This window comes from Pocillopora verrucosa, chromosome 8 (assembly GCF_036669915.1).
Source record: "Pocillopora verrucosa isolate sample1 chromosome 8, ASM3666991v2, whole genome shotgun sequence".
NCBI classification, from domain to species: Eukaryota; Metazoa; Cnidaria; class Anthozoa; order Scleractinia; family Pocilloporidae; genus Pocillopora; species Pocillopora verrucosa.
Genome location: NC_089319.1, coordinates 15,339,618 through 15,411,706, shown reverse-complemented (window position 1 = coordinate 15,411,706; position 72,089 = coordinate 15,339,618).

The window sequence follows — 72,089 nt, the reverse complement described above, 5'->3', positions numbered from 1 at the left end:
TCATTCCTGTAGTGCTTGTCTCGGTTTCTTCTAGGAGGGTTGATGGTAAATATAATGACGTTCCTTGTTCTAGTAAGTCATGTGCTACCACCGAACAAGGAGTACTTGCAGCAACTGGAAGGTTACACATCACGCCCTAGACAAGGACGGGTACATAATTATCAAAGTTAACCAACACTTAGACAAAGATCAATAATCCGTCCTGATCTTTGTTGCCTTTATTATGGGCTAAAAATAAAACCTTTTTTGCTGCCTTCATTTATGATAAAAAGTGCCTAATTTATTACATAAAATACCTTTCATTATGACAAATAAGTACGAACTTTAAAGCGAGTAGTAAAGGAACCCGGAGTGGTATATTGGAAACCCGAAACGTTTTTTTGGGCGTTATTCACCGTATCCTTAACCTTGAGAAAATCACATGAACTCGTATCCCTGGCAGTATAAGGTGGAGGGATGCGTGTGTGTAGGTGGGGGCAAGTGGAAGTAAAAATGCAGTTTTTTTTAAATGAACCCTTTATTCTTAAAAGAACAATTTGGCCTCAGCTTACCATCGCAGACTACGTGGTCTTTAACTTGTTGCCACTGCTTCAAGTTCTCAGATTTTGGTGACAATAAAAATAGAAAATCCGCTAAATAAATTTCAACTGTGTGCAGACGCACATCATCTGCGGAACTCAGGAAAAACTGAAGTAGAAGGCACAAAATAAGCATATGGCATTGTTTTCTTGGATACCAGCACAGTCTGAAGTGTACGAAATCGGTTAATTTGTGCTCTTTATCCCTATTCGCTACATTTCAAGGAAAGGCAGTAAGGAAACGGGGCCCACTCATGCAGATTTTGTGATGATAAGGTCCCTATCCATTTTTTTTTTTTTTTTATCTTTTTTGCCCCGCGGGCCTTGTTTGGTGCCACTGTTAATAACACTATTTCCATTGAGTGCCAGTTCAGAACTTACAGAAGTCTCAATGGTCTCAGTTTCCTCGTAAGAAAGGTTATTGGTCTCCGGAAGCTTTGTGGGCAGCTCCCCTATTTTCTGCATGTCAAGATTAACCCGGCAGTTGCGACAAATACCTGTTGAGTGAATCGATGGAAAATGCAGGTTCTTGCTGATACGATATAATATCATTCTGAACAACTACGGTCTTAATTTACACAAGTAAGGGAACCTGTTTTAAAAAACTTAAATGATACATTTTCCTGCCCTTTCCTATACTTCAACTCTTCAATTCCCTACCCTTTGATATACCTGAAGCCAGATAAAGGTACCCTTTAGGGGCTGAGTCTCCCTGTAACTATCTATAAGCCATCAGGGAATCTGCTTTAAAAAGCTGTAATTTTAGGAGTCCGGTGAAGGCTTCTAAATTTATCTTTTTGCTGCTACAATCACTAATATAAAATGTTAGAATAATGAAAGGAAAAGAAACACGTAAATAAACAAAGGCTATTGAATTTGCGACCGTCACGGCTACTTAATTATTGAAAAAGTCAAAACAAAAAAAAAAGAAAAGTGCTTACAAAGTGCTTTAATTGAAGTGTCAGATTGGACCGCCATTTTAGAGCTGGTCTGTTTGGTTGAAAAAGATGAAAAATGATGTATACATACCTGAACCAACTGGAATAAAAATTCCCAGTTTCTTCCATATCAAATAACAAGCACTTTTGCCAAGTCCTCTTTCTGCCTTTGCGTTTTTTGGGCTTGTCCGCCGTGCTTCGAGATTGGCGGAGGAACTCAGCACAGATTCGATCCTCGACGCCACCCAGTACCAAGGGATGAGCGGTGCCGGGGACAAATCGTTAATTCCGAAAGGTCTAACTCCGAAGAAAAGGATGAAGATACTCTTCCCAAAATAAGTTAGATTTCGGTTTCTACGTCAGTTAGTGAAAAGGAAGACTTATGACCCGCGATGTCTCTTTTGCAGTTCAGAAATGGAATAACCTCAGTTGATCTGCTCCTATCTCTGGGGTCATAAGAGCAAGAACCGCCGACTAAGGAGCTAAAAGAGCACTTAACGTCCCTGATGACACAAAACTGGCAAAACAAATTCACCCCAACTTCGCTAATTAAATATTTCCTCTTTGCATTTAATTGACTAATTCAATTTACTACGGCTAGTAAACTGCTTCGAGCTTTAGCCAACTCTGTCATTTCTTCAACAAATAGTAGAAATGAATCCTCACAATTGAAGAAAATATCAATTTAAAAAAGCATCTATGATTTTTTTCTTTCTGTTCCGATTCTTCTGAAACCAAAGGAAGCGAAAAAACAAGTTTAAAAGTTAAACAGGTTAGCCGAGAGCTAACAAATTACATCCTAATATTTATCAGGGAAAACATCTTACACTGAAAAGGAAAACTTCCACCTTAAGAATGAGAAAAAATAACCTCTCTTTGGCCGATTACCTTTTTTTCAATAAAAAGGGACGAAAAGCTCACACCAGAATCGTTTTCAGTACGCTTTCGTGTATATTCCGGCCTGCTGTGTAAAAACTCCGCTTGACGTTACGGTCACACAACAAGAATTGTTTACTAAGCCGTTGTAAAACAATTTGAATGAATTACTGTCATTTCAAAATCTTCGCGTGAGGCACTGTAAAGAAAACCCATGCTGATTCTAGCATATTATCAAGGAAAACCTTAAATCCCTCTAATGACATAGTTAAAAGGAAAATCTGAATTATACCACATAGTGAAAAAAACATTTGAATTAAGGAGGTATTTGCGGGATTTTTCATGTTTGAAAATACAGAACTTTCCTGCGCGTTGTTTGTTATTTATGAACAACAATACCGATAAGTCATATAGTTTCTGGGAAAGTACGGCACTCACTCTATCAAAATTCGATGTCATGATCCTTTGAATCATTTTTCCTTGAAGACCAAAAGTCAGTTTAAAATATCAATTTTTATACTTGCTTGCGGGACCTTTCGGGATCGTCGCGGGTCAAATTTGTTTTTCTCAGTTTTCTCAGAATTAAAGCGCTCCGGAAGAAAAAGAAATACATTAAATTTCTTCTATTCTTAGTAGCTTTTTATAGTCGGTAAATAAGCGAAATTCATTTTTCAACTCTTGCCACTCAATGGTCGATATTTCCTTACCGTCGCTCTTAAAATAAGCAATATTTTTTTTTAAAATTTTTGACTCGCACAGCAGAAATGTTTGGGGGCAATTTGATACATCAGGAACTGCAGTACAATTGAGAGTATTGTTAGCTATATTGAAGCAGTTTATCCTTACCAAACAGTTGTACCATTCGAAATAAGGGGTGTTAGAGTTTTCACAATGGACTTAGAGGCTGGCACTATGCATAATAATTTGCATAGGATTGGAGAACCATGTCAGATAAGTGCCCCAATCACTATGCACGAACCTCACAGAGTCAAAGTGCAAGATTTGTAATTACTGAATAGAATTGAACCAGAAAACAGGAAGAAACTAATTGATAAAACAAGTGAAAGGAAAGCAAAGAGATTGGAAAAACAGGCTGTCTATAGAAAAGAAAAGAAAAAGAATGAAACTGCAGAACAAAAGGTTGAACGTCTAAAGAAACTGTCTGCTCGTAGAAAACAAAAATTGAGGGATGAAACTGCCATACAAAAGCTGGCCGTCTAAAGAAACAGGCTCAACAAAAGAGAAAAAGAATCCTTAACGAAACAAGTGAACAAAAAGTAGAACGTCTTATGAAACAGGCTGCTCAAAGGAGAGAAAAATGAATGAATGAAACTGCAGAACAAAAATCTCAACGCTTAACAAGACGGGAATGAATGAAACTGCAGAAGAAAGAGCTGATCGTTTATCAAAAAAGGTTGCCAAAAGGAGAGAAAAATTGAGGAATGAAACTGCAGAAGAAAGTAGTTTTTTACCTGCTGGGGAGATGAATCTGATTTATTTAAATATAGATCTTTCAAGCAAGGATATCAGAATTGCAAAAATCAAATAGAATCACAAATGAAGCAATATGCTGTTTGCCAAGAAGCTCATGAGCAAGCTGTTCAAAGTTTTGAAATGAATGACAGAGATGATGATGCCTGGGACCTCATAGCTCCAGCTACACAACACAATGAAGAACAGGATTCTGTACAGGGCTTTGTAGAGAAGGAACCAGATGTTTTAGAATCTTATGATCTCAGTGAAGACCTTCACATCCCTTCAGCACAAGGAAGGAAATGAGGCTATTTTAAATGAACTACTAGATGAAGAATATCGGCAACTTGTCTCCTCCCTTAACAAAGAACAAAAATAATTTTTTTTAACATATTTTGCACATACACAGCACATTTAATATTCCAGCAAATCATAATCTCAAGAACTATAAGTCTCTTGATTCAAGCCGGCTAAACACTTTACGAGCAGAATTGGCAGCTCTCAAGGTAATTTTCTTGGATGAAGTTTTAATGGTTGGAAGTTCCATGTTCAACTTGCAAATTAGCAAACGTCTCCAGGATATAATGGGTAATAAATTAGATTTTGGAGGTGTTTCTATTGCTGCGATTGGAGATTTGTTTCAACTTCAGCCAGTATTTGATCATGTCTTTGATTCTCTTGAAACACCTTATGGTCCTTTAGCATGCAACTTGTGGAACAAGCACTTCAGGATGTTTGAGCTGCAAGAAATTATGAGACAGAAGGAGAGCAAAACTTTTGCACAGATTCTCAATCACCTCAGAGAAGGCCTACACACTCACGAAGATATTAATAAACTAAAAGAGAGGATTTGTATCAGCCAAACTGAATCTGAAGCATATAATCATATTCCTCATTTATTTATACAAAATAAAAGAGTAGAAGAATTCAATTTATTAATGCACAATAAAGCACCTCGTCCAAAATTTGTTATACAGGCAACCGACAGTGTGATAGGTGCTCATACAAAAAAACTTAAGGAGCAAATATTAAAACAGATCCCAGTGGATGACCCAAATAGAACAAAGCAGTTACGTACTCACTTGTGTATTGCAATTGGTGAAAGGACAGAAATTGCTCTAAATCTTCATCTTGATGATGGCATAACTAACTGCGCTGGTAATGTTGTAAAAAAAGTAACTCTGTATAATCCTCCACATCCACATGGAGTTATCTAGGTTCAATTTGATCAGCAGTGTATTGGTAGAAAAACCCGTCAAGAAAACATGCAACATTATACTCAAGGCATTGATAAGGCATGGACACCAGTGAAACCCATAACTACACAGTTAAATGTTGGCAGAAATAAAACTGCTTCTATTGTGAGGAAACAATTTCCATTACGCCCAGCAGCAGCTAAAACTGTCCATAGATCTCAAGGTGACACTGAAAGAGAAATTTTTGTAGATTTAGAAAGCCCCAGAGCAATTCCTCATATCCATTATGTAGCCCTCAGTAGGGTTACGTCAATAGAAGGACTCCATATACGCAATTCAAGTGAAAACAACCACGCACAACTTTCATCTTCTTTGAAATTCATCTACAATATTCCTAATGACATGATCAAAATTTCTTTTCTTAATGCCCAATCCTTACATCGGCACTTCTTGGAGTTCAAAAATGATTTCAATTTACAAGCATCTGATTGGAACATTATCTGTGAAACTAGGTTTTCTCCGTGGGATGATGATTCTGTATATCAAATCAATAACTTGCTACTATTTAGAAATGATGATGTAGTCAAAGAGCAAGGGGCGAGACCCTACTATGGCATGGCAATCTATAGTAGTAATATATTTGCCCTTGGTTATCCTAAAAAGAATAACCTTCATGGAGTTGAAATAACAATTTTTAAACTACATGATTATAGAAATCTGATTATTGCTGGTATTTACAGATATCCAAAAGTAACTTTACAAAATTTGTATATGGCCTTGTCAGAACTCATTGATTTATTGGCTCATGAAAGGTACTCAGTAATAATGGGCGACTTTAACACTAATTTGTTTGATGTTTCACAAACTCATACCTGTAACGAGAGCACACTCGGAGATCACGTGCACCTCAGGTGACACATGATACAGCGGTCGATGTTATCTAATCGCCAAAGGTTTTAGATCACATATATCTCCATGAGAGCGCCTTTAAGAAGATCAAAGAAGCAGCTTCCCAAGCACCTGTCCTCCGATACTTTGATCCCGCCAAAGAGACTGTACTTCAATGCGACGCCTCGGACACTGGACTTGGAGCTACGCTTTTATAAAATGGTCAGCCAGTGGCATACGCATCGCGATCCCTGACGGATACAGAACGCAACTATGCGCAAATAGAGAAAGAACTGCTAGCCATAGTGTTTGGAGCCGAGAAGTTCAACCAATACACCTATGGTCGCAAAGTGATTGTTGAGAGCGACCATAAACCACTTGAAGTTATTTACCGCAAACCTCTCGTGGCCGCCCCCAAGCGTCTACAACGAATGCTACTTCGCCTGCAGAAGTATAACCTCGAAATTGGTTTCAAGCCAGGCCAGCACATGTATCTGGCAGACACACTCTCTAGAGCACCCCTTCCCAACACCACATCGCGCGATGAAGTGCTAACCATCGACAAAGAAGTTGAAGAAATACATATGGTCGAGTTTCTGCCACTCCGCAAAGCTAGCCTAGACGATATCCGTAAAGAAAGTCTGCGAGACAGCACGATGCAAGCACTTCAGAAAGTCATTCGAGAAGGGTGGCCTGAGACCAAGATTGATCTCCCAAATGACGTCACGCCATACTTCAACGTTCGTGACGAGCTATCAGCGCAAGATGGAATTATCTTCAAAGGAGACAGATGTGTAGTTCCAAAATCCCTCAGACCAGAAGTCCTATCCAGAATCCACCGATCACATATTGGCGTGGAAGGATGCTTGAGACGCGCGAGAGAAAGCGTTTTCTGGCCAGGAATGAACACAGCTGTGAAGAACTTTGTCAGACAGTGTGAAACTTGTCGAACCTTTGAGATCTCCCAGCAGAAGGAAACACTCCACCCACATGAGGTACCTGACCGGCCATGGTCCAAGGTTGGTGTTGATCTGTTTGAGACAAACAACCGACATTACCTCGTGACCGTAGATTACTACAGCAACTACTGGGAAGTCGATAGGTTGGAGTCCAGTACAACATCTAAAGCTGTTATTTACAAATTGAAGCAACACTTTGCAAGGCATGGCATCCCGAACACTGTGTTTTCCGACAATGGCCCACAGTTTGATTCGGACGAATTCAGGAGATTTGCTCGAGATTGGGAATTCAATCATTTAACCTCAAGTCCCGGACATTCGCAGTCCAATGGTATGGCGGAAAGCGCAGTCAAGACTGTGAAAAGGCTTATTAAGAAGGCTAACAAAGATGGAACAGATCCTTGGCTCGCGATCCTCGACCACCGAAACACACCCTCAGAAGGCATGAAAAGCAGTCCAGCACAACGACTAATGAGTCGTCGAACAAGGACCCTACTCCCAACAAGCGAGAAGCTCCTTAAACCCAAACTCGCCGAAAATGTCCAAGAAGAAAAATGGAAGACAAGAACCAAGCAGGCATTTTACTACAATAGAAACGCTCGAGATTTGCCACCACTGAAAACTGGAGACTCAGTGCGCATTCAGCCCACAAGCAACCCCAAGGCGCCCTGGAAGAAAGCCACTGTTCAGGAACAGGTGAACATGCGATCCTACAAAGTCCTCACAGAAGATGGCTCTGCCCTTAGACGAAATAGAAGGCATCTGAAAGCAACTACAAAAGAGTCTCACACGCCAACAACCCAGATGCCCAAGCAGACAGAACTTCCCTCGCCATCTAAACACATTGAACAAGAAACTAACGCCAGTGGTCACTCCAGCTCAGAAGTAGCGAAGCCACAGGAGCCAGCGATCGAGCAGCCTGCGACTGATCTAGCATCGCAAGCTTCCAAAGGCAACCAGACTCGCAGTGGTCGAATAACGAAGCCCCCGTCCTATCTGAAAGACTTTGTTCGTTAACCTGAGTCAGTGTCATGAGAGACAAAGACATTACCGGACTTGACTAGTTGATTCTTTTGGATAGTGGTTTTGATTTTTTTGTTTCTCATGTTTGTTTTGATTGTTCCGTTGTTTTCGTTTTGTTTCTTATGAAAGAAAGGATGTAACGAGAGCACACTCGGAGATCACGTGCACCTCAGGTGACACATGATACAGCGGTCGATGTTATCTAATCGCCAAAGGTTTTAGATCACATATATCTACATGAGAGCGCACTTAGTTTACAAATAAAGACTGTTCGTTACCTAGAAATCGTGAGTTTATGGTAGAACGAAACAATACCATTTTGAAAATGATGTTTCAACAATCAGGATATCAGCAGCATATAAATGAATATACAACTGACAACAGAACACTCTTAGACCACATATATAGTAATCTACCCCTCCAAAGTACTATTACAGGTGTTTCAGAAACTTATTGCAGTTATCACAAAGGGGTGTACATTGCAATTGATAAAGGTCAACTAAGCTAAGCAATGTCTTTGCAATGTCTTTGTTTAATGTGTCACTATGCCTGATGTAAATCAAGTAGTGACACATTACACTTGCACAGAAAACAGAATAATTTAGTGAAAGTAAGCAGTTGCTGCAATCAACAAAATGATCATTACAGTAACTGCATTTTTTGGCCTTAATACCAGTTTGCTGCACTAAAACCATAATAAGTTACTTTAAGGTTACATACAACAATCATAACTGCGCTTAGCGACAATCCATCATTCTTGGGTATATTTCAAAACTATCTAAAATCCTCTTTCAACTATATAACTTAACGTAAGTAAAACAATAATTGGTTATTTCCCTGTCATTTAATTGCTCAACCCCTAACCTTCCCCTCCCCTAATTTCTGGTTTCATCCAGTTCTTAAGAATGAAGCCTCTGATAATAAGTATCCTCTGTAAGCATTACAGTTAAAATTTTCTTTCTTCTTGCAGATACATTCTGCTGTTTCACCATGTCATCAGGGAAAAAAAAAAGCCAAAAATGCACCTCCAGTTGATGTCCAGTCTAGAACTGGCTTCAGAATTGGTACTGTTACTAGTACTAGGACTACCTCTGAGACTAGCACTTTCACAGTCCTTCGCACAAGCTCTGCCACTACCACTGTTAAAGCTACAGTCACCAGCTCTGCCATTAACACTTTTGCAGTTCCTCACACAAGCTCTGTCACTAGCCCTCTTAAAGCTACTGGCAGGACCTCTGGTATTAGCAATTTCACAGTTCCTTGCACAAGCTCTGCCACTCGTACTCTTGAAGCTACTGGTACTACTCCTGGCATTAGCACTTTTACCGTGCCTCACACAAGCTCTGCCACTGGTACTCTTAAAGCTACTGGCACTACCTTTGGCATTAGTACTGTTACAGTTGCTGCCACAACCTCCGGCATTCATACTATTACAGGTACTGACACTACCTCTGGCATTAGTATTGTTACAGTTGCTGCTACAACCTCTGGCATTGGTGCTGTTAGAGCCACTAACACTGGTAACATTACAGATTCTGGCACTAGTTTGGGAACTGCTCTTTTTGGATATGTTCATAATGTTTCCCCAGTTAAGCGTAACAAAAGGAACACATTAAACTATTCCACATTTACATTGCAAGTGAGAGAAAATTCAATGCACGATGCATTATGTTATTCAACAACAAAGCGAGCCATTCTTGCTGAAAAAGAAGCCTCTCGAACCCCAATTAAAATTGCTCGCTTCACAAGAACTGCAGATCACACAAAACTTGTGGTCAACGATATTACTCACGTGACAGCACCAAACAGCTTGGAATGTCCATTTCAGTTCTGTCAAAACCTGGACAACCAAACTACCACAACCTTGGAAAAGCTTGATGAAGCACCAGAAGACAATCTGACAATCTGACAATCTTTTCCTCAAACTTAGTGAAACAAAAGTTGTTGGGCGAGCCAAATACAATGTCGCCAACGCAGCAATAGCTGATAACACAGGGCAAATTACCTTAGATGTGTGGAATAACCTCATTCCACAGATTCAAGAAAATAAAGTGTACAAATTCACAAATCTCAGTGTGCGATTTTGGAATGGGGTACGAAAGTTGACAACCACAACTAACAGTGTCGTCTTGGAAACACCAAATCCACTACTGAAGGGTTTAGAAGTAAAAGACACCTCAAGCCCATACCAAGAGACAACTCTACTACTTTCAAGAATTGAAAGCATTGAGTCAATGGAAAAGTACAAGATATGTGGTCATTGTGCAAAACGTATTATTCAAGTTCAAGGTCTGTTAGTTAACTGTGATTACTGTCAACATAAACTCAGGGCATCAAGCTGTCCAACAAAGCTCTCTGCATCAATAGTTGTGAAGAATGAAAGCACCAAGCTTTACCTATCAGTACGAGATCATGTCTTGCAACAGTTGTTGGGCCCTTATGATCCTGATGACATAGACACAAATCACATAGAAGAAAAACCTCTTTTCTTAGAGAAAATAGCGATCACCTACACAGATGTAGGTGATCGCCTACACAGATGGCAACAAAGTAACATCAATTACACCAGTAATCCATCATGCAGTCACAACTAACAGTACTTAAGCTTAAATCATAGACAAGTGACTTCATATAGGAATGTTATTGAAGAACCACAAGTATAAAGAAACTGTATGGTTTCATACATTCTTCAGTGGATCAAAAAATATTCCAAATATCTGATGAACAATGCATTTTGTTAGATTTGTTTACATTTTGTGTTGATAGATTTTTAAGTTCATACATGTATAAGACTGTTACTGAAGTGATACTGGTATCAAAAAACTGTTCAAGTTAAAAATACTCTCAGACATCCTTCAGCAGATCAAGAAATATTTAAAATATTTGATTAACAATGCATTTCGTTACATTTGTTTAAATTTTTGTGTTGATAGATGTACAAGTTCATACATATATAAGACTGTTACTGAAGTAATACTGGTATCAAGAAACTGTTAGACAATGCTTTCAGACATCCTTCAGCAGATTAAGAAATATTCTAGATATCTGATTAACAATGCATTTATTAGATATACTGTAGGACTGTCACTGAACTAATACTGGTATCAAGGAACTGTTTGTTACACAATGCTTTCAGACATCCTTCAGTAGATCAAGAAATACTCCAAAGCATGTGATTAACTCATACCTTTTGTTAGATTTGTTTACACTGTTCTGTTGATACAAATATAACTTCATGCTTAAAAATGTTGTCGAAGAAACAGGTATCAAAAAACTGTTTGTTGCTCAATACATCCTTCAGTAGATGAAGAAATATTCTAAACCATCTGATTAACTGATACGTTTTGTTACATTTGTTTACATTGTTGTGTTGATAGACCTATAACTTCATAATTTATAACACTGTTCTTGAACAAACAGAGGTATCCAAAAACTGTTCGTTGCTCAATACTTTCAGACATCCTTCCGAAAATCAACAAATATTCTAAACCATATCTGATTAACTGATGACTTTTATTAGCTTTGTTTACATTGTTCTGTTCATAAATGTATAACTTCATACAAGAATGTTCTTGAAGACACACAGGTATCAAGACACTGTTTATTCCTCAGTGCCTTCAGACATCCTCCAGCAAACCAAGAACTATTCCAAGCCATCTGATTAACTGATGCCTTTTGTTAGATTTGTTTAAATTGTTGTGTTGATGCATGTATAACTCGTATAAGAATGTTGTTAAAGAAACACAGGCATTAAGAAACTCTTCGTTACCAATGCTTTCATACATCCTTGACCAAAATATAAATAAATTGAAAATACTCAAAACACAACAAGTGCTAATGAAACCACTTCTGAAAAACTCTAAGGTATCAAACTTAAAATAAACTTTCTTGACTTTTTTTTCAAAGCCTCACTTTCTTTCAATACATATTTGAAATAAAATGACGAAGGATCACTTCAAAACTCCTTCCTCAGACATTACATGTCCGACCATGTACGCACTGCGTACCTATTTTTGATTATTGCGATGTTGTTTGGTCCAGCTGCAATAAAGCAGATATGTCTTGAATCTTTGCAAAGGCGGGCCTCGAAAATTATAGTTAAATCTAAATGTGGTACAACATCCACCGACTATCTTAAATTTCAGAGTTTAGAAGATCGCCGTAACGCTCATATTTTAGGTTTAGTGAAGAGGTTTTTAAATAATAACGTACCACAGTTTTTAAAGAATTATTTTAAGTTGAATAAGGAAGTTGTTTCAAGAGAAACAAGAAGAAGCAATTTTGTATACTTACCTGCAGTAAGAACTGAGACCGCCAAGAAAAGTTTTTATTATAATGGCTCAGTTGTGTATAATAATTATTTAGTAAATAAGAATTAATTTTAATTGTTATACTGTACTATTATTAACTTATAGTTACTTAGTTTCTTATTATTTATTTTGAACTTTTTATTAGTTTTAATCCAGGGCTCCTATTGATAACAGATATACTTTTAAGTATTCTGAAGGGATTACCCTAGTTAAATAAAGGTTTCCTACTGCTTTTGTGTTCGTTGAAGTTGTTAGTTTTACTCAGTATGGCCGCTTGCGATCATATTTCATATTATATTTCTTCTGATCATATTTCATCATGTCGCACGTCATGCTGCCTCTTCGCCGTTTGGCATTAATTCAGCACTAGAGCATTCTAGCAAATGTGAGTTTTGGTATTTTGTAAGCTTCATCATTATTTTCATTGTAACTTTACTAAGTGTATTTAGTTTAATTTAAATTGTAATAGGTTTTCAGTTGTTGTTTTGTTTACAGTTTTAAATGATGCTACCAACTGGTATCAGAGATTGTTATATGTCCGGTGCACCCTGGTCTGTTGTGGAAGTATTTGACGACGGTGATGACAAATTACACGCATTTGACCTGTTGTTCAATGAAATTCTCGATCGTCACGCTCCGATTAGATCAATTAAAGTTCGTGGAGAACCAAATCCCTGCATGACGAAGGAGATACGTGAACTTATGAAATCTAGGAATGTCTGGCGCAAAACAGCTCGTAGAACTAATGATCCACATGCCTGGTCTACCTATAAAAACCTTGAACACCAAGTCAGGAAGTCAATCAGAGCAGCGGAGAGTGAATTCATCAAAGATCAGATCCAAAACAACCCACGGAACACAAATTGTATTTGGAAGGCAATCCGGCTCTGCATCCCTAAAAGATCAGTCTCCCCTAAAGTTTACAGCAAAGAGGACAAGATCGTGGCGGATACTTTCAATATTTTTTTTGCGTCAGTTGGAAAATCAACCAATTCCAAAATAGAATCTTTGACTGAAGAGAACAACTTTAACTTGAATAACAGCATCTTTACTCCTAGAAGTTTTGCCGACATCTGAGCAATTTACATTTCATTCTGTTGAATGTAAACAAGTCGAGGACATTTTAAATGCAATGCCTTCTAATAAGGCTCCTGGGATTGATAAAGTGCTAACTCGAGTCATTAAAGACTGCCTGCCGATTATAATCCCTTTTGTTACACAATCATCAATGCTTCTCTTTCATCTTCAACATTCCCAGGGATCTGGAAAACAGCCGAAATCAAACCAATTACCAAACAAGGCAATCACGAACTTCCTAACAATAATAGACCAATTTCGCTACTACCTTTGTTGTCAAAGTCTGTGAGAGAGTCGCTTATAATCAGTTTGTCACCTATTTGACAACAAAGAAGAGGCTGACGACAAAACAAAACGGAAGCAAAAAATGGCACTCTACCGAAACATCATTACTTCGCACGACTGATGAATTTCTTAAAGGAATAGATAATCAGAAATTAACTGCCTGTGTTCTTCTAGATATGAGCAAAGCGTTCGATAGTGTCGACCACCAAATACTGTTACGAAAACTACAAGACGTTGGCGCCTCAACTGGTGTGTTACAATGGTTTAACAGCTATTTCACAAATAGATATCAAGTTGTACGAATTCACTCCACTGTTTCCAATCCAATACCAATTGAATATGGAGTACCTCAGGGTAGCATCCTGGGCCCCTTATCATTTAGTATATACATTAATGATCTGCCAGAAGCTCCACGGAATTGCTCTACTAAATGCTATGTAGACAATACAAAATTGTTTGTTTCTTTTCATTCACAAGACACCCAACGGATTGTTGAGGAGATGAACGAAGACCTCCTTGGTGTGCGAAACTGGTGCTTCAGAAATCGGCTATTACTAAATCCAGACAAGATGAAATCAATTGTTTTCGGGAGCCGACAGATGACTTCGAAGCTCCATGAGTTTCGTTTGTCTTTGTTGGGAAAGGACATCTCCCCTGTACAATCAGCCAAAGATCTCGGCGTGATTTTGGATTCGAACTTGACATTTGATGATCATATTAAGACCACAGTATCGGAATGTATCGCAAGCCTCGCGCAAATTAGCCGTGTCAAACACTGTCTTGACAGAACGTCGTTGTTGACTGTGATAAACGCCTTAGTTTTCAGTAAGTTGTACTACTGCTCGAACGTCTGGGCAAATACCACAGAGAAAAAATGTCGAATCGCTAGTGGCGCGAGAAAGTAAGTTTGTCTTGGTTACCCGTTAAGGGCCAACTATACTACCGCCAAGCCACCATGGCTTTTAAATGCATTTCCGGACACGCCCCCAAATATCTGACGTCACAATTCAATACCAGCGAGCAAGTTACCAAGCGTACAACTAGGAGTGGCCAAAAGCTTAATATACCTCTTTTTAAAACAGCCTCGGGACAAAGAACATTTTATTACAGAACTATTGGACTTCGGAACAATTTAGACCCCTTTTTAAAATCAAGCCGTTCGGTTCAAGTTTTTAGACGTATCTTAAAGAATAAGCTTTTAGACAATTTTGTAAATATTCCCTAAACTTCATTTATTTTTAGTTTTTCTCGACTACAAAGTTTAGATAAAGTTGTAAATGTTTCTTAAATTTAATTAATTTTAATTGTGTAGTTATTAGTAACTTTAGTAATTTAAATAATTGTTCCTGAAAAGCCCCATTGGGGAGGTAACAATAAAGTATGTATGTATGTACAATAAAGTATGTATTGTTGAAATAGAATATATCATTAAGTCGCATTAAAAACTGTCTATATTTATTGCTGAAAGTCACCCATGGCAGCCACACCTACTTTATTTCTTTTGCAGGCTCCACTTGATGCTGCATTTGAGCGAGTGCCCAGAAAGAACGGTCTGCTGTATAGTGCCTGGCTTCACTACCATGGTAAAGCAGAAGGATGTACTGCAGCACTCAATAAATGCAGCCTCTGCCCACATTGTTCTGCAGGAAGAAGAGGTCCAGCTTCTGCAGTGCCTGATGCATTTCCAGGTGAGATGCTTTAATTACAAGAATATTAAAAAAAAAAAAAAAAGATGTGATATTTATATGAACTGAACATTCGGTTTCATTTCAGAGAACCAAACCACGATGGATTTTAGAAGAGAAAGGTGTTTTCTCCTTCTGCTGGAGGGGAGAAAAGTGGAGTGACATCTGGGAGCCACACCTGTGCAGCATTGAGTCTAGGTGCTCGAATGGAAACAGGTGGAGGGCGCATCTATGATCTGCGGGAATGTCCTTGGAGCTGGTGTCCGAAGCGATGCCAGTGGTAGAGGAACAAGGTCAGTGAATCATTTAAGAATTAAGGATAGATTCTTGCTCTTGACTCTGGAATGCAGTTTAGAAGCTAAATGATCACTGCTGACGACAAGCCTAATATTTTACATATTATATTGATTATATTTTACAACAACTATCCTTTTCGTAGGAGTGAGGAAATCTACCACCATGTCAAGACTGAAACTCCGACCCTCGTTTATGACTTTACGCTTTATGTCTATAGAATAGCGTTGACGCCTGATTCATGTGAAGGAAAGGTGTTCCCTTTCCCGGCGAAGGATATCAGGAAAAAGGAAGTCACAGCAAATGTCCTTCTTTCCTGATTATTGTCAAGTTTTTCTTGAAATATTACATTTTGAAAAAGGATAAGTAATGTTTCTATGCAATAACTAAGAGAGGTAACTGAGTCGAAAATGACGATGCAAAAAATGGTAATTGTTTACAAGAATAGGCGATGTGATAAGAGGTGAGCAAGCTTACATTTAGATTTAAGAAATACAGTCAAATGAACGTTTGTATTATTTTTTCATTGCGTTCCTCCGCTTTTCAATTGTATTTAATACCTCTCTTAGCTCTTACCTGGAACATTGCGTAACATGAAAAGATCCCTTCACACAATTATTGATATAGAAGCGTGTGCGTGATTTTAATGCAGTTTAGATCCTTCTCCTTTTACTTTACTTTATTCACTCTTGTACATTAAATTTTGAAAAATAAAAATTTACTGACAATATACAGAGGAATTGTGCAAATGAAGAGCCTGGAAGCTTAATAACTGTTAAGTTTTACAATCAGCTTCCAGTTTAGTTTAGTTGCTTAAATATGATAAATGCCAGAGGGAAACAGAACTATACTTAGAGAAAATATGTCAATAATAGTAACAATGCAGAAGGAAAGATAGCTACTAAGACAAATGTTGAGAGTGATGCTCTGACAGTTATTTTTTTTAACAAAATAAAAATTGTTAGGTTATGTCGTTAAGTTAACTAAGATTTTTCCCAGAGATTTGAGAAACACTCACGTCAATTTACCCCTAGATTAGCTAGGAGGTTAACAGCAAACTAAACATTTGTGTAATAACTGGTTTAAGTCGCCAAAATTGCAAAGGATGTTATATTCTTGAGTTAGTTTGAGTTGTTTGTCTACTTCACTATGTTTCACGTGATAATAAATGCTTAGATAAATGCATCACTAACCCTGTCTGACACGATTTTGAATTTGTCAAAAAAACAAAAAAAACGTTTCCTTACATGACATGAATTAAAAATAATTTTTTTCTTGACAGGACTGGGTACTACTTATTCCATAAGCGGAAAGGAGGTAAAAGGGGTTGGCTGCTAGGAGAGAGGGGTGTGCTGGGGAAAGGATTGGAGAGAGACAAAGCTAGACTTGAGCCTGCAATGCTGGATGGGTGGTGCAATTGTCAGCGAGTTAGTTATTGAGGTGTGTTTGAAGTGTGCGTGTTATAGTCTATGAGATGTTTTTTGCTCATATCGATGTTTCTTTTTGTTTTATCTATACTTTTTAAAAATTTTTGAGGGATTTTTTTGATACCTACGACTTTTACCCACGCCCACGACCCACAGCTTCCACCCACAAACCATAACCTGCGAAAGTCAGCCATATTGCCGGTACTTTCAAACAGAGTCCTCTGCCTCATGATCTTGTCATGTCACCATTACAAACAGTCCACAAGTGCATTTCCTCCGAATGGCACGTTGTGATGGATCTATGTTTCCAATATGCAGCATCTTTTAGTGGCAGCATTCTTAAAGATCACTATTTAGATTAAGTTCGGAATCAATTGGTTGCCAGAATTTATTATAAACAAAGGAACTGCTTGTTACATATAGAAGAAAGACAAAACGAGCATACCAGGAATTCCCAATCAATCCAAAAGAATATAAATATCTTGGCTTTCGGTGGGACAGTTTTTTGCATTTCTTCATTTCTTTCTAGGTGCCTCTTCAGTATGTGTTTATCTGCCCTGTCAATTAAAGAGTTATTTGGCAAACTGGGTCTATAATCATTTCCCGAAAAAGACTGTCCTTTACGTGGACGATTTGCCTGGGGCTTCTCATAGATAGGTAACAAATCCTCTCAGAGGTACCTAATGATCGTTTATCGGAACTTCATGCGGAGTTTTTGCAGTGGCTCCACCTTTCCACCTTCACAAGGCGTAAATTGCAGTTATCACTGGGAAAACGTTTCTTTGTCACTGCTTGCATCTGGCTAGGTGTGGGCAAGGAGAGGCAAATCAGGTCAATAAGAAACATCATGAACAGTCTTATGAAAGAACATGCTAATCATTTAGACAAAGAATCGCTGAAGACGTTGCTGTGTGAAGCTGAGTTCGAAATCAACAACAGACATTTGAGCATGGAAACAATAAATGACCCTCTTTCAAACCACCTTTATCACCAAGTATTCTGCTCACAGGAAAGACAAGGCTTACGCTGCCTCCACCTGGCGAGATTAAGAGAGAAGACCTTTACTGTAGCAAGAAAGGGAGATGTACGCAGCATTTAGCACAAGAGTTTTGGTTAAGGTGGAGTGAAGAATATCTCCAGCAGTTGCAAGCAAAAACTAAGTGGGCAAGGTAGTGTCTGATCTGTCACAAGTAATAGCTTCAAATTGGAAAGATGCGTTAGCAAGCTTGTGCTGCTCATGGAAATGCAATAGGGATCGGGATTCCCCAAACAGGAGCTGCAATTTTTCGGTATCCCAGGAAGAAGTGAAGCAGTGATGATGAGGTTTGCACAATTTCAGAAACTTTAAATTCCATCTTGACAAAATGTTTTAATGAGCATGTGGTATTTCAAAGCTAGGGAGACCGCACATGGCAGGGTAAGCTTTGTATGCCTAAGAACAATCCCTTGCCTCTCTTTCACTAGCAACAACTCTGCATCAATAATTTCAAGGTGTTGATATTTGACCAACACACTTTAAAAACAATCAACATGAGTAGTCTTAAGTTTCTAAAGGAAAAATAATGATAAATGCTGTCACTGAACAGTGCCCAGCCCTGTTTGGTTAATTTCAAAACGATAAAAGTGAGTACCATGCCAAAGAGGACTTTTTCACTTTGTAATTTAATATCTCAGTGCAGAAATTGGTGTATCAGGTAACACAGGGGAGTCTGGAGCGACTGTCATCACTGTGATATACCAATGAGTGTGCACGCAGTTGGGAGATCCTTATCTCTTGCTTATTTACTTCTCCCACTGGTACTTTAGATGAGACAGAAGAAAGAGAACTTCCTCTCATTCCTGTTTCTCAGCTGCACAGTTAATACAAAGTTCACAAAGAAATTTATCCAGGTGACTTATTCACATTTGGAATATCAAGAGCCATGTGAATTTTTGTTCAAGATTTGTAAACCGAAACTTCCTGTACTTGATTATGGGTGTATAGTTAGGGGGTATCCAGTCATTTCGTACCCATGGATCTTTCTTATCCACACGATTTGTACCCAGGCTCAGACGTTTCGTACCCACTTTCGATCAGTTCACACCCAACCCTCCGGGCGATTCGTACCCAACAAAATTATGACACAAAATGTTTAAAACAAACGTAAACATTCATTTCATTTATCCCAGTAATCGCAAAATAATTAAGATGCACGCTCGCATGCGCAAGGTATATGTGTGATCTTATTTGTTATATTGTTGAACTTTACTTAACAATAAAAGTGTCAGTGACCCGCATAAGGTAAGTGTGATTTGCTTTTCTATTGTTTATACTTGCGAGTTTCTTGACAATAACAGCTAATTATTATCGTGCGCAAGATAGGTGTGATTTTTTCTCTATCACTTCAAAAGTATTAAATTAGAATATTGTAACAAAGCGAGTAAACAGCATTAGCATTAACTAACGAAATGGTCAGAATTTCGATCGTTTTGGTCTGAGGGTCCACCTATAAACATTTTTGAAGGTTTTGCTTGCGAAACTTCTTAAAACGATTAAAATGCAAATAATATGAGCATTGACCAATGGAATGACTAGAATTTCGATCTATTTGGTGCAAGGGTCCAGCTATAAAAAGCTCCGAGAAAACTTTCTCAATATTCGTTCATTTTTATCGCTTAGAAAAACTTTCAAGGAAAATGGTATATCAGTGTATCACGTGTAAAAAAGTATGCAACCTTCGACAGCCTAAAACCAGAAGCTAAGATGGAACCTCTACAGAAATTTGTCAGTTACATCGAGGAAAACTGGATTTGCAGCACAGTTTGGCCGCTCAAGTGCTGGAGCGTATTTATGCAATCAATCAGAACAAACAATGATATTGAGGGCTGGCATCATAGCCTAAACAGAAGAGCTGCTGGTTGATGGGGTCTGCCCCTCTACATGTTTGTGGCCCTTCTACACAAAGAAGCGAGACTAGTGTTGCTACAAATTCATCTGGTCTCTGAGTGCTAGCTTGAGCGAATGCAGAGGTCCACCTATCGTGAAATGCAAAGGTGGCTCTTCAAACTTTGGGAGGCCGTCAACTAGAAGGAGATGTCACTCAGGCAGCTGCTCAAAGAATGTGCCAATATAAACAGGCCAGAGATGCACTGAACTGAACTGAACTTACCACTAGGATTTTTATTTATTACGGAGTAGAATAAGTACGGTTATTCATATAGGTGCTCTGTGGTAATGGGCAAACATACTAGGATAGGTCAGCTAGGGCAACTATCTCATTATTGTTTAAGAGTAAGATAACTTTTCAACATTACTATGATTTAGAAATTAGCTTTTTTACTGAGTAGAGAAAGTACGTTTAGTCTTAAGCGCTGCATGGTAGTAGGCAAAATATAATAGGATGGGTCAACAAGGTCACTATTTTTTTAGAGTATGAACTAAAAGATAACTTTTCAATGTTTCTGTGATTAGAAATTAGCCTTTTGCGATTACTAGGATAACAACTGTATCAGGAAGTACAATTTTCCTGAGGCATGGAAAGATGCAAGGATCAGTCCAATTCCTAAAGTTGATCAACTGAAGTCTGAGGAACACTTTCATCCCATTTCAGTTATCCCCACACCATCAAACCTCTTTGAGAAACTTGTTTTGTTTCAGATGACCATTTTGTAAAATATAACTTATAACTAAGTTATCAATGCTTGGTTTCTCTAAGGCATATCTGCACTGGTTGAACAGCTACTTGAGTGACCAGTCACATTTTGTACAGATCAATGATCGTATATCTGAATCAGTGAAAGTACGGTTTGGCATGCCACAAGGGTCGATCCTTGGCCCAATGTTATTTAACCTCTATGTTTCTGATCTGCAAGATCATCTCCCTTCCTCAATTGGTTCATTTCAATACGCTGATGATACCACAATATACTCCAGCTGTCCAGCTCCTGAGCTACAAAGATGTGCACAAGAACTAAACTTCACACGAAACACTGTGAGATCCTGATCTAATGACTCCCATCTTGCACTTAACTTGAAAAAGAGAAAGATGATGTTTCTGTCCACTAGCCTCTAAAATAACATTTGTAAATAGTTTGTAAATTGCATATAGGGCTGTATTTCTATTACCAATCTCTGTTACATTTTCATACAATATCCTTTTATAGTCCAATATTATTGCTTTTTATATTTTAAAGTATATTATATAAAGTTTTTATATTGTTGGTCACTGGGAGTCTGGCAAGTAATGGCGGACGCTCCCCATGCGGCTCCGCTTATTTCGTTTCTCCTGACGCTGTTTTTTGTCAACGTGTTGCTGAAAAGCTCAAGAGATGATATTATCTATAAGAGGCCTTCATTCGCAAAAGGTCTTATCGTCCTGGTCGCTACATTCCCAAGGATAAGTCACCGAAAGTTCGTCAAATATGGAAAATCGATGCTTCGCCATCGCTATTCTACCAGAAAATATCTATTCATTCTTTTCCTTCTAATATCTAACGACATTCAACTGAACCCTGTGCCTCTCAATTCCTCGACTCTCAAATCATGCAGTCTAAATGCCCGTAGAATTGTCAACAAGAGAACTGAGCTGCAAGCTATGGTCGCTACAAAGGAATTAGACATCATCGCTATAACCGAAACATGGCTGAACCCTGAAATAATGGATCAAGAAATCCTGTCATCTGATTTTAATATCTACCAAAGAGATCGCCTAGGAAAAGTTGGTGGTGTTTTGTTAGCTCTAAGGGATAATATTTGTTGTTATAGACGTTGTGACCTCGAAACGGACTGTGAAATCCTTTGGTGTGAAGTTCATTTCAATCCCTGCTCAACATACTTTATTGGAGTATACTATCGCTCTCCTAGCAGCGACACGGCCTACCTAACTAAACTGGTCCAATCGCTAGAAAAATTTTCACCATCATGTAATATCCTTTTTCTTGGGAATTTTAATCTACCCAATGTTAACTGGAACCTTGTAGCTCCATGGCAGCCGGACATTATCAGCGATTTCTTCTGCGACTCTGTTATTAATCGTTTTGGCCTCTCACAACTTGTGAATAAACCTACCAGAGGAGATGCTTTATTGGATTTTATCTAAACCAACACTCCTGCTCATTTGGCTAATGTTGAGATAGACTGTGGCCTTGGAAATTCAGAAGTCCAAATCAAGCTTCAAAGATCGTTTACGATTACAAAAATGCAAATTGTGAAGGTTTTCGCTCTGATCTTTCCAATGCCCCATGGGGCAATGTATTCTTAAAGAACAATGTTGATCAAATGTGGACTAAATGGAAAGAATTGTTCTTTGCTGCTGTTAATAAAAACATCAATACACATCATTTGAAAAGAAAAAGAAATGTTTCTTGGTTAACATCTGCAATTCTTCGCCTTTTTCACAAACGGAAACGCTTATGGAAAAAAGCTAAATCATCTCAACTTCAATCTGACTGGGAAAAATATAAGCAGTGTAGAAACAAGGTCAAATTTGAAATAATCTTCAAAACAGTAACAATCCTAAACGTTTCTGGACTTTCATAAAATCTAAGACGAAATCACGATCTATTCCACCTGAAGTATCCCTGGAGAACCAAAAGGCTTCAAACAGCTTCGATAACGCACAGCTATTCAACAACTTCTTCTCATCGGTTTTTATAGAGAGTCTTGGTATTCCTGAGAAGTTACGTGACGATCTTCAACCTTTTACTGGTCAAGTTATCTCAAGTCTACTTTGCTCTAAATCTGAGGTCGAGAAATTGCTCATTGGTTTAAACGTTGCAAAAGCTCATGGTCCGGATGGGATAAAACGTCCATCACTGCCCATGAGAGTCTTGATAAAGTCACTGATTGGTGTGGCTCGTGGTTTTTATGAACAAATGCTGACAAATGCGAGTCCATGAAGTTCACCAGGGCTAGAACTCCCTCTCCGTGCAACTATACTATTAATAGCAAGCTACTTACCCGAATACCTACACACAAACATCTTGGGGTAGTTCTTTCCAGTGATTTATTTTGGAAACCCCACGTAGTGTCTGTTGTTGCAACATCAAACAGATTATTGGGCTTACTCAAGCGGACATTTGGATCTCACTCTAAGGCTCTATTTACTGGTTATAGATCCATGATCCGTCCAATACTCGAGTACGCTTGTCAAGCGTGGTATCCTCACCAAGCATATCTGATTGAAAAACTTGAATGCGTGCAAAGGAACGTTACAAGATGGATCATTGGTAAAGACACTCCGTATGAAGACCGACTGAAATCCTTGAAACTAGCGACACTAGTTCACCGTAGAGAGTTTCTTAGTTTGGTTCACCTTTATAAGTTCATTAAAGGACACTCTTCTGTAAACACTAATAATTACATATCCTTCAGTAACAGGCAATCAAGAAAAAGTCATCAGTTTAAACTATATAAACCATTTTGCCGTACAGACATCTTTAAGTACTCTTTTTGGCACAGACATATCGACACATGGAACAGTTTACCGTCATCAGTAGTTGAACTTGACTCAATTAATGCTTTTAAGAAAGCTCTTAAATCAACATTTTTTAACTAGGCCTATAACTAAAAATTAAATTATTCTATGTATTATACATTATTTAATTATAATTTTAAACAAAATTTTTATCTTAGATATGTCTTCTTTGTTTAGCTTTTATATGTATATAGATATATGCCTGTATGTAAAATGTTTCAGTATGTATATGTATATTGCATAGTATTAAATTTTTATATCTGGGGTATAGTTTACAATGATGATTAAGTTCCTCCCTTCTATAACCCTTTTTTTAATAATAATATGTTATATGTTATTATTTAAATAAAGTTGTTATGTATAATTTTATTGTAGATTTCACACTTTTTTATTTGCAGTTTTCCATTTTTATATTGTAGTTCTTAACAGGTAAAGAGCCATTAGGTGGATAAACTGTTAATAAACCATTGTTATTATAATTTATGTGTGTGTGTGTGTGTGTGTGCGTGTGTGTGTGTGTGTGTGTGTGTGTGTGTGCACTATTGTAAGCTTCTTGGGATGGAGTTCTTGTTGTTGTGAATGGTGTCCTTAGGAATGGGCTGCAGGCATACCCACTGTCTCTAAGAAGAACAACATCATAGAGAGAGCGATGGTTGTTTTGCAATTAACTGCAAATGTTACTGGTCCAGAATACGTGGCTATCATGAGTACTTCCTGGCCAGCAGGAAAGAACATTGGTAAATATGCCTTCAAATTAAAAAATATTTTTGTTGAGGTTAGAGCTTGGTCCTCCTTAAATGTTTTGGTTTGTGTATGAATTTTATCTCAAATGTCTAAATGTCTACTCAAATTTGAAAGTGCCTGACAAGTCTTGTCCAGGAATGACTCCCACAGGAGAGAGAGTTACACCGCAGCAGTCGGGAAGACTTAGCTGGCCCCCAAGAGCTTTAGCTGGTTATGTACTGTCTTAACAACCTAAGAAACTGTGTAACAGTTGAACTATGGCCTGATGCCTACTGGGCCACTTTCACTTACAGAGTGCAAAACGTTTAGTTACTGGAGTAAAAGTCTAAGCACCTGTTTAGGTACACCAGGATTCCTGTTTATTTTCTCTTGGACCTTTTAGTAGTTTGATTGTTTGTTTGTTTGTTTCTTTTTTGAAAAAGAAAGAGATTGTGGTACTGGTAACTAGATTTGGGACCTTCTGATTGTGTGGAGGAGAGCAGAATACAGTATGGCAGTTTGTATTGACTTTGTATCCATTACTGGTAACTTGTACTGGTAACTAGATTCGGGACCCTCTGATTGTGTGGAGGAGAGCAGAATACAGTATGGCAGTTTGTATTGACTTTGTATCCATTACTTTGTGTAACATATACATATAATTATCAATCAATAATCATGTACAAGGGGAGTAAAAATCCTTTAAACAACACCAGACAGTCACTCAACTACACCAAAGCACTCTGTGTCTATAGGAAACTATTTAGAGTCCCTCGACAAATTATCAACTTAAATCTACTTCAAATCCCATTTCTGGTCAATATCCCCAGAAATGTTAGAGACTGATTTTACGTACACCTTTATTTTCATAAACATTTTTACACCTACATGCAATCCCCTAGAACTTGTGAAAAATTAGTTGGACCTCTGTGTGTAGGATAAGGGATTGCATTTCTGGATTCAGTGAAACCTCAGAGAGATGTAAGGAAAAAAGGACAAGTACAATAAGAGTTAGCAATCGTTAAAAAAATTTCTCAACTTAGCACAATAAGCAAAGTTACGAGGATCTCCATGTGGTACCCTTGGAAAATGTTGAAATATTCTACCACATGATCAACCCTTGATCTTCTTTAGGCCAACACCTACCTCAGCAGAGTTAACAATTTTATTAGCAGAAATGAAAGCATTGTAATCTGGATAAGTGCACCTGACCAGGAGAGTCCAAATTGTGTTTGGATCCCAAACATATGCAAGTTCTGCAAACCTTGTCCCATCCCCAATTTCATGCTTCACTGGCCCCCCCAACCATCTTTCAACTCAGCAGGAAGCAAGTGGTCACGTTGCTACTAATGGCCAGTCGTTTTCGGGCTCATTTCTGGAGAGGAGCACCAGTTCTTTTACTTCATCTGATAGGCCCAAGAAGTAGTATCGGATTGTTCCTGAATTACCACAATGAGGTCAAGGTTCATCTCTTGATTGCGTCAACCCATAGTGACTTAAACGGTCATTACCAAAACAAATCCGGTACGTAAGTTTGTACATCACACCACTTTTTGGCTAGTGAGCAGCACCATCCTTATTTCCACTTCTATGCAAATCTTTACACCATTGTGAAAGTTGTTTGCATTGATTTATGGAGCATCCCATTTTCTGTTTCAAATCCACTGAGCGAGGTATCCTGTACAAACTTCTTTACATTCTCTTCCTCATTGTTACCAACAGACTCTGCTTCAACATCTCTTAGCACTGACTCCATATCATCCTTACCATCTGAACCTAAATCACAGCCACTAATGTAGTCAGTGAGAAATATTGTCGGAATCATTGCCCGTGAGATCGGCACTAGCACAAAGACTACTAGGGCATGCAAACTCTCTGCAAGAGTCCACAAAAGAAAGATCCCATTCAAGTTCAAATTCATGCTCTTCATATTCCACAGGAAGAGTAGATTTTAGAATATTCTTATTTTCCTTAGGTTTTCTCCTGAAAGTAGCTAAGTTAGAACAGTTTTTGATGTCATCAGGAAGGAGGTTCCAGGATAATGCAGCTCTGTGCTTGAGGGAAGATCTGCCTACTTCAGTTCTTGGCTATGAATCTTGACACTTAAGGGCTTTGCAAAGTGATAGGTAGTCTCAGGTTTAACTAGTAAGTAATTGAGGGATTCGACATTGTTTCCATAATAGATATTATTTGTGATAACTGTAATGTTCATGATAGGTCAGTGGTTATTTAGTTAAGTGATCCGGGCATTTGTTTTTCTTTAAGAGATATATAACAAGATCACATGTGGTAACCAAGTTTTGTGTTTACCGAAATTAAAGCTGTTTTGTGGAGTAGTTCTTGCCTGTTTTCTGCCGTGGACATTATAATAACTAAAAGTCTTTTGATGTAAAATGAAGTTATAAAATTTCCAGCGTAGAGCATTCATGATATCATCACAATGGATATCATGGGGTAGATTGTAAATAATTCTGTTTGCTAGTAAATGAACTCGATAAATATCATCTATTAATACCGAAAAACAAAACCCCTAAATTACAATGAGGTACAAAACACTAGGGATAATTGTTTTGCAATAAACAGTTTCAAAGATTGGTTTCCGTAAAAACTTTATCTGTTTTAAAACTGCCACTTTCTTGCTGGACGACCTAAAAACATTCACAATGTGCTCTTAGCATGCCCATGAAAGCTTGTTGTCGATTGTTAAGACCAAGACATTTAGATGATAGTTTTTACTCAGTGGTACCATTACTGTATTTCCAGTGTGGCGAGGGGTCAAAAAGTTCTGATTCAAAGTCCTCAGTGCTTCAGACTTCAATTTGTGGGCTATTAATCTGTCAGACTGACACCAATGTTCACAAGCCTCTCCCATCACCTATTGTGCAAGACACTGCCCGAAAAGTAAACAAACTGGTTAATAAACTACACTACTTGGGACACATCAACCAAAAGACTCACAATTAGCCTTAAACAACCACGTATACCAGAATTTTACATGCCGACTAAAATCCGTAAGAAAACACCCGTTGGTACACCAATCGTCTCTGGGAGTAGTGGTCCAACTGAACATATCTCTAGTTTTGTAGACTCAACCTATTGCAATAAAATAAGAGTCCTATATAAAAACTCTATGGACTTTCTCAATTTTATTGAAAACACGCAAATTCCAGATGACGTGGTCCTAACCACACTTGATGTTAGTCTTTCTACACCAACAGTCATCAAGAAGAAGGAATTGATATTGTTTGCCACTATTAAAAAGATCACTATGACCAGAAATAACCTTTCCCTACAAGTGATTTATGGGAACTAATGTAGGTTAATGCTTAAAGAAAATTCTCTCAATTTGAATGAAAAACACTTCATACAAACTCATGGCAACGCTATGGAAACTAAAATGGCAGTCACTTTTTCTGTTATTTTCTTGGCAGACATAGAGAAATGACTGGTATTAGCTAATCCACTTAGACCATTCATCTGCAAGAGGTGGAACATTCCAATAGAGGAAACTTTTATTTTTGTAGATTTCGCCAACTCATTCCACCCCACAATCAAGTTTACTTCTGAAATGTCACCTGAAAACACTGTTTCTCTTAGCACAGAGATATTCAAAGGACGTCAACTCTTAAAATTCTCGATTCACAAACCCACATCAAGCTCACTGAAACTTTTCAGAATACTCACTTCTCATCCTGTCACCCTTTTAAAACAAAAAAGGGTTTTATCAAAGGAGAAGCACTTTTTGTTAAGAACCAACTCAGTAAAGGAGAATATTGATAAACACAAACGAGATCTTCAGCAAAGACTCAGAGGCTATCCTGTGACGTTTATGCATAAAATCCATATTGGAGTTCAGTTCTTCAGAACAAAGACCCTTTGTTACAAAACAAAGAATGTGAAAGAAATTTTACCGTTTGTTACCATGTATAACCCGGCCACACCAAATCTTTAAAAGGTTCTCATGGAACACTGGCACATCATTCAACAGGAGCCTAGACTTGCACATTTCTTTTAACCAGCCACCCATTGTATCTTACAGGAAGGAAAAATCAATCATGCCGCAATCATAAAAACATGTAATCAAAGAAGCACCTTCAAAAGGTTTGTTTTCAACTCAGAGGAAATTTACACATGATCGTTTTCTGCTAGCAACAAGCTCAGCTGACCGCAACTCAATTGAGCCAACAAAGCTAGCCCCTGACCATTACTTTGAACCTTTTTAGTTGATCATTCATGGCGACAGGGGAAGTTGACGACTCCTAGACTTTATTGAAAACTAATATAGCTTGTAATGTCAAGATGAAGTTGTCAATGTTCTTGCCAATTGTATTGTAAGAATAAATAAGCTAGCAATAAATAAGCTTGTATTGTAACAATTGTGGTATCATCAGCAAACATGAATAAATCACCACTTGCTATCAATTCTGGAAGGTTGTTTACAACAATTTGGGCCCAAATATTGAACCCTGGGAAACTCCTTATGTGATGGTTTTGGACCTGGACTGATATCCTGATACTTGGACAAACTGTTTACGTGCAGACATGTAATCATCAAGCCATGAGAGCAGGTCACCAGCACAAGGAAAAGCCGAGGGGAGAGCCGAGGGATTGCTGAAGTAGAGTAGAGGGAGAGTCCATTCAAATGTTAAATACTTGAGCAAACTATGCTAGTATTTCTTTCAAAGTTTATTTTATAACTAACCTAAAGAGGGGAGAGCCAAGGGAGGACCTATCCACATGCTAAATGCCTGAGCAAACAACAGTAGTATTTCTTTCAAAGCTTTATTTCAACACTGACCCGGGATTACAGTATCTAAACTGACTAAAATATAATGTTCAAAATCTAAACTGAAACGATGGATGAACAATAGTAGTAGCAGTAAAAGAAAATAAATCTTTGATTACAAAAAAGAATCAACAAACACACTATGTAACGAATAATTATTTTCTGCATTTCTCCACCAACCTAGATCTGTAACGGTTGAAAAAAAATAAATTTACAAATGTAGAAAGAGGAAAACTACTACCAATGAAAAGATTAAGAATGTGGTCATTTTGTTGATGTTTCCACGGACTAAAAAAGTTTGCTAAAAATTTATGTTTATGGATAATTACTCTAATGGAGCTTTTATCTTTTAAGACCCTGATACGTTCACGCTGCAATACCACATGTGGTGGCATTCCGCAAATCATTATCAACCATCATCAGGCAAATCGTACAGTATTCAATTATCTCTTCATTTTTTGGTTGAAGGCCATGTTGCCATCAAACATAACAGGGTGCTTATTGTTTTCAGCGATTTCCAGACATTTCTTCCTTTTGTAGTAAAATACACCTCCACAACTTACCGGTAAATAATAGCGGTAACTAAAGCGATTGCAGAAGAAACTAGCGATTGCAGAAGCCGTTGAAGCCATAGAAGAAGAAGAAACAAAGGCTCCCTCATTTGAATTACAATTTACCCCACAAGGATCCCAACGTACGTGGAAGAATATTCTTCAAAATAAAAGATATTCTGCTGCGCTTAGACAACTGTGCACCCCACGTGGAAAGGTAAGACAGGAATCATTAAATCATGCAACGCTATGTGACATAGAATATTTATGACTGAAAAAAGGATCATTTGTTTGAGAGATAATACAATGAACACAAAAAACTGAGAGACAACCAAGCAAAAAGCGAGAGAGATGCAAGTGAAAACCTAGCAAAAACCGAGAGAAATTAAATATTCACTCACTTAACTAAAATGATTCCTTAAGGATTTAAAACAGAAATGAATGTGATGCAATTTTTGTTATAGGTCGATATGTGACACTCTTTGCGATGCAGAACCGCATCACCATGTGCATTTAAATATGCAGTCCAACGAATTTACAATCTACCAATTTTGATGTGGGGGAAATGCGTGTGGGTTTGGAACGTTTTAACGCATATCTAGTATCCCTGGCCAAGAAGTTAAATTCAAGTAATTTTTCAATAATTAAAATTTTATTTTTATCTAATACTAAGCTGTAATGATAAATTTTACATGGTATTTGTTTCAAACGTGAATCCTTTAAAATAAACTGATCAAACCATAACAAAGGTTCCCAAACCAGATGGGAAGCCAAGATCAAAATCCAATTTTAATCTTGGGAAGAACGCTAAACAGACTCTCTTACCGAACAAACATTGCATACTTCAAATAAAGAACCCTGAAGACCAACTATGTTGTGCCTGGTCCATCATCCTTACTATGGCTCATCTGCATAAAGACAAGAATTATATGACCTGGAACCATTATGAAAACATATGCCTTTATCCTCATGTCCAACTGTGATAAGCCCACAAGTTACATCAGGACGCAGGTATGTATTTTAAAAAAATCTATTTTATATTGTATTGTTAGTATTACTAGTAAACTTCATTTTCATTTTTTACAGGTGTACCTGAAGATCCCTGTAGATTGAATGAGATTCAAAAATTTCAAACCATTTCTGCTCCACATACAAAATTAAGGTGTTAACCGTGGACTATCCCTTCATGGTTGTGTACAAAGATCCAACAGCATGTAATCAGATCCTGCTTCTCGAAGAGGATACTTATTTCCACAGTTGCATTTTGTATATAACTTTCTTGGAAAAGTCGTATTTCTGCCACGAATAGAACTGTGGTCATGACCAAGAAAAGTTCCGCCATCACCCATCTGAGGGGTGCAGATGCCCCGCCTGTAATGACTGGATCTGCAGACCGAAGAGTGAACAGATACCTATCATCACCTGTGAAGATTATAACAGGAAGTTTTAAGACCTACATTATCTGGCTATCCACAAAGATGAAGGCATCTACAAGTTTCTTCAGAAATGTTTAAAGTGTTTCAACCCCAAAAAATATATATAAAAAAATTAAAAGAAAAATAAAAGATCGACCCAAATACAAGTACTTATAAAGATCCTCCAATCCAGAATGAGGCCATGATTGATGAAAACAGTGTCCACTACCCCATCCTCATCTGTGCCAAGACAGTTGAAGACAACCACCAACGTGTGTTTCACGGTGACAACTGTAGTGCAGCGCTCCTTGACTTCCTGAATGAGCATACCATCAACCAATTCAGTGAAGACCGAAAAGTGATATGTGTATTTCACAATTTCAAAGGGTATGGATGGAATGTTTATCCAGGAAGAACTCACCAAACAGAAATGCGTCATCAACAACATAATCACCAATTGAACAAAAGTCAAGTCAATGTCCGTGGGTGACATCACCTTCAAGGACTTATAATGTTTCTTACCAATGGCCCTTGCCTCCTTTCCTGCAACCGTCGGATTAACTGAGCTCAAAAAGAGGATACTTCTCTCATTTGTTTAATCGCCTTGAAAACCAAACCTATGTGACACCTTTTCCAGAAGTCAAGTACTATGATCTGGGGGGTATGGCAGCCAGGAAAAAAGCTGGGTTTGCATCCTGGCACACAAACCAAGTGACAATGAATATTGAGTTTAGTATGAAGAACAAGATGATTGCTATGATCAGAAGTTCATTGCTGAATTCTGGGTAAAAGCTGATTTTGACCTCATTGAGAAGTGCATCACCATCACCTATGTCAATATCTGGCTCCAAATTAAACAGGAGTCAGGTGGCTGGCCCTCCTGGGTTACAGTAGTGGCCACAGAACCTGACCCAATGGTCCTTTGACAGAAGCAGGGGGAGTACCTGGAACGTTATCTGGAGAAAGGAGGGGTGTATTTGTTTTTCTATCTGAGGAAAAATGCGTGAAACAAAATGTTTAGTGAATGTTTTGTTTACTTGTACAGGTATGAATTTGGAAAGAGGCCAAATATCCAAGAACCCAGGGCCAAAGACTACCACAAAATTAATGTTGGACAGTTTTTGGGGGAAGTTCAGAGAATCACTAAACAAGACCAAAGTCAGCCAAATGACTGAAGCCTTTGAACTGTTGAGCATTATCGCAAACCCCCTGAAAGATGTACGGGGATACAGATTCTATCTGTAGACATGATAGAGGTTATAAGTAGAAGAAGAGAAGTTATAAAACCACCTCTGAAGACGCGGACAAGGGTGGACGCACTAACATCTATGCGGCTGCCTTCAAGACCTGGCAGGCACGCCTAGAGCTGTACAAATCACTAGAAGTACCAGGAGACCGAGTCCTCTATTATGACATAGACTCCATGATATATTCCTGTAAACCTGGTCAATCTGAGATCCCTCTGGGAGATTATTTGGGTGACATGATCAACGAGCTTGATGATAACAATTATATCACGGAGTTTGTGTCAGGCAGAGCAAAAATTATGGGTACCACACTAAACATGGGAAAGTATGTTGCAAAGTCAGCAACACCAAAATGAGAAAAGCCCAGTGACATTAGATGAATACATCAACAATCACTCTGTTCCCTACTCCCGGCACTGATTCCTGTAAATAATACAAGAAGTCAAAGCGAAGTTAGGAATGAACTATCCAATATTCCAGACAAAAGCGATGAGGATGCAAATGTTGCATGCGATGAAGCTGATTAATTTGGCCCTCTGCTTTGTGAACCAAACTTTCGGTTGGTGAGAGAAGCATTAGCAGATGCTGATGACTTTGCTACATTTGCTGAGTTTCACGGGAATGAGGAACTCATTGAAGCTACAAGCAAAGTGGCCACTTTGCTTAGCAAACTGCATGCCATCTCGCTCAAGCAGACAATACTTGCTTAAAAGAAAATAAAATGTCTGCAGCTCGACACAAGAATGTTGTACAAACTGATGCAGTAATCAACATTTGACATCGGAACGTAACGTCTCTGTTTCTATTTTACATGTAATGATGTAATGAGTCCTCTTGACAAGCATTTTGTCCCTTGTAGTACATCTTGAAACAGTAGGATCACTTACGACGGACTCCTTCCTAAATCCCTATCGCTGTTCTATTAGACATCGACGTCCTGTGAGACAACTGAGGTCAGATCAAGGAACAAACTTCGTTGGCACTAGTAACGAGTTAAAGGCAGCATTAGCAGAGATGAATCAAGATATGGTAAACAAAGAGATGGCAGGCAATTCTTGTGATTGGATGCATTTTGATGTATTCAAGTCACAATATTACTTACTTCATCTTGACAGCTATCTGTGGATCATCATGTCTTCAAACTCTTCAAGGAAATTTCTTGTACATTTTCTTAAAAAGGGTGAGTTGAGGTGGGCATTTAGTGATCAAGCAAAAGACGTTGCAGAACTTGTAAGGAAGCAGAAAAGTGAAGAAGCTTTTGGAGCACAATTTTCAAAAGAACAGGTACTTAAAACAAGTTTAACTTCATTAATTATCAAATCAACATAATTTTAGAACCCATAATTAGTTTTTGATGTTTTACTATAATAAATGTATTATTCATTGAACCACATGTTTTTAATACTAGGCGGAGAAAGAGGCTAAAAGGAGGGTCATTGAGGCAAAAGGGGATCCTAATGATGCTGAATGGGTCACATCTGTGAAATGGTAGGTGAATATGTACCTTACACCACAAGTTGATACATAAAGGAAGGCAAAAAGAGCATCAGAGTATTTCACCTGGGTACCCACACATGCCCACTGTTGTCATAGCCAGGAGAACCAAAACAAAAAGTGAAAGAAATATTCAAGAAAAATTCCAAATTAACACCAAGTGAAATACATTCTCCTTCCTCCTGGGAACGATGAAGAGCACAGCAGCAAAAATAGTGGACAGTGTTCTATGGTCTTCCAAAACATTTAGTTCATAGACTGCAATTAGCCCAGAATTGTGCGGCACGGCTGATCTTATGTGGTCGCAAGCATGATTACGTTACTCCTTTACTGAGGGAACTGCACTGCACCTCCCTAGAGCAGAGGATTATTTTTAAAATCTTATTTTTTACTTTTAAAGCTTTAAATAATTTATGCCTGAGTTGTATCAGTGACTTGTTAGAAACTTGTAAGCCTACTAGACTTTTACGATCATCCAGTAGGAACTTGTTAGTTGAAATCTCATGGCGATTACGCCTTTTCTGTCTCTGCACCTAAGCTGTGGAGAATGACATTCCTGAATACATAAAATGTAGTCTTAAAACCTATCTTTTTAAGCGTTATTTTTATGAATGATTACGTTTGATTATTATTTTATCTTTTTACTTTGATTGTGAAGCGCCTTAGAGCTTTTGGATAGGGCGCTATATAAATTGTCATTTATTATCATTATTTATATATTATTATTGACAGAAAGTGGATCTCGAACCAAAAACAAAATGCCAAGAAAGAAATTCATCCCAGCAGCAAAAACTTCGAGGCTGTTGTAACTTTTAAATTATATTGCGATGAAAAAGATAATCTTCTATTGAACAAGGTCAATGACAGTCATGGTAATACAGACATTCCTTATTTTCTTTTTTAAGATGAGCCATGAAAGAATGGATATTGCTATGAAGACGAACAAGGACGGGTATCACTTTCTACGGGAAGAGTATTGTTACTTTGACGGGAAAGTAAAGTGACGGGAAAGTAAAGTGACGCAGAAATTACGTCACCTTGAAAGGCTGGTGTATGAACATGGCTAGTGCCAACATGAACAGCTTGCAAAAGGTGTTTGGAGACAACATCCTTACATGCAACAAGACTTGCGAATTTCATTTTAAGGAAAGTAGGAATATAGTGACAAGGAAACTCAATGATGGCAATGGAAAGGTTTTCGATCAAACACTATCTTTTAACTTAGAGACAACCTATCTCAATACTAAAAAAAAATCTGAAAGAATTTATTGAAGCAAAGTCTGAGCTGCAATTTCTAAATTCCTAGATTAAGTGATGGCACAGTCAAAGAGTATTTATTTTCAGTGTGTTCACACCCAAGAATGCACCCAAAATGAGCATGGCCAAGGTAATCCATGCTGGATGGAGCAATTGTGACTCCCCCAACCTTCCTCTATTAAAAGCAGCTCAGATCGTTGCAGAAGACAGTATTTTACTCACTGCTGAGTTAAAGGCTACTGAAAAGGGAAGCTCCATGTCATTTGGGCGAGGCCCCTCTTTCCAGTAAAAGAAAGCCAGAAGTCACCTTCAGAAACTAGCCAGGGCAGCACAACTCTAAAAAGATATTGTCTCCTTAAGTGTTTCCAAATCAACCTTAACTTGGGCCACCACCTGCAAAGAACGAAACAGTACAGCAAAAGGAATGCGAAGGAAAAAAAAAAATGAACGAAGCCCCTCACAACAACCATTCACATGCCCTCAAGATGCCTACATGTTCATGCAACAACCTTTCGCCTCAACATCAATGCCACTCACTCAGCTGCAAAACACAACTGATGTGACAGATGATCAGTCTCAACTCAAACAGATTTCTGAAGTATACTCAAGCTACTCGTTAATAGTTCTTATCATTTTATTCCCGCACATGACTTGCAGTGGGCCAGTACATTAGCGATGAGAGATCCCTCACGCCATTTGTCCGATCCAGGCACCTTAAGTCAGTTTCTACACAATGCAAGTAATTTTCAGCTACAGCAACAACTCTCGTCTACTTTGAGTAACCTTCAACCCTCTGCAGCAGCTGCAACTAGTCCAAACATCTGTGATCAGCCTCTTTCATACCGACAACCAGCAGGAACTAATCCACACAATGGATTCGGTGCCCCCTTATGTGTCTCAGCCAGCTGCACAGGTGGCATTCTGGTCACTCCCCTTAAAGGTACAGACTGGTAAGATTTCACAAGACAAAAAGTTTTATGGCTGTGGCTTGGAATTTTCTGAAAAGTTTCGACAAGACGGGAGACTTGTAAGGAGTGGACTTGTTGGTGATAACTTATCAGAACATAGTATGCTCGCCATGATGAACAACACCAACCCTTTTTACAGTACATGATTATTGCCATAATTGCTATGACTCATGCGCATTTTGAGTTTACTTTTTCTCCCCGCATGCTATTTAACTGTTGTGTATGGAAAGTCTTTTGTTTCCATTGTGATGATTTTTATCCTTCTGCAATTGACCATTTTCACTGTTGCGCATCAAGAGAAGATGCTCAGTGGATTAGGTTAAGAAAAGGCAATGTTATGGGAGATAGCTTGAGGAAGCACTTCTCCAATTTTTAGGTCTCGTTGTTTTCCCCAACTTTAGATATTCGTTGAAATGTTTTGTGCAAATCTTTTAAACTGTGGGAATAAATTAGCACTTCCTGGGAAAAAGAGATTGTAAGTGAATTTCTTATATTTTTCTAGCAATAAAAGACAAAAGGTTTAAATATTAAATAACATACCCATGACTAATAGAGGGTTAAAAAATAATCAGGCCATTTGCTTCCAACTGAAATAGTTTATACTTCCCCAGTTGTCTTTCTAACATGAGAGAAATGCTGCTCCTTCAACAGGAATTTGACCAACTAGAGTTAGCTATTGTGTTTGTTATAACTCCGAGTTATGAATCATTGCTCCATGATTAAATTCCACTTTCCATCAACAACTTTTACGATTGTAGCTGTTTGAACTGAATTCCTTGCTACCAGGGGCCTCTTTGAAGGGCATTACTTGATGTATCAATACTAGTTTTGAGAGGGAATGTACTAATGTAATGTAATCTTTTACTTTGAAGCCTATCAACAATGGTGAAGCCTGTGACTCTAGCATTTGAACATTCAGGCTGTCGACACTGCCTGATGAAACTCATAGACATTGAAACTGTCCCCAAATGCCCACTTTGCAAGGCTCCCATCGGAATAAGTACTCTTCACGTCAACATTGCACTCAACGACATCATAGGAAAGTTTGATGTCAAGTGTGAAAGTAGTGGTTGTCTATGACAGGGACGTTTCACGAGCACAAGCATAAAGAAAGTTCACAATGCAGTTTGCAAATGAAGGGTGTGGAGAGGTGGTGGCAAGGGAGGGGATGGCGGCATACATTGCCTAATATGCAAAGCACAAGGTCCCTTGCCAGGAATGCGGTAGGAAAGTAAGAAGGGAATGTTTAGAGGAGCAGGCTGCTTCCCTTTGTTCTAATAAGAGAATAGTATGTCCACTAGGTTGCGGAACAAGCCTTCTACGGCAAGCTATTGTCAATTTAATTATGCAATCAAATGTAAAATGGTTATCTAGGCCAATAAAGTATCCAAAAGTTGCACTAGCCAGCTCATCTCTGGTCCCTACTATAGAACACAAATGCCTTTTTCTTTTGTCTATCGTTTTTCAAACAAACAATGCTGATTACTGTAAAAAGTCTTTGATGCACTTTGCAATGTAACATAGCAAGTATTCAACATATTGTGTTCGTTGAAGTTGTTAGTTTTACTCCATAAGGCCGCTTGCAATCATATTTCATATTATATTTCTTCTGATCATATTTCATCATGTCGCACGTCATGCAGCCACTTTGCCGTTTGGCATTAATTCAGCACTAGAGCATTCCAGCAAATGTGAGTTTTGGTATTTTGTAAGCTTCATCATTATTTTCATTGTAGTTTTCCTAAGTGTACTTAGTTTAATTTAAATTGTTATAGGTTTTCACTTGTTATTTTGTTTACAGTTTTAAATGATGCTACCAACTGGTATCAGAGATTGTTGAAATAGAAGAGATCATTAAGTTGCATTAAAAACTGTCTGTATTTATTGCTGAAAGTCACCCATGGCAGTCACACCTACTTTATTTCTTTTGCAGGCTCCACTTAATGCTGCATTTGAGCGAGTGCCCAGAAAGAAGGGTCTGCTGTATAGTGCCTGGCTGCACTACCATGGTAAAGCAGAAGGATGTACTGCAGCACTCAATAAATGCAGCCTCTGCCCACATTGTTCTACAGGAAGAAGAGATCCAGCTTCTGCAGTGCCTGATGCATTTCCAGGTGAGATGCTTGAATTACAAGAATATTAAAAAAAAAAAAAGATGTGATATGAACATGAACTGAACATTCGGTTTCATTTCAGAGAACCAAACAAAATGGATTTTAGAAGAGAAAGGTGTGTTCTCCTTCTGCTGGAGGGGGAGCCAAACCTGTACAGCATTGAGTCCAGGTGCCCGAATGGAAACAGGTGGAGGGCAGATCTACGATCTGCGGGATGTCCTTGGAGCTGGTGTCCGAAGCGATGCCAGTGGTAGAGGAAACCAAGTCAGTGAATCATTTAATAATTAAGGATAGAATCTTTCTCTTGACTCTGGAATGCAGTTTAGAAGATAATGATCACTGCTGATAACAAGCCAAAGGCTGAAATCTACCACCATGTTTAAACTAAAATTCCGACCCTAAAATCTGTTAAAAGACAATCCACTTTATCATGATTCACCACAGATCATTTATGACTTTACGCTTTATGTCTGTAGAATAGTGTTAATGCCTGAATCATGTGAAGAAAAGGTGTTCCCTTTCCCAGCGAAGGAGATCAGGAAGCAGGAAGTCACAGTAAATGTCCTTCTTTCTCAAATGGATGAGATGGACCCAGAAGACCTGATTATTGTCAAGTTTGTCTTGAAATTATTATTTGAAAAAGGATAAGTAATGTTTCTATGCAATAACTGAGAGAGGTAACTGAGTCGAAAATGACGATGCAAAAAATGGTAATTATTTACAAGAATAGGCGATGTGATAAGAGGTGAGCAAGCTTACATTTAGGTTTAAGAAATACAGTCAAATGGAAACGTTTGTATTATTTTTTCATTGAGTTCCTCCACTTTTCAATTGTATTTAATACCTCTCTTAGCTCTTACCTGGAACAGGCATAACTTGAAAAGATCCCTTCACACAATTATTGATATGGAAGCGTGTGGGGGATTTTAATGCAGTTTAGATCCTTCTCCTTTTATTTTACTTTATTCACTCTTGTACATTAAATTTTGCAATATAAAATTTACTGACAACTTACAGAGGAATTGTGGAAATAAAGAGCTTGGAAGCTCAATAAATGTTAAGTTTTCCAATTAGCCTCCAGTTTAGTTTAGTTGCTTAAATATGATAAATGCCTGAGGGAAACAGAACTATACTTAGAGAAAAATGTTAATAATAGCAACAATGCAGAAGGAAAGATAGCTACTAAGAACAAATGTTGAGAGTGATGCTCTGACAGTTATTTTTTTAGAGAGGCCCGGGGGACAAAGCTCAGACTTGAGGCCTGCAATTGCTGGATGGGTGGTGGTGCAAGTTGTCAGTGGAGGTGCTCATTGAGGTGTGTTTGAAGTCTGCGTGCCATAGTCTATGATGATGTTTTCTGTCTTAATATCAATGTTTCCTTTTGTTTTATTATATTTTTTAAAAATTTTTGAGGGATTTTTTTTGATACCTACGACTTGTACCCACACCCACGACTCACAGCCCAAACCCACTGACCTACGAAAGTCAGCCATATTGCCAGTCCTTTCAAACAGAATTCCTAGGCCTCATGATTCTGTCATGCCACCAGTTACACACAGTTCAATTAAAGAGTTATTTGGCCAAACTGGGTCTACAATATCTCCCTAGAAAAAAGACTGGCCCTCTTTACATGGGGACGATTGCCTGGGGCTTCTCAATAGATACGTATGACACAAATCCTCTCAGACTGGTACTAATGCCTCGTTTATTGGAAACTTCATGCGGATGTTTTTTCACAAGGGATGTGTTAAAAATTGCAGTTATCACGGCCAGGAGAAAGACTCTTCTTTTTCACTGCTTGCATCTGGCTAGGAAGGATGTTTTATGTTGTTGTCTTTCCAACCTGTGAACCTTGCTTAATTTTAGTTACTGTTTTGTTTATGTGCTTCTCAGGGCAAGACGAGTGTTGCCTAACAGAGCATGCCCTCCAGCGGAACCAGAAAAAATTGAAAAGGGCCTTCCTCTCTCCCTGGCCTAAGTGATGCATTCCAGGTAGGGGCTCTGAATCTCAGATATCGAATCTGGAACAGCATGTTAAAACTGTCTGTTAGCCCATAATATTAGGTGCGATTAACTTAGTTACATAATTTTTACTTATTATGTTATATTGTATTAATTTGTATTACCTAATTACTGTATCATTTTTAGGCACTTTATAACTTGCAACTTCCAATGGTTATTTATTGCTGGAATACATTGAATGGACAAATATCATGAGCTTGCTGTTGGATTATGGTTATATTATTGTTATCGTCATCACCGTCATCATAGATATGGTGAGTTCTGGCTTGCATGTTAAGTTTTTGAGAGCACCAAGTCCAAATCGTGGACCTTAGACTAGGATCAGTTATGATGATGGTGAGGATCACTTTCTGATGCTGATGATGATTATCATTATTATTATGTACAAACAAGCAATATGGTAAAATCGATGGTTGTCTTTTCAACTCTCAGAGATGCAAACCTTGGAGTACCTCAAGGGAGTATCCGTAGGACCAGTCTTGTTTCTTATATTTATAGGACCATCTACCACAGATACTGGGAAATTCGGCAGCAGACATATTGCAGATGATATTACCATCAGTTGCTTAATGTTGATTAAAGACATATAGATCAGCACGGACCAGCCTTAAATCAAGTTCTTCAAACTGGTGTTGGTAAAAGTTGCACAATCGGACCAGCAGACAATAAAATGGGACTTAACGAGTCCAACGAACTAAAAACCTATGTTAGTAGCTGGCAAAACGCCTGACATGAAGAAGACCGGAACAGCACCTCACTCACTGTCCATTGTCACTCAGTTGTTAACTCGAATAAGTCCAGTCCCAAAAACTTTTAGGAGCCCGTAACTTATGGGACGTCACAGCTTAATTTTAATGAGAATATTGGTGAATATATGTAAGACGCTAATACAGCGTCTTGCTTTTGTGAAAAAGCAACTCAGGCAGCTGTCAATTGTACCTTTAGACTCAAACAAATTCTATATTACAATGCCATGATATAAAACATAATTAAGGTATGGCCTCCAGGGCTGTGGGCGTTCTACATCTGTGATAATTTCAAATAATACATTTGAACGGCGTGACGTGTCCCGATTATATGTTAGAATTACTCAGACCGACAACCATTGGCAATTGCGTGTGCTGACTGAAAGACAAAGTTAGATATGGGTGTTTTAATTAATTCGTCTAAAGTATAAAAGAGCAATCGGAATGGTGCGTAGGACCTTTTTCAAAGTATCAGCCTCTAGGTTTTGGAATTCATCTTCCCAATGGAATTAAGAGTAGCTCTAGTTTAGAAAAAACGAAGTCTTTATATAAGTATTTTTTGAAGTCCTATAAAAGATGTTCAGCATTTTTTTTAGCTTTGGCTACTTTATTATTCTCATATATTGTATTTTAATCCTAAGAAGATAATTCATATTTTAATGGTGTAACACTAGTTTTAATTACTTCATTATTATACGTTATTTGTGTTTATTTTTAACTTGTTTTATGAAAGCCACGAAGTTTAGTGGTGATTTTATACACAGCCTTTGCTGCTGTTTGCAGTGCTAAACTTTCGTTTTATCTTACAAACGATTTCAGTTCGATTATACATGAGTAAATACGGAAACTGTGGCCAGAGAAAGATCTCTCTGTTAGGAGAAGGAAGGAACTTACTTTAACGCAAATTGCATCAGGCTGCTGAATGCCTTTGCCTCCATTTGCCAACTGGATTCTCTGAGAAATTAGGTATAGACTTAGGTGGTTGATCTGTGCGGGGAAAACGCGTGAAGGTATCGGGAAGAGGCAGAAAAACATACCAAACTACATGGTTAGCAGTGGAAAAGGACGAGGAGGAAGGCAGAATCATAGGGTCTGTGAAGAAAGAATAAAGGAACTACAATGAACTTTTGATCTGGGAATTAGGAGTTCTCTAAGATCAACAATGAATTGAAAGCATGCGCACCTTAAAGCTTCACCTTTTAGCGATGGATCTGTGTTGGGCAATTCCCTCAAGAGCTGAGCCAGAGCACCGTTATCAGACGCAATGGAAGTAATGCTGGTAGGTTAATTATTCTTGTTGTGCTGTAATGTTTCTCTAGAAACCTGGAGTCTAGAATTACTGATTCTTAGGGCCTCTTCTCACACAATATGCATTGCATTGGTTACCTGGCCTGTTTAGGAATTGAATTCAAATTACTTATCTTAGCCGTTTGCAAGGCTATCCACGGGCTGGTTCCTTAGAAACATTACGGATCTAATTAACGTTAAGCAACAATCGGAAATATGATGTTACGATCTCAGTCTAATCTACAAATTATTAGCCACCCAGGACCATAACTAAGAACAACTTTAGGTGATAGATCATTTGATGGCATTATGCTCCTAAACTTTGGAACAGATTGCCATCAAATATAAGGGCAGTAAAGGATCTTAATTGTTTTAAAATACTTTTTAAAACACATCTCTTTAGGACAAGGCATTTTCATGATTGCTTTTATAGTTCGTTTTCATACTTTTTTAGTTAGTCAAATTGTATATTCTTAGTTTTTTATGTTTCGTTTTCATATTTTATTTTGCTTAGTCTTATTGTACGAAAAACGAAATTAGATCATAGTCACACATGGTTAGTTTTGCGCTTAGAGTACAGTAATAGGAAATCTATTATTATTTATTAAGTTTAGGATACTTTGACAGCTGTCTAGAATTAGGAAATAGGATTGGTGCACGACACATTTGCTGCGACCAGACCCTACCCAAAAGGACATCTTCCCGTACAAGAAGCTGCCACCTGTTGTCCGTATTTACATATATGTAATACTATAACAGAACCCTTACCTGCTTGACTAGAAGATGACTACGAGCTGTCCCCACAGTACGTGGTTTCAGCTTGTAGCCTCAAGGTTAAACAAAACTATTTCCCAAACCATTATTGTAACGTAAGAAGATCCTCCTTATTATGTAGGGTAAACTCCTCCGCAGGATAACTGTACATTGATACACATAGTGACCACAGAGTCATTGTGCTGGTAATTGTGTAATGGTCCACTTTGAATATGACGCAGCCTTCTATTGCAATTATGTTTGGGAAATAGAAGCCCACCACAAAGAACAACAACTGGGAAATCGTTCTGCCTTTCAGTGTTTTCTTAGCCTAATCTGTGTTCCTAAAGGAAACCATCAGCCCAAAAAGTCAGTTAAAGTTATTGTAACAATTGAAATTTATTCTTAAAGAGCTTTACCATTTGAGGTACTATTTTCTAATGCTGTGTACATTTTTGAAAGGTAGTAGCTGTTTTCTTTCTCTCATCAGATCACAGGCAGTGTAGATGTTAATGTTTGTTTTGTTCCAATCATAGCTGTCATCACATAAAGTGATCAATTGAGAATGATTCAAGCTCCCATGTTCAAGTTGTTCATTCCTTTGTTCATGTACTTTCAAGCGTCCTGTATTAAAATGACTACTGCTATGCAATTTAGCCTTTGTTCACCTGTTTCCTTTTTGTTATTCATTTGCTTTGGAAAAATGCATTGTAGAAGAAAACTCTACTAGGTATTGTGCTGATTGCAAAAGATAGCTGGTGGTGCAGTAGTGCTTGAGGACATAAGCTGTCAACTTAGAAGGAGGGAAGACCAATAGTTGAGAGATAATAGAGGAATTGCAAAGAAGACGTATTTACTTCAGAAATAAAGTCTCCAAACACATCCAAGTGATCGCCACGTACGGTATGGTGCCACTTGGACAGAGAAAAGAAGACTGGGTGTTAAGGGGAAAGACAAGTTATCTTCAGACAACTGGAATCCATTTCTAGACAGAGACAAGCCTCATGTGGAGTTGGTGGACAAATATGGAAGGCAGACCTGATCAGAGGCTCTTGAAGACCCTGATCATCCTGCACACACGTCAGAGCTCAGTCACTTCTCTAGTTTATCAGGCAACGAACATGGAAGAACACACCATGGTCGATAAAGGGATCACTGTGATGCGAAACTTATGCCGTTGGCTTACTGGATTACTCAGCGGAAATACAACGGTGTTTGAGGACAGTTTTTTTCCAAAGGTTGTCACATGTCGTTATCGCCAAGATACCATGGGAGCGAACAAAAGATGCCGGACTTATCAAATTCACCAGCAAGATATACTGATAAAGCTAGGCAGATCTCCTTAAAACAAATTCTGTCATACAAAGCAAGTGAGATTGATTCATTTGGTCAAAGAGGGACCTGTCAAGAGAAATCCGCAGCCAATAGAGGAACAAATTTCATTCACGCCAAAAACACCATAAAACTTAAACAGGACTATAGAGCAAAGAAATTAATGATTCAGAAGATCACAGGAAGGACCTTCTTAAAGCCAAGCGGGGTTTCCGGGCATACAAGGGAGGCCAAATCAGGTCAATAAGAAACATCATGAACAGTCTTATGAAAGAATCATGCCAATCATCTAGACCAAAGAATCGCTGGAAGGCGTTCCTGTGTGCAAGCCGAGGTTCGAATATCATACAAACAGACATTTTTGAGCATGGAAACAAATAAATGAAACCTCTTTCAAACCACCTTTATCACCAACTATTCTAGCTCACAGGAAAGAGAAGGCTTACGCTGCCTCCACCTGGCGAGATTAAGATAGAAGACCTTTACTGTAGCAGAAAGGGAGATGTGACACATTCATTATGGACAAGAGTTTTTGGTGTAAGGTTGGAGTACAAGAATATCTCCAGCAGGTGCAAGAAAAAACTAAGGGAGCAAGGTAGTGTCTGATCTGTCACAAGTAAAGCTCCAAATTGGAAACGATACCGTCAAGCCGAAACTTGTGCTGCTCATGGGGAAATTGTCCTCCCTCTAGAGACCGGGATTCCCCAAAGAGGAGCTGACAATTGTTCAGGGTATCCCAGGAAGAAGTGAAGCACAGTGATGATGAGGGTTGCACCAAATTTCCGAAGAATTTGCGCAATTCCCCTACAACCTCTTGGACGCAAAATGTTGTAATGAGCAGTGTGCATCTTCAAGTGCTTTAGGGCAACCACACATGGACAGGGTAAGCTTTTGTATGCCTCATGAACAATCTCTTGCTCTCTTCTCACACTAGCAACACACTCTGCTATCAATAATTTCAATGGGCGTTGAATATTTGACCAACACACCTTTAAAAAGCTAATCAATATGAGTATGCCGTAAGTTCATACGAGGAACAAATAATGATAAATGCTGTCATTGACCACCAGTGCCCACCAGCACTGTATTCGGTATAACCTTTCTAAAAACATACTATAAGCGAGGTAAGAGTACCATGCAAATAGTACTTTTTCACTTTGTAATTGCAATTGTCGTAGTGCAGAAATTGGGTTGGGTATTAGGTAAACACGGGGGAGTTCTTGAGCGACTGTCGTCAACTGGTGAGATACCAATGAGTGTGGCACGGCAGTGGAACGATCCCATCTAGTGTTATTTAGGCTTGTCCAGCTGGCACTTTCAGATGCCACGCTCGCATGCGCAAGGTATGTGGGTGATCTTATGTGCTATGTTGAAACTTTACTTAACAACAAAGTGTCAATGACCGCACCAAGGTAAGTGTTATTTGCTTTTTATTGTTTATACTTGCGAGTTTCTGGACAAGAACAGCTCATTATTATCGTGCGCAAGATAGATGTGATTTTTTCTCTATCATTTTCAAAAGTATTAAATTAGAATATTGTAACAAAGCGAGTAAAAGCGACAATAGCATTAACTAACGAAATGGTCAGCTTTCGATTCGTTGTGGTCTGATGGTCCACATATAAAACATTTTTGAAGGTTCTGCTTGCGCACTTCTTTAAAACGATTAAAGTGCAGATAAAGATATGTTGTAGAGGGATGGGAATTATCCTCTGATAATAGTTGGTTCGGCTGGGTGCATTACCTCGTGTGAGTGGCCCGCGATAAGATATACGTTATTTACTTAGTTGAAGTTGTTTGTAATAACTTGTGGCCACACAAACAGGAACAGCGAATGTAGTGTCGCGCACAAGGTAGGTGTGATTTAGGCCCTAGATCAGGAATTCTAACTCCATTTCTAGAGAAAATGAACACAACAAGAAGAATTAACCTACAAGCATTACTTCCATTGCGTCTGATAAAGGTGCTCTGGCTCAGCTCTTAAGGGAATTGCCCAACACAGATATCCTCGCTAAAAGGTGAAGCCTTTAAAGGAGCAATGCTTGCAATTCATTGATGATCTTTGAGAACTCCTAATTCCAGATCAAAAGTCATTGTAGTTCCTTTTTCTTCACAGACTTGATCTGCCTTCTCCTCGTCCTTTCCACTGCTAACCAGGTGTTGGTAGGTTCTGCCTCTTCATCGTTTTCGCACAGATCAACCACAGAGTCTACACCTAATTCTCAGAAGAAATCCAGTTGCAAATGGAGGCAAAGGCATTCAGCCCTGATGCAATTTGCTTTAAAGTAAAGTTCCTTCCTTCTCCTAACAGAGAGATCTTTCCTCTGGCCAACAGTACCGTATTTACTCATGTATACATCGAACTGAAATCGTTCAATAAAAACGAAAGTTTAGCACTGCAAACGGCAGCAAAGCTGTGTATAAAATACCAATAAACTCGTGGCTTTCAAAAACAAGTTAAAAAAAACACAAATACGTATAAATAATGAAGTAATTAAAACTAGGTGGTTAAACAATTAAAATATGAATTATCCTTAGGATTAATATAAAATATATGAGAATAAAATAGAGTAGCCAAAGCTAAGTAAAGTGCTGAACATCTTTATAGGACTTCAAAAAATACTTATATAAAGACTTCTTTTTCTAAACTAGAGCTACTCTTAATTCCATTGGGAAGTGAATTCCAAAACCTAGAGGCTGATACTTGAAAAGTCCTAGCACCTTCTGATTCTCTTTTATACTTTAGACGAATTAATTAAAAAACCCATATCTACTTTGTCTTTCAGTAGCACGCATGTCCATGTTTCGTCTGAGTAATTCTAACATATAATCGGGACACACCCCGTTCAAATGTTTATTTAAATTATCAACAGATGTAGAAACCCACACACTGGAGCCATACATTATTTGTTTTATCATGGCATTGTAATATAGAATTTGTTGATCTAAAGGTAAATGATGCCTGATTTTTTTCAAAAAAGCAATACGCTGTATTAGCTTCTTACATAGATTATCAATATTCTCATTAAAATTAAGCTGTGTCAATAATTACGCCTAAAAGTTTTTGGGACTGGACTTATTCGAGTTCAACTGAGTTGACATGGACAGTGAGGGAGGTGCTGTTCGTCTTCTTATGTAGGCGTTTGCCAGCTACTAACATAGTTTTAGTTTTGGACTCGTTAAGTCCCATTTTATTGTCTGTGGTCCATTGTGCAACTTTACCAACATCAGTTTGAAGAACTTGATTTAAGGCTGTCAGTGCTGATCTATATTTAATCAACATTAGCACTGATGGTAGTATCATCTGCATATATGTCTGCTGCTGAATTTTCCAGTATCTGTGGTAGATGGTCTATAAATATAAGAAACAAGACTGGTCCTAGGATACTCCCTTGAGGCACTCCAAGGTTTGCATCTCTGAGAGTTGAAAGACAACCATCGATGTTTACATATTGCTTGTTTACATAATAATAATGATAATCATCAGCAGCATCAGAAGTATCCTCACCATCATCATAACTGATCATCTAAGGTCCACGATTTGGACTTGGTGCTTCAAAAACTTAACATGCAAGCCAAGAACTCACATTTCTATGATGAAGATGATGACGATAACAATAATAATAACAATAACCCAACAGCAGCTCATGATATTTGTCCATTCAATGTATTCAAGCAATAAATAACATTGAAAGTTGCAAGTTATAAAAGTGCTAAAAATGATACAAGTAATTAGGTAATACAAATAATACAATATAACATAATAAGTAAAAATTATGTAACTAAGTATGCACCATAATTATGGCTAACAGACAGTTTAAATGCTGTTCATCGATATCTGAGATTCAGAGCCTACCTTGGAATATCACTTAGCCAGGGAGAGAGGAAGCTTTTCAATTTTTTTCCTGGTTCCGCTGGAGGGCATGCTCTGTTAGCAACACTTCTTGCCCTGAGAAGCACATAAACAAAACAGTAACTTAAATTAAGCAAGGTTCACAGGTTTGAAAGACACAACATAAAAATCCTGCCTAGCCAGATGCAAGCAGTGACAAAGAAAAGTTTTCCCCAGTGATAACTGCAATTTACGCCTTGTGAAGGTGGAAAGGTGGAAAGGTGGAGCCACTGCAAAAACTCCGCATGAAGTTCCAATAAACGATCATTAGGTACCTCTGAGAGGATTTGTTACGTATCTATGAGAAGCCCCAGGCAAATCGTCCATGTAAAGGGAGGACAGTCTTTTTCGGGAGATGATTGTAGACCCAGTTTGCCAAATAACTCTTTAATTTGACAGGGCAGATGAACGCATACTGAAGAGGCACCTAGTATCAAAATGCAAAAAACTGTCCCACCCGAAAGCCAAGATATTTGTAGTCTTTTGGATTGATTGGGAATTCCTGGTATGCTCGTTTTGTCTTTCTTCTATATGTAACGAGCAGTTCCTTTCTTTATAATAAATTCTGGCAACCAATCGATTCCAAACATAATCCAAATAGTGATCTTTAAGAATGCTGCTACTAACAGATGCTGCATATTGGAAACATAGATCCATCACAACGTGCCATTTGGAGGAGATGCATTTGTGAACTGTGTGTAATGGTGGCATGACAAGATCATGAGGCAGAGGATTCTGTTTGAAAGGACTGGCAATATGGCTGACTTTCGTAGGTCATGGGTTGTGGGTGGAAGCTGTGGGTCGTGGGTGTGGGTAAAAGTCGTAGGTATCAAAAAAATCCGTCAAAAATTTTTAAAAATATAAATAAAACAAAAGGAAACATTGATATGAGCAGAAAACATCTCATAGACTATGGCACGCAGACTTCAAACACACCTCAATGAGCAACTCCACTGACAACTGCACCACCCATCCAGCATTGCAGGCTCAAGTCTAGCTTTGTCCCCTCTCTAAAAAAAATAACTGCAGAGCATCACTCTCAACATTTGTCTTAGTAGCTATCTTTCCTTCTGCATTGTTACTATTATTAACATTTTTCTCTAAGTATAGTTCTGTTTCCCTCAGGCATTTATCATATTTAAGCAACTAAACTAAACTGGAGGCTGATTGGAAAACTTAACATTTATTGAGCTTCCAGGCTCTTCATTTGCACAATTCCTCTGTAAGTTGTCAGTAAATTTTATATTGCAAAATTTAATGTACAAGAGTGAATAAAGTAAAATAAAAGGAGAAGGATCTAAACTGCATTAAAATCACGCACACGCTTCCCATATCAATAATTGTGTGAAGGGATCTTTTCAAGTTACGCAATGTTCCAGGTAAGAGCTAAGAGAGGTATTAAATACAATTGAAAAGTGGAGGAACTCAATGAAAAAATAATACAAACGTTTTCATTTGACTGTATTTCTTAAACTAAATGTAAGCTTGCTCACCTCTTATCACATCGCCTATTCTTGTAAACAATTACCATTTTTTGCATCGTCATTTTCGACTCAGTTACCTCTCTCAGTTATTGCATAGAAACATTACTTATCCTTTTTCAAAAATATATATTTCAAGACAAACTTGACAATAATCAGGTCTTCTGGGTCCATCTCATCCATTTGAGAAAGAAGGACATTTACTGTGACTTCCTGCTTCCTGATCTCCTTCGCTGGGAAAGGGAACACCTTTTCTTCACATGATTCAGGCATCAACACTATTCTATAGACATAAAGCGTAAAGTCATAAATGATCTGTGGTGAATCATGATAAAGTTGATTGTCTTTTTAACAGATTTTAGGGTCGGAGTTTTAGTTTAGACATGGTGGTAGATTTCCTCACTCCTACGAAATGAATAGTTGTTGTAAAATATGTCAGCTGTATGCAAGCACTTTGGCTTGTTATCAGCAGTGATCATTTATCTTCTAAACTGCATTCCAGAGTCAAGAGCAAGATTCTATCCTTAATTATTAAATGATTCACTGACTTTGTTTCCTCTACCACTGGCATCGCTTCGGACACCAGCTCCAAGGACATTCCCGCAGATCGTAGATCTGCCCTCCACCTGTTTCCATTCGGGCACCTGGACTCAATGCTGTACAGGTGTGGCTCCCCTCCAGAAGAAGGAGAACACACCTTCTCTTCTAAAATCCATTTTGGTTTGGTTCTCTGAAATGAAACCGAATGTTCAGTTCATGTTCATATCACATCTTTTTTTTTTTTTTTAATATTCTTGTAATTCAAGCATCTCACACCTGGAAATGCATCAGGCACTGCAGAAGCTGGATCTCTTCTTCCTGTAGAACAATGTGGGCAGAGGCTGCATTTATTGAGTGCTGCAGTACATCCTTCTGCTTTACCATGGTAGTGCAGCCAGGCACTATACAGCAGACTGTTCTTTCTGGGCACTCGCTCAAATGCAGCATTAAGTGGAGCCTGCAAAAGAAATAAAGTAGGTGTGACTGCCATGGGTGACTTTCAGCAATAAATACAGACAGTTTTTAATGCAACTTAATGATGTATTCTATTTCAACAATCTCTGATACCAGTTGGTAGCATCATTTAAAACTGTAAACAAAATAACAAGTGAAAACCTATCACAATTTAAATTAAACTAAGTACACTTGGGAAAATTACAATGAAAATAATGATGAAGCTTACAAAATACCAAAACTCACATTTGCTGGAATGCTCTAGTGCTGAATTAATGCCAAACGGCAAAGTGGCTGCATGACGTGCGACATGATGAAATATGATCAGAAGAAACATAATATGAAATATGATTGCAAGCGGCCTTATGGAGTAAAACTAACAACTTCAACGAACACAATATGTTGAATACTTGCTATGTTACATTGCAAAGTGCATGCAAAACTTTTTCTGTAATCAGCATTGTTTGTTTGAAAAACAATAGACAAAAGAAAAAGACATTTGTGTTCTATAGTAGGGACCAGAGATGAGCTGGCTAGTGCAACTTTTGGATATTTTATTGGCCTAGATAACCATTTTACATTTGATTGCATAATTAAATTGACAATAGCTTGCCGTAGAAGGCTTGTTCCGCAGCCTAGTGGACATACTATTCTCTTATTAGAACAAAGGGAAGCAGCCTGCTCCTCTAAACATTCCCTGTTACTTTCCTACCGCATTCCTGGCAAGGGACCTTGTGCTTTGCATATTAGGCAATGTATGCTGCCATCCCCTCCCTTGCCACCACCTCCTCTCCACACCCCATTTGCACACTGCATTGTGAACTTTCCATATGCTTTTAAGTGTTGCTTGTGCTCGTGAAACGTCCCTGTCATAGACAACCACTACTTTCACACTTGACATCAAACTTTCCTATGATGTCGTTGAGTGCAATGTTGACGTGAAGAGTACCTATTCCGATGGGAGCCTTGCAAAGTGGGCATTTGGGGACAGTTTCAATGTCTATGAGTTTCACCAGGCAGTGTCGACAGCCTGAATGTTCAAATGCTAGAGTCACAGGCTTCACCATTGTTGATAGGCTTCAAAGTAAAAGATTACATTACATTAGTACATTCCCTCTCAAAAACTAGTATTGATACATCAAGTAATGCCCTTCAAAGAGGCCCCTGGTAGCAAGGAATTCAGTTCAAACACTACAATCGTAAAAGTTGTTGAAGGAAAGTGGAATTTAATCATGGAGCAATGATTCATAACTCGGAGTTATAACAAACACAAAACATAAATCTAGTTGGTCAAATTCCTGTTGAAGGAGCAGCATTTCTCTCATGTTAGAAAGACAACTGGGGAAGTATAAACTATTTCAGTTGGAAGCAAATGGCCTAATTATTTTTTAACCCTCTATTAGTCATGGGTATGTTATTTAATATTTAAACCTTTTGTCTTTTATTGCTAGAAAAATATCACAAATCACTTACAATCTCTTTTTCCCAGGAAGTGCTAATTTATTCCCACAGTTTAAAAGATTTGCACAAAACATTTCAACGAATATCTAAAGTTGGGGAAAACAACGAGACCTAAAAATTGGAGAAGTGCTTCCTCAAGCTATCTCCCATAACATTGCCATTTCTTAACCTAATCCACTGAGCATCTTCTCTTGATGCGCAACAGTGAAAATGATCAATTGCAGAAGGATAAAAATCATCACAATGGAAACAAAAGACTTTCCATACACAACAGTTAAATAGCATGCGGGGAGAAAAAGTAAACTCAAAATGCGCATGAGTCATAGCAATTATGGCAATAATCATGTACTGTAAAAAGGGTTGGTGTTGTTCATCATGGCGAGTATACTATGTTCTGATAAATTATCACCAACAAGTCCACTCCTTACAAGTCTCCCGTCTTGTCGAAACTTTTCAGAAAATTCCAAGCCACAGCCATAAAACTTTTTGTCTTGTGAAGTCTTACCAGTCTGTACCTATAAGGGGAGTGACCAGAATGCCACCTGTGCAGCTGGCTGAGACACATAAGGGGGCACCGAATCCATTGTGTGGATTAGTTCCTGCTGGTTGTCGGTATGAAAGAGGCTGATCACAGATGTTTGGACTAGTTGTAGCTGCTGCAGAGGGTTGAAGTTTACTCAAAGTAGACGAGAGTTGTTGCTGTAGCTGAAAATTACTTGCATTGTATAGAAACTGACTTAAGGTGCCTGGATCAGACAAATGGCGTGAGGGATCTCTCATCGCTAATGTACTGGCTCACTGCAAGTCATGTGCGGGAAATAAAATGATAAGAACTATTAACGAGTAGCTTGAGTATACTTCAGATATCTGTTTGAGTTGAGACTGATCATCTGTCACATCAGTTGTGTTTTTTTGCAGCTGAGTGAGTGGCATTGGTGTTGAGGCGAAAGGTTGTTGCATGAACATGTAGGCATCTTGAGGGCATGTGAATGGTTGTTGTGAGGAGCTTCGTTCATTTTTTTTCCTTCGCATTCCTTTTGCTGTACTGTTTCATTCTTTGCAGGTGGTGGCCGAAGTTAAGGTTGATTTGGAAATCACTTAAGGAGACAATATCTTTTTAGAGTTGTGCTGCCCTGGCTAGTTTCTGAAGGTGACTTCTGGCTTTCTTTTACTGGAAAGAGGGGCCTCGCCCAAATGACATGGAGCTTCCCTTTTCAGTAGCCTTTAACTCAGCAGTGAGCAAAATACTGTCTTCTGCAACGATCTGAGCTGCGTTTAATAGAGGAAGGTTGGGGGAGTCACAATGCTCCATCCAGCATGGATTACCTTGGCCATGCTCATTTTGGGTGCATTCTTGGTGTGAACACACTGAAAATAAATACTCTTTGACTGTGCCATCACTTAATCTGGGAATTTAGAAATTGCAGCTCAGACTTTGCTTCAATAAATTCTTTCAGATTTTTTTTTTAGTATTGAGATAGGTTGTCTCTAAGTTAAAAGATAGTGTTTGATCGAAAACCTTTCCATTGCCATCATTGAGTTTCCTTGCCACTATATTCCTGCTTTCCTTAAAATGAAATTCGCAAGTCTTGTTGCATGTAAGGATGTTGTCTCCAAACCCTTTTGCAAGCTGTTCATGTTGGCACTAGCCATGTTCATACACCAGCCTTTCAAGGTGACGTAATTTCTGCGTCACTTTACTTTCCCGTCAAAGTAACAATACTCTTCCTGTAGAAAATGATACCCGTCCTTGTTCGTCTTCATAGCAATATCCATTCTTTCATGGCTCATCTTAAAAAAGAAAATAAGGGATGTCTCTATTACCATGACTGTCATTGACCTTGTTCAATAGAAGATTATCTTTTTCATCACAGTATAATTTAAAAGTTACAACAGCCTCGAAGTTTTTGCTGCTGGGATGAATTTCTTTCTTGGCATTTTTTTTTTTGGTTCGAGATCCACTTTCTGTCAGTAATAATATATAAATAATGATAATAAATGACAATTTATATAGCGCCCTATCCAAAAGCTCTAAGGCGCTTCACAATCAAAGTAAAAAGATAAAAATAATAATAATCAAACGTAATCATTCATAAAAATAACGCTTAAAAAGATAAGTTTTAAGACTACATTTTATGTATTCAGGAATGTCATTCTCCACAGCTTAGGTGCAGAGACAGAAAAGGCGTAATCGCCATGAGATTTCAACTTGGAGTGAGGAATCACTAACAAGTTCCTACTGGATGATCGTAAAAGTCTAGTAGGCTTACAAGTTTCTAACAAGTCACTGATATAACTCAGGCATAAATTATTTAAAGCTTTAAAAGTAAAAAATAAGATTTTAAAAATAATCCTCTGCTCTAGGGAAAGCCAGTGCAGTTCCCTCAGTAAAGGAGTAACGTAATCATGCTTGCGACCACATAAGATCAGCCGTGCCGCACAATTCTGGGCTAATTGCAGTCTATGAACTAAATGTTTTGGAAGACCATAGAACACTGTCCACTATTTTTGCTGCTGTGCTCTTCATCGTTCCCCAGTCTTCCCTCTTCTCAATGATGACATAACTAAAGGAGACTGTATTTCACTTGGTGTTAATTTGTTTTTTTTTTTTTAATATTTCTTTCACTTTTTGTTTTGGTTCTCCTGGCTATGACAACAGTGGGCATGTGTGGGTACCCAGGTGAAATACTCTGATGCTCTTTTTGCCTTCCTTTATGTATCACCTTGTGGTGTAAGGTACATATTCACCTACCATTTCACAGATGTGACCCATTCAGCATCATTAGGATCCCCTCTTGCCTCAATGACCCTCCTCTTAGCTTCTTTCTCCACCTAGTATTAAAAACATGTGGTTCAATGAATAATACATTTATTATAGTAAAACATCAAAAATTAATGATGGGTTCTAAAATTATGTTGATTTGATAATTAATGAAGTTAAATTGTTTTAAGTACCTGTTCTTTTGAAATTGTGCTCCAAAAGCTTCTTCACTTTTCTGCTTCCTTACAAGTTCTGCAACGTCTTTTGCTTGCTCACTAAATGCCCACCTCAACTCACCCTTTTTAAGAAAATGTACAATAAATTTCCTTGAAGGGTTGAAGACATGATGATCCACAGATAGCTGTCAAGATGAAATAAGTAATATTGTGACTTGAATACATCAAAATGCAACCAATCACAAGAATTGCCTGCCATCTCTTTGTTTACCATATCTTGATTCATCTCTGCTAATGCTGCCTTTAACTCGTTACTAGTGCCAACGAAGTTTGTTCCTTGATCTGACCTCAGTTGTCTCACAGGACCTCGATGTCTAATAGAACAGCGATAGGGATTTAGGAAGGAGTCCGTCGTAAGTGATGCTGCTGTTTCAAGATGTACTACAAGGGACAAAATGCTTGTCAAGAGGACTCATTACATCATTACATGTAAAATAGAAACAGAGACGTTACGTTCCGATGTCAAATGTTGATTACTGCACCAGTTTGTACAACATTCTCGTGTCGAGCTGCAGACATTTTTTTTTTTTAAGCAAAAAAAAGCTGTCAAGTATTGTCTGCTTGAGCGAGATGTCACGCATTTTGCTAAGCAAAGTGGCCACTTTGCTTGTAGCTTCAATGAGTTCCTCATTCCCGTGAAACTCAGCAAATGTAGCAAAGTCATCAGCATCTGCTAATGCTTCTCTCACCAACTGAAAGTTTGGTTCACAAAGCAGAGGGCCAAATTAATCAGCTTCATCGCATGCAACATTTGCATCCTCATCGCTTTTGTCTGGAATATTGGATAGTTCATTCCTAACTTCGCTTTGACTTCTTGCATTATTTACAGGAATCAGTGCCGGGAGCAGGGAACAGAGTGATGATGATGTATTCATCTAATGTCACTGGGCTTTTCTCACTTTGGTGTTGCTGACTTTGCAACATACTTTCCCATGTTTAGTGTGGTACCCATAATTTTTTGCTCTGCCTGACACAAACTCCGTGATATAATTGTTATCATCAAGCTCGTTGATCATGTCACCCAAATAATCTCCCAGAGGGATCTCAGATTGACCAGGTTTACATGAATATATCATGGAGTCTATGTCATAATAGAGGACTCGGTCTCCTGGTACTTCTAGTGATTTGTACAGCTCTAGGCGTGCCTGCCAGGTCTTGAAGGCAGCCGCATAGATGTTAGTGCGTCCACCCTTGTCCGCGTCTTCAGAGGTGGTTTTATAACTTCTCTCTTCTTCTACTTATAACCTCTATCATGTCTACAGATAGAATCTGTATCCCCGTACATCTTTCAGGGGGTTTGCGATAATGCTCAACAGTTCAAAGGCTTCAGTCATTTGGCTGACTTTGGTCTTGTTTAGTGATTCTCTGAACTTCCCCCAAAACTGTTCAACATTAATTTTGTGGTAGTCTTTGGCCCTGGGTTCTTGGATATTTGGCCTCTTTCCAAATCCATACCTGTACAAGTAAACAAAACATTCACTAAACATTTTGTTTCACGCATTTTTCCTTAGATAGAAAAACAAATACACCCCTCCTTTCTCCAGATAACGTTCCAGGTACTCCCCCTGCTTCTGTCAAAGGACCATTGGGTCAGGTTCTGTGGCCACTACTGTAACCCAGGAGGGCCAGCCACCTGACTCCTGTTTAATTTGGAGCCAGATATTGACATAGGAGGCAAAAAGTCCACATTTCTCTGCTGCTCAGGAAAATGGACTTGATGTATTTTGAGCATATGATACCTCATGTTCAGCACCTTCATGATCTCAGGAGTACACCATGTACCATGTAACATACGCATCTCCTTGGAGTGTACACAGTGTACCCCTCGATCGTGAAAGGGTTTTGGCTGACTTCTCCTTCACGCATGATCTACACAATAGAAAGGTGAGTTTCCCCTTATGACAAAGTGGCAGAATGGGATTAAACAGACCAGGTGGTGGCAAAATATCAACAGACATGCTACCATTGTATGAAGAGGGATCTTGATCCTCAAGGTTGTAGATGATGGTTGAGTGACCAATAGGATAGGTACCTTATTAATTGACCCAGGGGCACTCTGAAATCACATTCACGTAGGGGATTTCTTCCTCCAAAGTGTTTTCAGAAACACGGTATAGGGACATCACCCGCTGTTTGGCCACCTAAGAAAGCATCATGAGGATTTAGAGGTGGTACCCTGCTGAGTTTGGATATAGTCTGAGATGTGGAAGTTGGCATTGATCTGGGTGTGCCATGGACACTCCCACGTCTCAACAACTCTATATCCCCATTTCCTTTAAGGTGGCAGTCTTCTCATTTGTTTCCTGGTAAAGGGCCTCCATCATCCTGTCCCCAAGATTCCAAGCAATTTGTTTGCAAACAGGGAAACAGTTACAGCACCTGTGCCACAAACGGCCATGAAATTCATAGACTGTTTGCGAAATGGGGTCAGAACCATCCACAAACATGGGTCTGTGTCTGGCTTCCTGACCAGGGGGTAGAATGATGTTTTGTTCACCACCATTTCCTACATGTAGAATGGCTGCCATTCCATCCTCTGGGTTGTTTGACGGCCTTGGTCTTGGGGGTGAGATGAAGCTTATGCCAGTGCCGACGACAGGCTGTGGCGATGGTGATGCACTTCTCAATGAGGTCAAAATCAGCTTTTACCCAGAATTCAGCTATGAACTTCTGATCATAGCAATCATCTTGTTCTTCATACTAAACTCAATATTCATTGTCACTTGGTTTGTGTGCCAGGATGCAAACCCAGCTTTTTTCCTGGCTGCCATACCCCCCACATCATAGTACTTGACTTCTGGAATAGGTCTCACATAGGTTTGGTTTTCAAGGCGATTAAACAAATGAGAGAAGTATCCTCTTTTTGAGCTCAGTTAATCCGAAGGTTGCAGGAAAGGAGGCAAGGGCCATTGGTAAGAAACATTATAAGTCCTTGAAGGTGATGTCACCCACGGACATTGACTTGACTTTGTTCAATTGGTGATTATGTTGTTGAGTGACCGCATTTCTGTTTGGTGAGTTCTTCCTGGATAAACATTCCATCATACCCTTGAAATTGTGGAAATGACACATATCACTGTTCGGTCTTCACTGAATTGGTGATGGTCTGCTCATTCAGGAAGTCAAGGAGCGCTTGCACTACAGTTAATTGTCACCGTGAAACACACGTTGGTGTTGTCTTCAAACTGTCTTGGCACAGATGAGGCCTGGAGTAGTGGACACTGGTTCATCAATCCATGCCTCATCTGGAATGGGAGGATCTTTATAAGTACTTGCCATTTGGGTCGATCTTTTATTTTTTTTGAATTTTTTTATATATATTTTTTTGGGGTTGAAAACACTGTAAACATTTCTGAAGAAACTTGTAGATGCCTTACATCTTTGTGGATAGGCAGATAATGTAGGTCTTTAAAACTTCCTGTTATTCATCTTCACAGGTGATTGATAGGGATCTGTTCACTCTTCGGTCTGCAGATCCAGTCAGACAGGCGGGGCATCTGCACCCCTCAGAGGGTGATGGCGGAAATTTTCTTGGTCATGACCACAGTTCTATTCGTGGCAGAAATAAGACTTTTCCAAGAAAGTTATATACAAAATGCAACTGTGGAAATAAGTATCCTCTTCGAGAAGGCAGGGATATGATTACATGCTGTTGGATTCTTTGTAACACAAACCATGAAGGGATAGTCCACGGTAAACACCTTAATTTTGTATGTGGAGCAGAAATGGTTTTGAAATTTTTGAATCTCATTCAATCTAACAGGGATTCTTCAGGTACACCTGTAAAAAATGAAAATGAAGTTTACTAGTAATACTAACATACAATATAAAGTAGATTTTTTTAAAATACATACCTGCCGTCATGATGTAACTTGTGGGCTTATCACAGTTGGACTATGAGGGACAAAGGCATATGTTTTCATAAATGGTTCCAGGTCATATAATTCTTGGCTTTATGCAGAATGAGCCATAGTAAGGATGATGGCCCAGGCACCAACATTAGTTGGTCTTCAGGGTTCTTTTATTTGAAGTAGCCAATGTTTGTTCGGTAAGAGAGGTCTGTTTAGCTTATTCCCAGATTTAAAATTGGGATTTTGATCTTGGCTTCCCATATGGTTTGGAAAACTTTGTTATGGTTTGACTCAGTTTAGTTTACAAGGATTAACGTTTGAAACAAATACCATGCTAAAACTTTATCATTACAGCTTAGTATTAGATAAAATAAAATTTTAATTATTGAAAAAGTACTTGAATTTAACTTCTTGGCCAGGGATACTAGATATGCGTTAAAAAGTTCCAAACCCACACGCATTTCCCCCACATCAAATTGTGGAGGATTGTAAATTCGTTGGACTGCATATTTAAATGCCAATGGTGATGCGGTTCTGCATCGCAAAGAGTGTCACATATCGACCTGATAAAAAAAATTGCATCACATTCATTCTTGTTGTAAAATCAGTAAGGAAGCATTTTAGTCAAGTGAGTGAATATTTAATTTCTCTCGGTTTTTGCTAGGTTTTCACTTGCATCTCTCTCGCTTTTTGCTTGGTTGTCTCTCAGTTTTTGTGTTCATTGTATTATCTCTCACAACAAATGATCCTTTTTCAGTTTCATAAATATGCGATGTCCCATAGCGTTTGCATGATTTAAGGATTCCTGTCGTACCTTTCCACGTGGGGTGGCACAGTTGTCTACGCGCAGCAGAATATCTTTATTTTGAAGAATATTCTTCCACGTACGTTGGATCATTGTGGGGTAAAATTGTAATCAAACAAAATGAGGGAGCCTTTGTTCTTCTTCTTCTATGGCTTCAACGGCTGCTGCAATCGATAGTTTCTTCTGCAATCGTTTTAGTTACCGCTAGTATTTACCGGTAAGTTGTGGAGGTGTATTTTACTACAAAAGAAGAAATGTTCGGAAAGCGCTGAAAAAAATAAGAACCCTGTTATCTTTGATGGCAAAACATGGCCTTCAACCAAAAAATGAAGAGATAATTGAATACTGTACGATTTGGCATGATGCTGGTGGGATAATGATTTGCGGAATGCCAAAAACACATGTGGTATTGCAGCGTGAACGTATAAGGGTACTTAAAAGATTAAAAGGCCTCCATTAGAGTAATTAGCCATAAACATAAATTTTTAGCAAACTTTTTTAGTCCGTGGAAACATCAACCAAAATGACCACATTCTTAATCTTTTCATTGGTCAGTAGTTTTCCTCTTTCTACATGGGGAAATTTATTTTTTTCAACCGTTACAGATCTAGGTTGGTGGAGAATAGAAATGCCGAAAATAATTATTCGTTACATAGTGTGTTGTTGATTTCTTTTTTGTAATCAATGATTTTATTTTCTTTGAATGTGCTACTACTATTGTTCATCCATCGATTTCAGTTTAGAGTTGAACATTATATTTTAGTCCAGTTTAGATACATGTAATCCAGGCACTGTCGGGTCAGTGTTGAAATAAAGCTTTGAAAGAAATACTACGGTTGTTTGCTCAGGCATTTAGTCATTGTGGATAGGGCTACCCTGGCTCTTCCCGCTTTTAGGTTAGTTATAAAATAAACTTTGAAAGATAAATACTAGCATAGTTTGCTCCAAGGTATTTAAACATTTGAATGGACCTCTCCCTCTACTCTACTTCAGCAATCCCTCGGCTCTCACCTCGGCGTTTTCCTTGTGCGGGTGACCTGCTCTCATGGCTTGATGATTGACATGTCCTGCACGTAAACAGTTTGTCCAAGTATCCAGGATATCCCTCCAGGTCCACAACCTCACATAAGGAGTTTCCTTTCCAGGGTTCAATATTTGGGGACCCAAATTGTTGTAAACAACCTTCCAGAAATTGATAAGCAACTTTGGTGATTTATTCAGTTTGCTGATGCTACCACAAATTTGTTACAATACAAGCTATTTATTGCTAGCTTATTTATTCTTACCCATACAATTGGCCTAATGAACATTGACAACTTCATCTTGACATTACAAGCTATAATTAGTTTTCAATAAAGTCTAGGAGTCGTCAACTTCCCCTGTCGCCATGAATGATCAACTAAAAAAGGTTCAAAGTAATGGTCAGGGGCTAGCTTTTGGTTGGCCTCAATTGAGTTTGCAGGTCAGCATGAGCTTGTTGCATAGCAGAAAACGATCAATGTGTAAATTTCCTCTGAGTTGAAAACAAACCTTTTGAAGGTGCTTTCCTTTGATTACATGTTTGTATGATTGCGGTGGCGCATGATTGATTTTTTCCTTCCTGTAAGATACAATGGGTGCTGTGTTAAAAGAAATGTGCAAGTCTAGGCTCCTGTTGAATGATGTGCCAGTGGTTCCCATGAGAACCTTTTTTGAAAGATTTGGTTGGCCCGGGTTATACATGGTAAACAAACGGTTTATAAAAATTTCTTTCACATTCCTTTGGTTTTGTAACAAAGGGTCCTTTGTTCTGAAGAACTGAACTCCAATGATGGATTTTTATGCATTCAACGTCACAGGCTAGCACTCTGAGTCTTTGCTGAAGATCTCGTGTTGTGTTTAATCAATATTCTCCTTTACTGAGTTGGTTCTTAACAGACAGTGCCTTCTCCTTTGATAAAACCCTTTTTTGTTTTAAAAGGGTGACAGGATGTAGAAGTGAGTATTCTGAAAAGTTTACAGTGAGCTTGCATGTGGGTTTGTGAATCGAGAATTTTAAGAGTTGACGTCCCTTTGAATATCTCTGTGCTAAGAGAAACAGTGTTTTCAGGTGACATTTCAGAAGTAAACTTGATTGTGGGGGTGTAATGGAGTTGGCGAAAATCTACAAAAATAAAAGTTTCCTCTATTGGAAATGTTCCACCTCTTGCAGATGAATGGTCTAAGTGGATTAGCTAATACCAGTCATTTCTCTATGTCTGCCAAGAAAATAACAGAAAAAGTGACTGCCATTTTAGTTTCCATAGCGTTGCCATGAGTTTGTATGACGTGTTTTTCATTCAAATTGAGAGAATTTTCTTTAAGCATTAACCTACATTAGTTCCCATAAATCACTTGTAGGGAAAGGTTATTTCTGGTCATAGTGATCTTTGTAATAGTGGCAAACAATATCAATTCCTTCTTCTTGATGACTGTTGGTGTAGAAAGACGAACATCAAGTGTGGTTAGGACCACGTCATCTGGAATTTGCGTGTTTTCAATAAAATTGAGAAAGTCCATAGTGTTTTTTTATAGGACTCTTATTTTATTGCAATAGGTTGAGTCTACAAAACTAGAGATATGTTCAGTTGGACCCCTACTCACAGAGACGATTGGTGTACCAACGGTGTTTTCTTACGGATTTTAGTCAGCATGTAAAATTCTGGTATACGTGGTTGTTTAAGGCTAATTGTGAGTCTTTTGGTTGATGTGTCCCAAGTAGTGTAGTTTATTAACCAGTTTGTTTACTTTTCGGGCAGTGTCTTGCACAATAGGTGATGGGAGAGGCTTGTGAACATTGGTGTCAGTCTGACAGATTAATAGCCCACAAATTGAAGTCTGAAGCATGAGGACTTTGAATCAGAACTTTATTGACCCTCGCCAACACTGGAAATACAGTAATGGTACCATTGAGTTAAAACTATCATCTAAATGTCTTGGTCTTAACAATCGACAACACGCTTTCATGGGCATGCTAAGAGCACATTGTGAAGGTTTTTAGGTCGTCCAGCAAGAAGTGGCAGTTTTAAAACAGATAAAGTTTTTACGGAAACCAATCTTTGAAACTGTTTATTGCAAAACAATTATCCCTAGTGTTTTGTACCTCATTGTAATTTAGGGGTTTTGTTTTTCGGTATTAATAGATGATATTTATCGAGTTCATTTACTAGCAAACAGAATTATTTACAATCTACCCCATGATATCCATTGTGATGATATCATGAATGCTCTACGCTGGAAATTTTATAACTTCATTTTACATCAAAAGACTTTTAGTTATTATAATGTCCACGGCAGAAAACAGGCAAGAACTACTCCACAAAACAGCTTTAATTTCGGTAAACACAAACTTGGTTACCACATGTGATCTTGTTATATATCTCTTAAAGAAAACAAATGCCCGGATCACTTAACTAAATAACCACTGACCTATCATGAACATTACAGTTATCACAAATAATATCTATTATGGAAACAATGTCGAATCCCTCAATTACTTACTAGTTAAACCTGAGACTACCTATCACTTTGCAAAGCCCTTAAGTGTCAAGATTCATAGCCAAGAACTGAAGTAGGCAGATCTTCCCTCAAGCGCAGAGCTGCATTATCCTGGAACCTCCTTCCTGATGACATCAAAAACTGTTCTAACTTAGCTACTTTCAGGAGAAAACCTAAGGAAAATAAGAATATTCTAAAATCTACTCTTCCTGTGGAATATGAAGAGCATGAATTTGAACTTGAATGGGATCTTTCTTTTGTGGACTCTTGCAGAGAGTTTGCATGCCCTAGTAGTCTTTGTGCTAGTGCCGATCTCACGGGCAATGATTCCGACAATATTTCTCACTGACTACATTAGTGGCTGTGATTTAGGTTCAGATGGTAAGGATGATATGGAGTCAGTGCTAAGAGATGTTGAAGCAGAGTCTGTTGGTAACAATGAGGAAGAGAATGTAAAGAAGTTTGTACAGGATACCTCGCTCAGTGGATTTGAAACAGAAAATGGGATGCTCCATAAATCAATGCAAACAACTTTCACAATGGTGTAAAGATTTGCATAGAAGTGGAAATAAGGATGGTGCTGCTCACTAGCCAAAAAGTGGTGTGATGTACAAACTTACGTACCGGATTTGTTTTGGTAATGACCGTTTAAGTCACTATGGGTTGACGCAATCAAGAGATGAACCTTGACCTCATTGTGGTAATTCAGGAACCATCCGATACTACTTCTTGGGCCTATCAGATGAAGTAAAGGAACTCGTCCACCTCTCCAGAAATGAGCCCGAAAACGACTGGCCATTAGTAGCAACGTGACCACTTGCTGCCTGCTGAGTTGGAAGATGGTTGGGGGGCCAGTGAAGCATGAAATTGGGGATGGGACAAGGTTTGCAGAACTTGCATATGTTTGGGATCCAAACACAATTTGGACTCTCCTGGTCAGGTGCACTTATCCGATTACAATGCTTTCATTTCTGCTACTAAAATTGTTAACTCTGCTGAGGTAGGTGTTGGCCTAAAGAAGATCAAGGGTTGATCATGTGGTAGAATATTTCAACATTTTCCAAGGGTACCACATGGAGATCCTCGTAACTTTGCTTATTGTGCTAAGTTGAGAAATTTTTTTAACGATTGCTAACTCTTATTGTACTTGTCCTTTTTCCTTACATCTCTCTGAGGTTTCACTGAATCCAGAAATGCAATCCCTTATCCTACACACAGAGGTCCAACTAATTTTTCAAGTTCTAGGGGATTGCATGTAGGGTAAAAATGTTTCTGAAAATAAAGGTGTACGTAAAATCAGTCTCTAACATTTCTGGGGATATTGACCAGAAATGGGATTTGAAGTAGATTTAAGTTGATAATTTGTCGAGGGACTCTAAATAGTTTCCTATAGACACAGAGTGCTTTGGTGTAGTTGAATGACTGTCTGGTGTTGTTTAAAGGATTTTTACTCCCCTTGTACATGATTATTGATTGATAATTATATGTATATGTTACACAAAGTAATGGATACAAAGTCAATACAAACTGCCATACTGTATTCTGCTTCTCCTCCACACCATCAGAGGGTCCCGAATCTAGTTACCAGTACAAGTTACCAGAAATGGATACAAAGTCAATACAAACTGCCATACTGTATTCCTGCTCTCCTCCACACAATCAGAAGGTCCCAAATCTAGTTACCAGTACCACAATCTCTTTCTTTTTCAAAAAAGAACAAAACAACAACAATCAAACTACTAAAGGTCCAAGAGAAAATAAACAGGAATCCTGGTGTACCTAAACAGGTGCTTAGACTTTTACTCCAGTAACTAAACGTTTTGCACTCTGTAAGTGAAAGTGGCCCAGTAGGCATCAGGCCATAGTTCAACTGTTACACAGTTTCTTAGGTTGTTAAGGACAGCACATAACCAGCTAAAGCTCTTGGGGGCCAGCTAAGTCTTCCCGACTGCTGCGGTGTAACTCTCTCTCCTGTGGGAGTCATTCCTGGACAAGACTTGTCAGGCACTTTCAAATTTGAGTAGACATTTAGACATTTGAGATAAAATTCATACACAAACCAAAACATTTAAGGAGGACCAAGCTCTAACCTCAACAAAATATTTTTTAATTTGAAGGCATATTTACCAATGTTCTTTCCTGCTGGCCAGGAAGTACTCATGATAGCCCCGTATTCTGGACCAGTAACATTTGCAGTTAATTGCAAAACAACCATCGCTCTCTCTATGATGTTGTTCTTCTTAGAGACAGTGGGTATGCCTGCAGCCCATTCCTAAGGACACCATTCACAACAAAAAGAACTCCATCCCAGAAGCTTACAATAGTGCACACACACACACACACACACACACACACACATAAATTATAATAACAATGGGTTATAACAGTTTATCCACTAATGGCTCTTTACCTGTTAAGAACTACAATATAAAAATGGAAAACTGCAAATAAAAAAGTGTGAAATCTACAATAAAATTATACATAACACTTTATTTAAATACTACATATAACATATTATTATTAAAAAAGGGTATAGAAGGGAGGAACTTAATCATCATTGTAAACTATACCCCAGATATAAAAATAATACTATGCAATATACATATACATACTGAAACATTTTACATACAGGCATATATCTATATACATATAAAAGCTAAACAAAGAAGACATATCTAAGATAAAATTTTGTTTAAAATTATAATTAATAATGTATAATACATCGAATAATTAATTTTTAGTTATAGGCCTAGTTAAAAATGTTGATTTAAGAGCTTTCTTAAAAGCATTAATTGAGTCAAGTTCAACTACTGATGACGGTAAACTGTTCCATGTGTCGATATGTCTGTGCCAAAAAGAGTACTTAAAGATGTCTGTACGGCAAAATGGTTTATATAGTTTAAACTGATGACTTTTTCTTGATTGCCTGTTACTGAAGGATATGTAATTATTAGTGTTTACAGAAGAGTGTCCTTTAATGAACTTAAAAAGGTGAACCAAACTAAGAAACTCTCTACGGTGAACTAGTGTCGCTAGTTTCAAGGATTTCAGTCGGTCTTCATACGGAGTGTCTTTACCAATGATCCATCTTGTAACGTTCCTTTGCACGCATTCAAGTTTTTCAATCAGATATGCTTGGTGAGGATACCACGCTGACAAGCGTACTCGAGTATTGGACGGATCATGGATCTATAAGCCAGTAAATAGAGCCTTAGAGTGAGATCCAAATGTCCGCTTGAGTAAGCCCAATAATCTGTTCGATCTTGCAACAACAGACACTACGTGGGGTTTCCAAAATAAATCACTGGAAAGAACTACCCCAAGATGTTTGTGTGTAGGTATTCGGGTAAGTAGCTTGCTATGAATAGTATAGTTGCACGGAGAGGGAGTTCTAGCCCTGGTGAACTTCATGGACTCGCATTTGTCAGCATTTGTTCATAAAAACCACGAGCCACACCAATCAGTGACTTTATCAAGACTCTCCTGGGCAGTGATGGACGTTTTATCCCATCCGAACCATGAGCTTTTGCAACGTTTAAACCAATGAGCAATTTCTCGACCTCAGATTTAGAGCAAAGTAGACTTGAGATAACTTGACCAGTAAAAGGTTGAAGATCGTCACGTAACTTCTCAGGAATACCAAGACTCTCTATAAAAACCGATGAGAAGAAGTTGTTGAATAGCTGGGCGTTATCGAAGCTGTTTGAAGCCTTTTGGTTCTCCAGGGATACTTCAGGTGGAATAGATCGTGATTTCGTCTTAGATTTTATGAAAGTCCAGAAACGTTTAGGATTGTTACTGTTTTGAAGATTATTTCAAATTTGACCTTGTTTCTACACTGCTTATATTTTTCCCAGTCAGATTGAAGTTGAGATGATTTAGCTTTTTTCCATAAGCGTTTCCGTTTGTGAAAAAGGCGAAGAATTGCAGATGTTAACCAAGAAACATTTCTTTTTCTTTTCAAATGATGTGTATTGATGTTTTTATTAACAGCAGCAAAGAACAATTCTTTCCATTTAGTCCACATTTGATCAACATTGTTCTTTAAGAATACATTGCCCCATGGGGCATTGGAAAGATCAGAGCGAAAACCTTCCCAATTTGCATTTTTGTAATCGTAAACGATCTTTGAAGCTTGATTTGGACGGGAAATAAAGACATTAAAGTCGAAACAAACAACGTTATGATCTGAATTTCCAAGGCCACAGTCTATCTCAACATTAGCCAAATGAGCAGGAGTGTTGGTTTAGATGAAATCCAATAAAGCATCTCCTCTGGTAGGTTTATTCACAAGTTGTGAGAGGCCAAAACGATTAATAACAGAGTCGCAGAAGAAATCGCTGATAATGTCCGGCTGCCATGGAGCTACAAGGTTCCAGTTAACATTGGGTAGATTAAAATTCCCAAGAAAAAGGATATTACATGATGGTGAAAATTTTCTAGCGATTGGACCAGTTTAGTTAGGTAGGCCATGTCGCTGCTAGGAGAGCGATAGTATACTCCAATAAAGTATGTTGAGCAGGGATTGAAATGAACTTCACACCAAAGGATTTCACAGTCCGTTTCGAGGTCACAACGTCTATAACAACAAATATTATCCCTTAGAGCTAACAAAAACACCACCAAACTTTTCCTAGGCGATCTCTTTGGTAGATATTAAAATCAGATGACAGGATTTCTTGATCCATTATTTCAGGGTTCAGCCATGTTTCGGTTATAGCGATGATGTCTAATTCCTTTGTAGCGACCATAGCTTGCAGCTCAGTTCTCTTGTTGACAATTCTACGGGCATTTAGACTGCATGATTTGAGAGTCGAGGAATTGAGAGGCACAGGGTTCAGTTGAATGTCGTTAGATATTAGAAGGAAAAGAATGAATAGATATTTTCTGGTAGAATAGCGATGGCGAAGCATCGATTTTCCATATTTGACGAACTTTCGGTGACTTATCCTTGGGAATGTAGCGACCAGGACGATAAGACCTTTTGCGAATGAAGGCCTCTTATAGACAATATCATCTCTTGAGCTTTTCAGCAACACGTTGACAAAAAACAGCGTCAGGAGAAACGAAATAAGCGGAGCCGCATGGGGAGCGTCCGCCATTACTTGCCAGACTCCCAGTGACCAACAATATAAAAACTTTATATAATATACTTTAAAATATAAAAAGCAATAATATTGGACTATAAAAGGATATTATATGAAAATGTAACAGAGATTGGTAATAGAAATACAGCCCTATATGCAATTTACAAACTATTTACAAATGTTATTTTAGAGGCTAGTGGACAGAAACATCATCTTTCTCTTTTTCAAGTTAAGTGCAAGATGGGAGTCATTAGATCAGGATCTCACAGTGTTTCGTGTGAAGTTTAGTTCTTGTGCACATCTTTGTAGCTCAGGAGCTGGACAGCTGGAGTATATTGTGGTATCATCAGCGTATTGAAATGAACCAATTGAGGAAGGGAGATGATCTTGCAGATCAGAAACATAGAGGTTAAATAACATTGGGCCAAGGATCGACCCTTGTGGCATGCCAAACCGTACTTTCACTGATTCAGATATACGATCATTGATCTGTACAAAATGTGACTGGTCACTCAAGTAGCTGTTCAACCAGTGCAGATATGCCTTAGAGAAACCAAGCATTGATAACTTAGTTATAAGTTATATTTTACAAAATGGTCATCTGAAACAAAACAAGTTTCTCAAAGAGGTTTGATGGTGTGGGGATAACTGAAATGGGATGAAAGTGTTCCTCAGACTTCAGTTGATCAACTTTAGGAATTGGACTGATCCTTGCATCTTTCCATGCCTCAGGAAAATTGTACTTCCTGATACAGTTGTTGATAATAGTTGTGAGGGGGTCAGCAATGGATTCAGCCACCATTTTAAAGAATTTGACAGGGATACCGCTGGGGCAAGTAGATGTATCAGATCTTAACAATTTCAGCATACACAGGACCTTGCCGTGGAGTAATTCTCAGAGTTTGAAATTAGCATTCATCAGGTAGAGATTCTATTAGTTCTTCAAGACAGGAAGGTAAGTCACTACTAACAGGTAAAGTTCTCTTGGCAGTACAAGCAAAGAATGAGTTTAACTTATCAGGATCCTGCTGTAAGGGTTGCTGGTTAGGTTTCAGTATGGGGTGAATGATACACCTCTCCTCCTTTGGGTTATAAAAGGATAACGCCTGCCTTGTGTGTTGTTTGCAAAAGGTATAATGGCACCTGAAAATATTTGCATGATTGTGGATGCTTGTGCAGTGTTGGACAAAATTGCTGTGCAGTTACACAAGCCTATGGAGGATGATAAGGTAGAAGAGTTGACGGATGTGGATCCCTACCATGGACCTCAACAGGGTCTGTCAATTTGGGACCACATCTGTCAAACAATTTGGTTGACATTTTTAACATTTATGCTGTCTTGACTTTCTGTGATCCTTTTTTCACGTAAACTATTAATAGGTAATGAGTTAATTTCAAGCGGCATTTGGTGTAAACAAGCACTTGTAAATCTTACAGACTACAACTTGCACTTACCTATTTGTTGTCTTTAAAAAAATTACTCAATAACATAATTTCAAATGCAATTTAGTGTAAACAAACACTCATAATTATTTCAAAGACCACAAATTGCACTCGCCCTACAGGCTTGTGCAATTTTGCTGTCTTTATTCATGCTTATTAACACCAAATTGCATTCAAAATCATGTCATTACCTAAACTAAATATGGTGTTTAAGGTAAATAGTTCAGTTTTGCAGGCAAATGGCTCAGAGGAAAAGGTCTATATTGTAAAGCTTTGTCAATGTGTAGAAAGTCAGGGTCACTGATTTTGGGCTGTTAATGTTCTTGATTGACACATTTCCCCCTGAAGCTTTACTAATTCTCAGCCAAATATTCATTTTTTGGACCCTCTCAGATGCTGACATCATCAGTTGACATACCAGCAAGACAGAAAAGATTTTATTTACTAAGTAACCTGAAATTTATCGTCAGTAGCCCCAAAATGTTTTTTGCACGGTCACCTTTCGTGAATTATCACTGCTATTGGTATGCATACATGACTATATATCGTTAATAGGTAATACAGCAACAGTAAAACAAAGGGTGCTGTCTTTTTTATTCAAAAAAAATTTACTTGTTGCCTGTAAATTTAATGACATTGATGCCCTAATATTATCATGGCAAAAGTCATAAGGAAGATACATGGGTTGATGTCATCTATAGTCAATTCACTGTCTCCTGCAATAAACAGTTCTTAGATGTTGGAATATATCTCCAAGGCCAATTAAGAGATACCAGCTATTGCACCATGGAAAGTAAGGTTCCTTTATCGCTCTCATCTTGTAATCGCTCTGAAAAAAGAAAACTGGTCATAAATAAAGTAACAAGTATTTAAGTATGTATCTGCACGCATTCTAATTAGTTGATGGTGAGAGTTTGGTTTCTTGATTTGTCCATTTATCTGTTGAGAAAAGCAGTTACAACTCAAGGAAACAATCCTCACAATCCTTGCTGTCAATTTCATGGGAAACCTATAATCTGCAAGGACACTAACTACTTCAATTTTGATTAGGACTTCTATAAAGAAGTCCTAATCAAAATTAGTGACATCTTCGGAAATATGACAAATGACTGAGCAATGAAATCATTAGAAATTATTTGAAACCCTAAACAGCAACATGAGTCACTACCTGTAAGGTTACAAAGAATTGTCACAATAATATTTTAAATCAAGTTATAGAGATATCTTTACTAAACCATAGTCTTTATTTATTCTATTATTACTATTATTATATATTTTGTATGGCAATATAAAAGTTGATTCCAAATCATGGTCGAAGGTAAAGAATTAGAAGACCAGGTGTCAGCACAGGAAACAGAAGAGTTTAAAGTTTGCACTTTATGTTGACAAAAAGTCAAGAATTCTGGTCCGCTCTTCACCTGGTAATGTTCGCATTGATTACACAATTAACCCCGTTACACACCAAGGAGCATATTTCAATGTTTCTGAATCCGATCGGGATTAGTCACAGTCTTTGCTTAAATAAATTATTTGTTGAGCAAATATTTACTTGTACTTGTGAATAGATTGAGCAACCAAATAAATTTCAATTTTTATACCACATTTAGTTCCTGTTTGGTTGCGATTTAGGCAGAGCTTGTGAATTGGAAGGTCATAAACTGATGTAGCAGTCTACATCCTGGCTTTCCTTGTGAGTCCATCTTGTTTAGGATATGTCTGAATTACTAAGCCCATCTTCCATTTTCTCCTTGGGGTGGATTCCATCTCCAACACCAAGTCTTGTTCTTAAAGGTTTTTGCATTTCTTGTACCATCTATTCCTTAATAGTAAATTTGGGGCAAAATATTTCGTCCAACAACTCCAGAACTCTTGTACTCCTTTCTAAGTGCTTCTCGTGAGGTGTTTTGGGCTAACACTCTGTTCTGGCTCCAGCAAAGGAGGCTGAAAATGGTGTTCAATTGAGAGGTCATTTGTCGTGACAGGCAGATTTTCCCGAATCTAGACAGAGCTAGGACAGAGAGGACACCCATTGATCAAATAGGTCATTTCTGCCAGATACATTCTTCCCTGTTCCTCTGTAAACGTTTGATTCTTTGATGAAGCATCTAAGGCTTGTCTTCCTGATTTGATGAGACTTTCTATCACTCTGTTTTGATGGCCAGCTTGTGCAAAAGTTTGGGAATGTCCCAGCCTTGCAAAGTTTTGTTCAAATAACTTTGTACGCCAACAAAGTTTGTACCTTGATCCAATCAACAGTTACTGGGATATCCTCTGAGTGAGGCAAATCTCTGAAAAGCCATGAGAAACGTATATGAGCTTCTGTCTGTTACAAGCTCTGGATTGACCACTCTTGTATGGAAATATGATTACTTGTGCCTCCTTCTGTGTTTTTCTGTTGATTCTT